Source organism: Arachis hypogaea, chromosome 9 (genome assembly GCF_003086295.3).
Source record: "Arachis hypogaea cultivar Tifrunner chromosome 9, arahy.Tifrunner.gnm2.J5K5, whole genome shotgun sequence".
Lineage (NCBI taxonomy): Eukaryota > Viridiplantae > Streptophyta > Magnoliopsida > Fabales > Fabaceae > Arachis > Arachis hypogaea.
Genome location: NC_092044.1, coordinates 119735324 through 119796271, shown reverse-complemented (window position 1 = coordinate 119796271; position 60948 = coordinate 119735324). Strand labels below are relative to the sequence as shown.

The 60948-nt window shown below is 32.6% G+C and overlaps 4 protein-coding genes and 1 pseudogene across 10 annotated transcripts; 4 read left to right on the top strand and 1 right to left on the bottom strand.

Moving 5' to 3' along the window:
• Window positions 1–266: 266 nt before the first annotated feature.
• On the top strand, window positions 267–2832 carry LOC112712676 (probable cysteine protease RD19D; annotated as a pseudogene).
• A 7114-nt stretch (window positions 2833–9946) lies between these two features.
• On the top strand, window positions 9947–13178 carry LOC112712677 (uncharacterized). 3 transcript variants are annotated; one of them, XM_072203735.1, is made up of 7 exons: window positions 9947–10170; window positions 10869–11013; window positions 11417–11484; window positions 11636–11716; window positions 12084–12171; window positions 12353–12419; window positions 12763–13178. In XM_072203735.1, exons 2-7 carry the CDS (start codon window positions 10991–10993, stop codon window positions 12817–12819), a joined length of 384 nt encoding a protein of 127 aa, XP_072059836.1. In that variant the 5' UTR covers window positions 9947–10170; window positions 10869–10990; the 3' UTR covers window positions 12820–13178. The 3 variants fall into 3 exon arrangements, with proteins under 3 accessions (XP_072059836.1, XP_072059835.1, XP_072059837.1); XM_072203734.1 differs by having other exon boundaries at window positions 11411–11484; XM_072203736.1 differs by lacking the exon at window positions 10869–11013 and having other exon boundaries at window positions 10023–10170; window positions 11411–11716.
• Window positions 13179–13747: 569 nt separating this feature from the next.
• Window positions 13748–17961, top strand: LOC112712675 (serine carboxypeptidase-like). The gene is made up of 9 exons (XM_025765606.3): window positions 13748–14627; window positions 15259–15427; window positions 15546–15665; window positions 15914–16057; window positions 16139–16292; window positions 16814–16902; window positions 17047–17305; window positions 17428–17561; window positions 17698–17961. Exons 1-9 carry the CDS (start codon window positions 14296–14298, stop codon window positions 17824–17826), a joined length of 1530 nt encoding a protein of 509 aa, XP_025621391.1. The 5' UTR covers window positions 13748–14295; the 3' UTR covers window positions 17827–17961.
• A 2816-nt stretch (window positions 17962–20777) lies between these two features.
• LOC112712674 (uncharacterized) lies at window positions 20778–24011 on the top strand. 2 transcript variants are annotated; one of them, XM_025765604.3, is made up of 8 exons: window positions 20778–21070; window positions 21783–21856; window positions 22253–22294; window positions 22688–22729; window positions 22965–23048; window positions 23433–23520; window positions 23624–23721; window positions 23803–24011. In XM_025765604.3, exons 1-8 carry the CDS (start codon window positions 20875–20877, stop codon window positions 23818–23820), a joined length of 642 nt encoding a protein of 213 aa, XP_025621389.1. In that variant the 5' UTR covers window positions 20778–20874; the 3' UTR covers window positions 23821–24011. The 2 variants fall into 2 exon arrangements, with proteins under 2 accessions (XP_025621389.1, XP_025621390.1); XM_025765605.3 differs by having other exon boundaries at window positions 20781–21070; window positions 23683–23721.
• Window positions 24012–30510: 6499 nt separating this feature from the next.
• LOC112712672 (protein MOR1) lies at window positions 30511–51450 on the bottom strand. 4 transcript variants are annotated; one of them, XM_025765601.3, is made up of 54 exons: window positions 50938–51450; window positions 50656–50761; window positions 50410–50533; window positions 49269–49348; window positions 49012–49189; window positions 48857–48921; window positions 47125–47207; window positions 46927–47012; window positions 46695–46808; window positions 45293–45412; window positions 44835–44937; window positions 44310–44446; window positions 43940–44005; window positions 43744–43861; window positions 43580–43620; window positions 42727–42798; window positions 42529–42636; window positions 42318–42423; window positions 41709–41821; window positions 41510–41597; window positions 41302–41402; window positions 39723–39830; window positions 39496–39601; window positions 39341–39420; window positions 39095–39244; window positions 38897–38972; window positions 38671–38795; window positions 38471–38581; window positions 38251–38400; window positions 38056–38130; window positions 37901–37982; window positions 37678–37790; window positions 37501–37599; window positions 37337–37411; window positions 37152–37247; window positions 36956–37057; window positions 36766–36867; window positions 36366–36548; window positions 36174–36285; window positions 35834–35910; window positions 35676–35755; window positions 35343–35402; window positions 35094–35214; window positions 34829–34951; window positions 34666–34743; window positions 34416–34574; window positions 34121–34279; window positions 33769–33866; window positions 33531–33687; window positions 31938–32054; window positions 31738–31833; window positions 31542–31613; window positions 31147–31426; window positions 30511–31056 (listed from the first exon to the last, which is right to left on the bottom strand). In XM_025765601.3, exons 1-54 carry the CDS (start codon window positions 51095–51097, stop codon window positions 30842–30844), a joined length of 6006 nt encoding a protein of 2001 aa, XP_025621386.1. In that variant the 5' UTR covers window positions 51098–51450; the 3' UTR covers window positions 30511–30841. The 4 variants fall into 4 exon arrangements, with proteins under 4 accessions (XP_025621386.1, XP_025621385.1, XP_025621387.1 ...); XM_025765600.3 differs by having other exon boundaries at window positions 46927–47015; window positions 50938–51396; XM_025765602.3 differs by having other exon boundaries at window positions 42733–42798; window positions 46927–47015; window positions 50938–51396.
• Window positions 51451–60948: the final 9498 nt, after the last annotated feature.

Sequence of the window (60948 nt, the reverse complement as noted above, 5' to 3'; positions counted from 1 at the left end):
TCAGCTTCTATTGTTTAAATTTAAAGGTTAATTTTGTCTGTGAACAATGTTATCAGTAAATATTATTTTTTTAAATTAATATTTAATTAATAATAATTTATATTTATTAAAATTTATACATACAAATTAATATAATTTATAATTATATTTTTTAAATATATATATAAATTAATAAAATTTATTTATTAAAAATAATTTAATATTATTGATCAAATAATAACCAAAATGACTAAAAATTACTCTCCTGAGAGCTTCTCTCTGGTTATTATAACAACCCATGAAACGCATACATAACAAACAAACAAACAAAACGAGAACACTAAACATATCTGAAAAGCAGTGACACCATGTTCACAAAGCTACAATGGCCTTTACTTACATGCCATACACGCTTCCTACTCTTCCTCTGCTGTACTTTGATGGTGGTTCTCTCATCATCGGCAATGACTGTTGAGGAAATAGCAAGAAAACTGGAGCAAAAGGACAACTACCTTCTCTCAACAGAGAACAAATTCAAAGCCTTCATGGAGAACTACAGCAAGAACTACACCACCAGAGAGGAGTATCTCCGTCGCCTTGGAATCTTTGCCGACAACATCGTCACGGCCTTAAGACACCAAGTGCTTGATCCCTCAGCCGCTCATGGTGTCACACAGTTCTCAGATCTCACACAAATGGAATTCTTGAGGTTGTACACTCACGGTTTGGTGTCTCAGAACGAAAATCAATTTACTGCCGATAGGATGGCGCCACCCTTGAAGGTGGAAGGGTTACCGGAAACTTTTGATTGGAGAGAGAAAGGAGCGGTTACTGAAGTTAAGACTCAGGTGAGTAGTCTAAGGTGAAGTGAAAACGTAGTTGAAAATTGTTAGATAATTTGATATGGATAATTAAATTGTTGATTAATAGTTTTTAATCATCAATTTCATATAATGAATCACGAGAGTTGTGAGTTTCTACCGTATTCTAAAATTGGAAAAAAAATCAATGGCGAATCGATTATTCTGTTTTGGTTTGGTTAGGTTAAATTTGGGGTGAAACTAGGAATGATCAATTATAGGGGTGTTCATGGATTGGATCATGGATTGGATCGTATCCCCAGATCCACGATAAATATTCACATCCGAACCAAAATTGTAGATACGATCCGATCGGCACCCTATACGGATTGGATTGCGGATATCTGCTCTACATCCGCATATCCATCCGCGGATCCGGAGATCTGCACAATAATAATTAAAAAATAAATAAACATATATACATATTATATTTACTTGTTTGTATGTTTTAGTTAGGAATTATTATTTTATTTTTGTTATTTAAGAAAAGTTTGATTAAAAATATTCTAGGAATAAATAAATTTAAAAGTGCGAAGGATTTTTTACCTAAAAATATTATTAAAAAGAGAATGTTCAGTTACGCAGATATATCCAATATCCGACCCGATTGCGATTGGATCGGACACTAAAAAAATGCGGATATCATATCCGATCTGATGGAATGATGCGGATCGGATCGAATTTTCGGTCATATCCGATCCGATCCGCGTACACCCCTATCAATTATGCTTATTCTTTTAACTTAATAATAAGCTAATATTCTTTTAACTTAATAATAAGCTAATAACTTGGCTTTACATGAATATTTGCTACTTTTCTTAAATATTGTTGATCAATTTTAATATTTTTGCATGGTTAATGATAAGTATTTGTACATAATTAATACAGGGTATGTGTGGAGCTTGTTGGGCTTTCAGCACTACAGGAACTCTTGAAGGAGCTCATTTTATTGCAACGGGCAAGCTTCTTAATCTTAGTGAACAACAGCTCATAGATTGTGACAATAAAGTAAACATTTATTTTTCAATGTGTAATAATATGGTTTTTGTTGTTAGTTAAATCCTTGTTTTAGTCATAAAAATTCATAACTCTAATTATATATTATGTTACGAAAATGTTTGGTTAATCTACTTGGTGTATTATATTAATGTAATATGTGCAATTTTTTTTGTATGTTTATTTCTAATTTATTCTTCTTACATTTTTATTAAGTGTGACATAACAGATAAGACAGCATGCGACAATGGTTGTCAGGGTGGTCTTATGACAAATGCCTATAACTATTTGATGGAAGCTGGCGGTGTGGAAGAGGAAGCAACATATCCCTACACTCAAAACAGAGGTGAATGTAAATTTGACAAAAACAAAATAGTAGTTAGAGTATCAAATTTCACCAATATCCCTGCGGATGATGACCAAATTGCTGCATATTTAGTCAAACAAGGCCCTCTTGCTAGTAAGTCTCCTTAATTCAACATTTTTATTATGTCTATCTAATTATGTTGACATGTATGCATCAATATTAGCACTAGAAGATATTATTAGCATTAATGTTGTTTATGATGAAGTATTGTTAATGTGTGCAGTTGGAGTGAATGCAGTTTACATGCAAACCTACATAGGAGGTGTGTCATGCCCTTTTATATGTGGAAAGAAGCCCAACCATGGTGGGTTACTAGTTGGCTATGGTACAAAAGGCTTCTCCATCCTTAGACTTGGGAACAAACCATACTGGATAATCAAGAATTCATGGGGGAAGCGTTGGGGAGAACATGGGTATTTCAAGATTTGCAGAGGATATAACATGTGTGGAGTGAACACGTTGGTTTCTACTGCAATGGTGTCCCATTAGATACAACACACAAACAACACACGCTAATGATGTACTTTGCTATAATGTGTGTTATATATAAGTTTGAAGAATAAATTACCATTCGTACCTATAAAAGATACAGACATAAACGTCGACAAATATATTTATATAAGAATAAAACGACAATTGTAATCACGGAAGATGGCTTCCGTATGTTACTTTTGGCACACGGAAGCCATGTAGTACACAAAGGCCATCTTCCGTGGTTACAATTGTCGTTTTATTCTTATATGGATATATTGTCGGCGTCTGTATCTTTTAGGGGTAAAAATGGTAATTTTTTTAGAATGCTTAATATACTAGTGATAGCCAAGTCCAAAAAATGCATTAGGTCGTCCAATCCTTTCTATAGATAGTATATACTAGTAGGATCGGATGCTATGTTACTATTTTGTGCCAATTACCAAAAGATTATTTCACCTAAAAGATCTTTGGTACAATATATTAGCTTTGTAATTTAGGTAGTTTGCATATCTTGTAGTCTGCTTGAATTTCGTTGGTTTGGGTCTTGTTTATCTTCTAGAAATAAAATTTCCATATAAATGATAGTAATTGTGACCAAGATGTATGATGTATATGATCGATGTATCACGTATGTATCTTATATATAATAAGATCTTTCGAAGAGTTACTAGTAAGTTAAAAGCTAAGGCTGAGAGTATGCATTGAAAAAAAAATCGAGATATTGTACATGTATAATGTGAAAGGGAAAGAATATAGAATAAAAAAAATTAATAAGATAAGAGAAAAATAGGAAAAAATTAATTTGATCAAAGAAAAATAAGGAGGAGATAATTTCATAGAAGGAAGAATTTGAAAGAAAAAATTATGTCAATTACTAATTTTTTACCTGATTGATTACACTCCTACACCATCTACATTTATAGTAATTCATACTAATAAAATTATCCTAATTGAAACTTAGACTTTAATTTATTACATTACTTTTTTTTTTTTTTTTAACAACCGCAGTTGGCCGTGCGTAACTTGTTGCCATTTTCCAGATTTGTCCTGCTGATGTTGATTTGTTAGTTTGCTAGTGATTATTTGAAATTTAGAATGCTTTGGACGGATTGACATTGTTATTAGTTCTGGAGTTTGGTTTTATGGTTGCAATTTTGTTGTTTCCTTTTCTAATTCAACATCTTCCTTTTTTGAGATCTGCTGATATGCGAATCTTGAATCTAAACTTGGATTTGTAATTTTCTTTTTCATAGAATTTTGTTAAATATAAAACACTGAAAAGAGATTTTGGATTTTCAATGAAAACCTCTTTGAAAATATGGATATATGTAGTCCATTGATGAAGCAATGTGGTAAAATTTAATGACCATGCATATCAATGAAACTTGCATAAGTTATGAATTTGTCAAAATACTCACTAACCATGCTAGTTTGGATAATATCTGAGTTCGCCAAACCACTCTAAAAAATAGATAGTGTTCAATGAAAGCATAATTGAAAGAGTAAGAATATAGAATAGAAAGGAAATAATGAGCTAAGAGATAAATAGAAAAAGATTAATTAGATAAAAAAAATAAAAAGGAGATAATTTTATAGAAAGATGACTCCCAAAAAATAAATTATGCCAATTACTAATTTTTTATCTGATTATATTTTTACTATTTCTATTTATAATAATTTATACTAACTAATAAACTGTCACCAAAAAAAAATACTAACTAATAAACTATCATAATTAAGTTCGATTTTTTTAAATGAACTAGTTCACCAGCCAAAAAAATATAACCAACTTGTCAATAACGAATTATTATATCACAGCTAAATACGTTCATTCCGTCACAATTTTTTTAACAGTCCTGCTATATATTTAAATTTTTTGTCAACTAAATTCAATCAAGTTAACTATAACTCAATAAAATTCACTTATATAAAGTACGTGTAAAATTACGCCGTTTTTCTTTTTTATATTCCTCCTCTAATATTCGTATCTCTCGTTTCTCCTCCTTTTCCTCCTGCTCTTCCTCTTCTTCCTTTTTCTCCTTCTTCTTTGCGTTTCTTTTCTTTTTTCTTTGCATTTCTTCTTTTTTCTTGCGTGTTTCATCTTCATCGTCGTTCTTTTATTGTTGTTGTTATTGCTGCATTTTTTTTCTTTTCTTCATCTTCTTTCTATTGATTTTGCAAAATTATGTATTTTTTTCTTCTTTGTTTGATTTTTTCTTTCTTTATTCTTATTAAGAGAGTAAAAGAAGAAGACGATGAATAAGAAAAGAAAAAGATGATAATGATCAAGAAAGAGGAGGAAGAGGAGTTTTAAGTTTATGCAAAATTTATCAGGAAATAACACTAAAATTTTTTAATCGTTACACAGAAGTTTCTCAATTTTGACACCGAAAATTTTTAATTGTGCTACATGTTTTTGAGAGAGTTATCATTAAGTAATTTCGGTGCATTTTAAATTTAATCTCGGTGCATTCTAGATCTAAATAAGGTGCACTTTTGGTCTGAGCTTATTTTCGAAATGCACCTCAATTAACTCTAAAATTAAATCTAGAATCCACCCCAATTAACTCAGAAATGTACAAAAATTACTTAATACTTGCGATACACAAGCTCAATTAGAAAACAAGCACACAAACAAAGATGGAATCTTCTTCTTCGCGTGTTTTCTCTCTATCGTCGTTTTTTTATTGCTGCTGTTGTTGTTGCATTTTTTCTTTTCCTCCTTTTCTTCTTATAATTTTGCAGCATTGATTTTTCTTTTTTTTATATAATTTATTCCTCTTAAAAGAATGAAACAAGAAGAATTATGAGAAAATGAAATAAGAAGAAGATGCAGAAGAAGAAGCAGCAACAAAAGATGAAGAGGAGAAAGAGGAAGAGGAAGAATTTTGAATTATGCAGAACTTATCAAAATAACAATATACCGAAATTTCTTAACAATAACACATAAATTTCTTAGTTTTTGCACCTAAATTTTGCTACAAAAGTACAAAAATATCGATCTTCGTTAATGCTGCATTTTTCTTCTTTTTTTTATTTCTTTCTTTCTTTTAATTGAATGAATGTAGGTTCATCATCTTCCTAATAATTTTGCAATATTATATATTTTTTCTTCTTCTTTATTTGATTTTTTTGTTTTTATTTTTGTTAAAAGAGTAAAACAAGAAGAAACTTGAGAAGGTAAAACAAGAACAAAAAGATGAATAAGAAAAAAAAGATAGAAGAAGATGATAATGATGAAAAAGAAGAAGCATCAGTAGAAGATGAGGAGAAGAAAGATGATGAATTTTGAATTATGTAGAATTTATCAGAATAAAAATACACCGAAATTTCTTAATAATAACACATAAATTTTTTAGTTTTTATACCAAAATAATTTTGCTACAGAGGCACAAAAATGTCTTTTTTAATGATGTATTTTTTTTATTTCTTTCTTTTTTTTTTCTATTATACATATAAGAAAAAGAAAGGAGACGTGATAGTGATGATAATTATAAAAGAAAGAGGAGAAGAGATAAAAAAAAAAGAAAGAAGAAGATGAGGTAGCGGTAATAGCGACGATGATAAAAAAAGAAAAATACGAAAATGAGATAAAGAAAAAGAAAAAGAATAATGTGGCGTATAAAATTAAAATATTAAGAAAAAGGAGCGAGAACAAAAAGAACATGCGCAAGCATATGTAAATTTTTTTTTGGTGACTCGCAAGCATATGTAAATAAATCACTGTTATAGAATTTTTTTTTAAATTATCTTTTTATTCCTATTCACTATTTCTTTTACCTCCCTATCAATGGCAAAGCTTTTCATTAAATCATTCACTCATTTTTTTTATTTAAATTATTTTTTAATCCTTATTCACTTTTCCTTTTTCCTCCCTATCACTTGATTAAAATTTTTTACTACAAAATTAGTTACATGTGTTCATTGGTCACATTTCTCATTCACTTAATACCTTTTTATTTTAAGCTAGCATATATATTCTGTTCTACATCGGATAATATATAAAATATAAAATATTTTTATTTTTTAAATAAAAACACATATAGTAATTTTTGTTACAAAAAATTATAAAGTTAATTAAATTTAAAATTTAACTAGTTTCAATATTAAAAATAACGAAACCAATGAATAATAATTTTATTTGTTTTCAAAGTTTAACAACTACTCACTAATATATAATAATATATAGTTTGTGATTAAATTAAAATATTTATATTAAAATTTTATTTTTTTAAATATTTTTTAAAATAATATTAGTTGTTGAATTTGTAAATTTTTTTTCATAATTCATGAGTTAAATTTTCAAACTCTCTTACTCTTATAATAAAAATTATTTAAATTAGTACAATTTAATATGAGATAAAATTTATCTTTAAATTATTTTTTTATTATCATAGTAAAAAAAAATTATTATGGCTGGAGAATTGTTTTTATTAAAATCTATGGCCTAGAACTATTTTATATTATTCTAGTATCATATTCATTCTTAAAATTAAAATAATATAATCAACATTGTTACTTGTTAAAACTTACTAATATATTTTATCTGAATTGAATTAATTAGCTGTATTTGTACATATAAACAATTTTATATTTTTGTTAGTTTAAACACTTACTAAAACTGCTAAAAAGAAGATAAATATACAATATTATAGGGAGCTAAATTTTTTGATGTGCTTTTTTGGTCCGCATGCCATCATAGGGAGTTAATGTCATCAGTAATGTAAAGTTCTTGGACAATTTAAAATTCATAACCTCGGCTGTGAATGGTCCAACTGCGCTGTTCGATTCACTGTCTTTATTATTTTGTTCATCTCTCTCTAATTGTTGAGTTTTAAATATATGCGTTTGATCAAAGTTTTCTTCCTCGTCATCTTGTCATTTATTGTGAGGATTATCGTTATGAGCAATCCGAGTATTGGTTAATTCGGCTATTTAATTTGTCATTTGTTGATTTTTTTTTGTCATGCACTGATTAGCCTGTTGTAATTCTGTCACCATCTGAAGAAGTTCGGAAGGTGTGAAAGGAGGTTGATCAGTCATAGACAGACCTAAAAATTTTAGGACCTAATAAAGAAAAAAAAGGGCTTTTATTTCTAGATCCCACGGTGGGCGCTAATTGTTCTTGTAGATGTTTAGTCATTGTATAGCTTGTTTGCTGATGAGTAACTGCAAATTTTTTGGTCAGAATAAATTATACTTCAGCAATGAGAAAATAGGAAGTGAATACCTGCAAAAAATATTATAACACTTAAATTAATAAGTAGATAATAAACTTTGCAAACTATGATATCATGAATAATCTTCTTATTTTTTTTTTATATCGGAAATGAAGAATAACAATTATATCTCCAAATAATTTTACTTTAAACGAAAAAGAATAACATATTTAAACGTTTTGATATTTATCTTGATGACTGTTATTAATAACCAATTTATAATGTATATATCCAAATCATGATGTATAGCCAAGTTATAACGGCCACGTTACAAACTTTATTCAATCTGACCATCACTTCCCATTAAAGAAAAATATTAGTATGTGTTAGCTTAATATACTTTAGTCTTTGATTAATTATCTAATTGATTAAAATTTGCAAGTTATAAACTTTCCAATATTTGAGTATCACTTTCGTATTTAAAAAAAAAAAAAGAAAAGTAAGGTTCAAGTCGTCAAGGGAATGTTCAACGAAGAAAAAAACTAATGCAGGATACAGAAATTTTCTAGTTTGAGATTGGAATTAGGATGGCAGTAAAATTAGGTATGTTTTTTTCTGTTATTTTTATTTTATTAAGTTTTTTAAATTAAGATATATGATAAATATTGATGCATTTTAATTTTTAAAATTCCAAATTTCAAACAATTATAAATTCCTATAATTTTGCTGATATTACCGTATGGTTTTAACTTTTAAGCGTTCCAATAATCCAATAACATAAGGTGTTATAACTTATAAGCACTCACAAGCTATTCAGATCTACCACCGACAACAAAAATGGCCGATTATTTTACCAACCCATGATTCCCATAGCAGACAAAGTTGACCCATGCTTAAATTCACACGTGAGTGAAACACTTGTGTGAGATCCCATATACTTATACCCTAATCCAAAGCAACCACATTATCCAGCAAAAAGTTGAATTCACCAGCTTGATTCCCCCCAAATGGTGACCAACTCAAATAGCATGACTTGTTAAATTTCATGGTTAGCTTGACTTGTTTTTATCATGTGATTTTATTTCCTTTTATTTCTATTTTTCTTGGCATTTCCTTTTATTTTTTTATAAATTATTATATGAAATTGCATGCATGCTTACTAACTGAATAAAAAAAGAAAAAGTTTAGGGACCAGCAATTTTATTAAATTCTGGCTAGAATCAGTAAAGAAAAGTGAGTTATTCGATGAAATCTTACATCAATCTCACACTATTAAAATCATTATTGATGACTATTTGATAACTATAAATCACAAAAGTTACTGTCTCCCTAGCACTCCTCTAAAAAAAATTGTAATGTTTCTCGCATATTGGTTGACATGCATATTACCCATGTATAAATAGTGATACATATCTAATTAATTTATAGATCTTGCTAATTTTGTGTTCTAAAATTATATTTTAAGAAGATCATAAAAAGATTATTTAATTAAAAGTTATTGAAAAGATTTTTTTTAACATTTCAATACATTAAATATATAAAAGTTTTAAGAAAATTTATTATTATCCTCTTAAATTATATTTTTTAAAATATAAAATAATCAAATCCCTTAACTTATATATCCACTTCAGAAGAAAAAGAAAAGAAAAGAAAAAGTGATATTTATTAGCAATACAAGTAGGAGAAGGAAACAAAATATGTGGTTCTTACAAGTTGGAAGTTGAATCTGTTGCTTCATTTGGACCACAAAAGGACCAAAAGGCCCTTGAGTTTACTTGGTAACCTTATCCAAGTTGCTCTATTGAAGTTTGGTTGGTGGCGGGTATTCTAGTCAAAGTAACATCACACAGTTGACAAGTTACACCCAATAACAACAATCATAAAAACCAAATCCAAATACCAAACTCTAAAATGATTCTAATTTATCCAACCAATTAAATTAAAATATTTTATCCTCACAATAAATAGTTTAAAAAATTATTTCAAACAAAATTTCAAATGGAAATTAATAATACAGTATAAAAAATTATTCAAATTTCAAAAAAGGAAAGAAAAAAAGAAAAATCATATATTTTTTTATTTATAATATTTTTTGTTTTTGGTTTGTTTCTAAGACAAAGTAGCGACTCGCCACAGACACACATGTCCAAAACCAAAACCCCAAGAAATTTCGAAAAGAAAATGACACCTTTTGTTAGTTCTTGAAGGTGAATGCTTGTTTTAATTCATACCCATTTTCCAAAATCGTAACTTTGAGTTCTCTGCTACGTTTGCTCCTTCGGTTGATCTCTTTTTTCAGCTATCTGCAGCTACCGTGAGCTAAAGCACGATAAGGGTATTGCTTAAATTCTTGTTAATTCTTTGTCTTTATTTATTTATTTTAATGTAGATATCAGAGAAAATTGCGAATTTTTTGGTTTGAACTTGGTAGCATTTTCTATTTGGGTTCAGATCTCAATTGGGTTTGTGATTTTGCACTTGTTTTGCTGGATGCATTGTTCAGTGATGAGGAAATATTAATGTGTTTTGTTTTTGTTTTGTCTCTTACTTGGAATTATTGGGATTCTCATTTGTGCTATGTTTTTATATTCTTAAGTTCATGCCCGTTAGTTTTTATTGTATTCTTGATGAAGCTGTGTTATCTTTGATTATAAGTTTGAAAACCAACACAATTATTGAACTGTGTAATACTGTAATGATGTGAATTTTGATTTATCAGCAGGAGATATTAGCCCAAACAAGGGTTTTTGATAGGTTTAAATTCTTTTCCCTTTATATATATAAACAATGTTGGGTAGTTAGTTCAAGTGAGTAAGATTTACTGAGTAATGTTTATGTGTTCATCTCAGTGAGTTTCTCTCAGATCTGGAAGAGAAGCAGGTTGAGAAATCCCATGCTTATCGTTTATATTTCTTGTATTGAAATATCGATCAATGGATGCGATTTCATTAATTCATTTATGGTCAACAGTTTTTCAGTTAGGAATAGTACTTTTTCTAGGATTTATATTAATAGGACATCTTCAATTGTTAGATCCAGATTGAGTTGAATGCTTTAGCAACAAGGATTTCTCATCGGGAACGCTTAATTCTAGTAGAAAATGAACTCTGTTTGGACAAGTATGTATAAGGTTTTTACCTTTTTACATTTATCAGATGCAGTTTAGAAGATGTAAGAGGTAGCTTCAATATAATTCTCTTCTCTTATTGTAGAAGTTGGCATCCCTTTATTTGAACTAACTGGAAATGAATGACAATATGCATTTGTTATTGCCAAAAGTTTGAGCTTGCAAGGTCCCGAACTTGAACACATAGTAGGTACATGGTGAGGTCTTGTCCATGTTAACTTGTTAAAAACTTGTCATATACAGGTTGTGTCACCGATATATTCGATAATACTAAAGTTGAGATCATAATCTTTAGATAAATGATATCACATCTCTCATTTGCTGACATTTGAATGAATGTTGGTGAGAATAGTTGGTGAATTAATCGTTCATTTTACTTTACGATTGATGCTTTACTCCTAGTTTATTGTTGTGAACAAATACAAATTACATTTCTGTTTTTATGCAGAAGCAGTAAATGTGCGAAAGTATTTTCCAGATCCTCTGACATTCACAGGGCAATAACTGTAAGGAAACTTGGAGGTACTTATAGTCTTTACAAGGAAGCAGTTTTTAGTGTATTTATTGTATAATTATTGTGGGGAATGGTCGTTCCCTTCGGATGTGATGGAGGTCTGCATTGAAAGTTCCCATTCCAATGGGAAACAAATCTTGAAGCATTCTAAATCTGCAGATGAAGCAAAAAGATCCGGTGATAAGGCCAGCTTAAGTTCTCATTCCAATGGGAAGCAATCTTCCACTTTCATTAATCATGGTAAGTTTGTCATTGCAATTAGAACAATATTGAACTTAATTGGTTATTTTCCCTTTAGGTATTGGATTCAAGTGAGTCCCACGTCAGTTACGGCTGGATTAAGTGGGCTCGATTAGTGTAAGTCCCTCCGTGTTCCTCCCGAACATTATGTAAATCAGATAGAATATTGTTCAAATACCTAACTCATTGAGAAATAGTTAGAGGGAAGAAACAAGAAAAGAAATAGTAGTAGCCTTGTCATAATTTTCTGTTTTCTTTTTCCAATTTCAATTTTCTGAACCTTTCACCAATGATTTTATTTTTATGTTTATATTTAATTCCTCTAAATTTTTACTTAAAACCTACTGTTGATTGATATATTATGCAGCTGCAATTGCTTGGCATGAGAATAGAAGGAAGTGGATCGGTGATAAGTCTCAAAATCAACCAAGAATAGCTAAGGAACCCGTTATTAGGTATACCTTATAGCTCAATTCCTTTTTTCTTTTGTGTTAACAATTGGCTCAACCATTCTTATCATAGATATGATCAAAAGCTTTTGAAGAGTTTCATATGCTAATGGATTTTAGCTAACATATTACTTTGGTGTAGCTTATTGAGACAACTGTTTGAGTTATTTAAATATCTTCATTGCAGTTGGTCGACATCATACGAAGAGCTGCTTTCCACTAACGAACCTTTTTCAGAGCCGATACCCTTACCGGTATGAATCTAGGCAAAGCATGAAAAATTGAAAATGTATGCATTCATATGGATGTCAAAATGACTAGGGAAAAGTATACTAAATGACACATTTATTTGACACATTTATTTTTCCAAATTTCCTCCGAATCGCTCTCTCGTCCTCCAGCCAACCATTGCCACCACCAATAACAACCACACAATGACACCAAGCTTCAGTAAATGAAAATATACTGAAGAAAGAGATGCTACAATCTTACTGTTTCGACGCTTAGTGGTAGAATTGAAACCATATATATGATTAGATAATAGCAAGTAGCAACCTATATATACAGAGGAATGATTCAATTGTCTTGCTCATGCAGGAAATGGTAGATTTCTTGGTTGATGTTTGGCTTGATGAGGAAGGCTTCTTTGACTAGATTGTTGGCAACTTCTTAGATACATGAATGATTGGCAACTCAGAAAAAAGAAACTGTGTAAAGCCTTTCTAACCTGTGTTCTCACTTCACTTACTGATCAATGATCATGATATGTTTTAGAGAGGGAAGGAGCTAGTTCTTGAGGATCCTTATAGTTTCACTCTTGAGGGTTGATGGGTTATTATTATTTTCCCCAATTGATCTAATACCATTCCATTGTTTGATGATGGGAAATGAGTAAATATATATTCACATAATGTATCTATTCAGTTTATTTGTGTCTGATGAGCCATCAGCTAACATACAAAACATGTTCATGATGATATTAAATCCATTTTGTAATCAATACTTCTTAAACATGCTACCTTTTTCTTTTGCTTTTTATTTATTTATATAAATATCTACTAATTATTATAAACTTTTGATAAAATAGAAAAGTAAAATAATGACATATATTGAAAAAGACATGCTAAAATGCTCATTGAACCTGATCAAGCTCTAACCTAGAGTTTTATTGTCCTTGGGAGTAATAATTTAAATTCTTAGATGAAGTACAAGGGAAGGAAGGTGATGAAGATAAAGCTTGCAAGACTCATACTATATTAGCTTAAACGTGCAAACTAATGATCATTAATTCATTATCAGTTTTAACTAACTTTTGCAGTTGCACGTTTCAAGTGTGTTGCATTCATTTTATGCTAAACTATTTAACCTCTCTTAGTTTCACAAACTAGTACATCAATCTATTTTTTAGAAACTTAACTCTATTTACCTATCCACTATACCCAAAAAGAAAAATAAAATTAGCATAAAATTAAAGAAGGAACTTAATACGATTTTGTTAAGCAAACAAAATTCCTTCTCTCTTAAGCAACCCCCCATGATAGCTTAATTATACTATATATTCGTCATTCGATATTCTATTAGTAATGTTTTTCCTTTTAAAAAAATTATTAAATACAATATTTTAGTGAAAAGAATATAAATTTAAATTTTGATACACTATTAAGTATTAACTACCTTTAACATTAAGTGTATCCGGTGACTTAATAATAATATCACATTAACAAAAATAACTAATATAAACGCATATAAACGCATATAAACGCATATGCAACCAAAAAACGAATATAAACGCATCAAAATTAATCGGTAAAATTCTTTATGATTAATAGTACTTTAGAATAATTTGATGCATTACGGAGGGAATAATTTTCAAGGACGTCAATGGCTGAATGTCAATGAAAATTTCACAGTGCATGAATGCATGATGATGATGATGATGATGATGATGATGGCATACATGCTTCTTAACTGTAACTAACAGTCCATCCTCTCTCTCTCTCTCTCTCTCTCTCTCTCTCTCTGGTTCACAAAACCTCACTCCCACGCAACGTAGCAATACTCTTCCTTTATAATCAGCTTCCCACAAACGCGATGTTTTCTCTCTCACGCATCTCTCTCTCTCTCTGAAAAATGGTAACCGTCACGCGCCCTCTCTTCCTCCTCGCAGTCGCTGCCGTTCTGCTGGTCCTCTCTCCCTCCGCCGCCAACATCGCCGACGATCTCCGCCTCGCTGGCGACTCCAACTTCCCCTCCATTCAGGCCAAGAAGCTCATCAGAGATCTCAACCTCTTCCCTCGTGAAGATGCCAACATCATTCAAAAAGAATCTCCTAACAGCGACAGAAATGCGAAGATCGTCGAGAAGCCGTTGAGGTTCCCTAATTTTGTGTCAGGAGGGATCTCCGTCGACGATTTGGGCCACCGTGCTGGCTATTACCCCCTTCAGCATTCTTATGCAGCAAAGTAAACTTCGCTTTCCTCTTCAATTTTCAATATATCGTCTACGACGTAATTTTATTTGAACTTTTTTTTTTGGCGATTAAATTAGTTAATGTTATATTCGGTCAATTGGTTTTTCTTTCACTGTACCCTATGTTTTTTATGCTGACATATGATCCCTAGGGCCCAGTTTATTCGTTGTTATTTTGTGTTTGGCCTTATGTTATGTTTCGGGTTTAGACAATAAGAATTAACAATATAAAAAGGCATATGAACGTGTTCAGAATTTGAAACTTTCTCTTATTTGAATTAATTAAACAAATGAACATCGAAGTAACGGAAGTAGGAAAACTCTTAAAATGAAGATTTACTGCTTATGGAAATTCTAATCTTCTCCATGTTTCTGTTAATGGAATACACTGGTAACAGGGTATAGAGAATCCTCCTAATTGCTAAATAATAAAAATATTGAACGCTTTGTATTTTGTAAATGTGGTTAAGAATGTGTGACCATAGAAGATAAAATTAACGGAGAAAAGATATTTTCCTTGTTTAGAAGTTAGGAGGATGTTTTGTTTTAAGAGGATATAGCTAAAACAATATTTGTTACTATGTTTCTGCTAATTTATTTGACAATTTTGGATGAATGTCACAGGATGTTCTACTTTTTCTTCGAATCACGGAACAACAAGAAGGATCCTGTGGTGATTTGGTTGACTGGTGGACCTGGCTGCAGTAGTGAGCTGGCTCTGTTTTTTGAAAATGGTCCCTTCAAAATTGCTGACAACATGTCCCTTGAGTGGAATGAATATGGTTGGGACAAGGTATCACATGTTGTTTTGATGTTTGTTGTCTTTCAACTGCTATCTATGGTGTTCCGTACATGTGATCACTAGCTTGAGAATCGAACCCTGACTAATTGCTTGCTTGATAACCTTGCAGGTATCAAACCTTTTGTATGTTGACCAGCCAACTGGGACTGGGTTTAGTTACAGCAGTGATAGTCGTGACATTCGTCATGATGAAGATGGCGTGAGCAATGACCTGTATGACTTTTTACAGGTACTTGTGGTTACTCTTAAGTATTAAATAATGCAAAGTTCCTTAAGCTGTTGTGGGGAATACATTTCATTAGTTCTGGGACGGTGGTAGTGTTTCTGAACTCCTTTTGGCGTCACATAGTTTCTGTTCTGAGAAAAAGAAAAATTTGCTAAGTTGCTGGCGAATTTGATGACTTATGAATACCTGGCTTGTTCTGGCTTTGGTTCACCAATCATATTCTGAGCATGTTTACAATCTTTTCCTTGTAGGCCTTCTTTGCAGAACATCCAGAGTATGCAGAAAATAACTTTTATATCACGGGTGAATCATATGCTGGGCATTATATTCCAGCTTTTGCAGCTCGTGTCCATAAGGGAAACAAAGCTAAAGAAGGAACTCATATTAACCTGAAGGTTCGTAACATTAAATAATGAGCCATTATTACTATCAAATGGTAAGAAGAATCGTTTATCTTATTTGGAGTGGTTAAACAGGGATTTGCCATCGGCAATGGGCTTACTGATCCTGGAATTCAGTATAAAGCTTACACAGATTATGCACTGGACATGGGCTTAATTCGGCAGGCTGACTATGATCGTATAAATAAAGTGATGGTTCCAGCCTGCGAATTGGCAATAAAGCTTTGTGGTAATTTTACATGTGACATACTTCCATTCTCCTCTATAACGGAGCATTGTTTCTTCTCATGTTTATATGTTAAAGGTCAGGGTTTGCTTGGGTCTAATGGAATATAAATTGCTTTTAGACTTAATTTAAAACGATAAAACTACATTTGTTTTTATAATTAGCATGTGGTGGGGAAATGCTTTCTATGATCATGCTATGTAGTCCTATGAATCAATAAAATGTGCACAGCCACAGCCTATGTAAATTATATAATTTTGTCTCTTAAAAGTTTGTATTATTATAATTTATATACTGCAATCATTTAATCTTCAGACATAAATATTTGTGGTAGTACTTTATAACTATCTTAGCGAAATCATCTTACTTTGTTTATATTATAAATTGATATTCTATAATAAGAGCTTTGATTTTTCATTTAAGATTCAAAGACCAATTTCATTCCCTCAATCTCATTGTAAACCTATGGCTTGTTTAGTTGTTTCTACTACCTTTTTGCTTAATATTTGTTTTAATCCTTTCAGGAACTGATGGAAAAATCGCATGCACAGCCTCCTATTTTGTATGCAATACAATATTCAGTTCCATCTTGGCACGTGTTGGTGATATCAATGTGGGTAACACAGTTGCTTCCTGTTCAATATGGCTTAGATATCAAAAGTATTTTATATTGTTTACTTGATAAACCTAAAATGTATTTTATATGGCCGTCTTGAACAAACTTTTTTTATAGTTATTTTCTATGTTGCTTCTGCAGTACTATGACATTAGAAAGAAGTGTGAGGGGAACCTTTGCTATGATTTTTCTCCCATGGAAAAGTTCCTGAACCTAAAAGCTGTCCGAGATGCACTTGGGGTTGGGGATATTGATTTTGTATCTTGCAGTACTACAGTTTATCAGGCTATGCTGGTGGATTGGATGAGGAATCTTGAAGTTGGAATTCCCACTCTTCTTGAGGATGGAATTGATTTGCTTGTTTATGCTGGAGAATATGATCTCATCTGCAACTGGCTCGGTGTGTGCCCATATGTAACCGCATTTTAAATCTGTCGTGAAGTGTAATATTTCATTTTAAGACATCTTTTCAATGTCTTGTACTGATTGGACTTCTCTCGGTCTTATGAATTCAATGAGCAGGTAATTCAAAGTGGGTTCATGCAATGGAATGGTCTGGCCAGAAAGAATTTGTAAACTCGCCCGAAGTCCCCTTCACCGTTGATGGCTCAGAAGCTGGAATATTGAAGAATCATGGAGCTTTAAGCTTCCTTAAGGTATGTCTCACTGAGATAGTTGTGTGTGAAACTCTCAATAATTATCTAGGACAATCTCACATACTATATGAAATACATGCACAAATGCAAATGCTGATTCAATCAACTTTGATATTATGTGTAACAAAACAAACAGGTGCACGATGCGGGTCATATGGTTCCAATGGACCAACCAAAGGCTGCATTAGAAATGCTGAAGAGGTGGACTGAGGGAACCCTCTCTAAATCCGAAGATGATGCGCCAAAAATGGTTGCTGATATGTAATATCTTTTTCATTGCAATCAGTGTAGCAAAAGGGTAGATTAAATGACCATCAACTATTTGTATATGCTGCTTTGGATGTAAAGCCTTTTCTCGTGCCAAACTTTATAAGGAAAAAGCACCCATTTCTGTGTATAATCCTTAATTTTTTTTCATTTTTTTTGGGGTGTCTTGGAAAGAGACTAGAACACGGGAGCCAAAAGAAAATACAAAACAAGAATCAAATAGGCACTACTAAGTACTAAGTCCCTACGGAGAACGTCTCCTGATGTCAAGGCTCCAGCCACTCCACCAAATCAATCCTATCCCAAGTCCCATTTTTAGCTAGCAGGTCAGCAACTAAATTTGCTTTCCTTCTTACCAGGCGAAAATGAACTTTCCAATTCAAAGCCAGCAACTCTTTAACTTTCAATACTACATCATCATCAGTGTTAGTCGGCGGATCAGAATCAAATTGAAGTCTTAGATAAACCTCCATTGAGTCAGTTTCGATTATGACTGACTTGAACCCACACTCCCAAGTAAGAACCAAATCCCTCCAAAGAGCAAAAAGTTCACACCTGAAAATTTTCCAATTAGGGAGACATCCTGAGCAACCTTTTCTCCAAGTTCCATTTTTATCCCGAAGAAGACAACCAAATCCTGCAAAATTGTGCTCATGGAAAATGTTAGCATCACAATTTATTTTGACCATATCTTTTGGAGGAGGAGACCAAACCACACTATCCTCAGGTTCATGAAGGAGGTGGTTTGAGCGGCTAAAATTTTCCAGCTCCTGAGCAAGTCTCCCCGCAAAATCCACCATATACCAGCGAAGAAAGTGAAATCACCTTGCACCATCCGGCGCCGAAAAATATCCAAAGGGTTCACTAACCAGTCATAGATATCTGCCAATGCCAAACAAGGACACACCCAGAATGGACCACACGTTTCGAGCTCGATAACACTCAAAAAGCAGTGAAAAGCTGACTCTTTCTGACCATTGCAGCGAGGGTAGAGATCCAACATCGTCATCCCGTGCCGAAATCGAAAAGATGTTGTGCCCAAGGCTTCCTAGATGCAGAGCCAAACGAGAACCTTCAACTTTTCTGGAATTTTTTAGCGCCACAACCAGTTCCAATTTATGTGGGTATCCCAATGATATCTCCTTTGCAAGAGCCAAAATATATCCCTCTTTTGTCCAGTATGTTTTGGTGGAGGATGCATACCACCGCCATCAGGGAAAGAGGAGTGACCAACGAATCCAAATGTCAGACAAAATTAAAACAAATATCCTCTAACTTACTATGAATATATGAAATGTGGACATAAGGGAGAAGTTCTCCAATATAACCAAGAGGACTCCAGGAATCATGCCAAACAGATCGATGAATGGAGACTATGCACCAAGAAAAATCATCCTTCAAAAAATTAAGCGCTAAAGCGATACTACGCCAACAGTTAGAAGCATTTTTGGGAATCTTAAAATCCAAGCTATAACAATGCTTTATGTATTTTCTTGAAAGGAGTTTGACCCATAATTTATCCTTACAGAAAAGAACTTGCCAGACCAACTTAGACAAAGTCAAATTCACATAGTGAGCATTCCTTAAACCAAGGCCACCAGCTTTCTTGGGAGCAATAAGAGTTTTTCATTTAACTAAAGGAAGTCCCTTATCATTGCTCTGACCTTTCCACAAGAATTGTCGAGTTATAAAATTAATTTTCTTGCAAGCACAAGAAGGGAAGAGGGATATTTGCATCTGATAAATGGGAATAGAAGTAATAACAGATTTAATTAAACAAATTCTACCAGCTTTATTCAAAAGTCGACTTTTTAAACTAGCAAGTCTACTTCGAATAATTTCAATAACATCAAATGCCCTTCTTCTAGAGCCATGAGAATGATTAAGATCAACTTCAAGATACTTTTTCAAATCCTGAGTAAATTTGATGTTAGAGATGTCAATAAACATGTGCTTGCGAACAGATGAGACATTCTTTGAATAGAGAACTTTTGTGGAGGTTAACTTTCATGCCGGAAGCTTTGCAGAAAGTGTTGACAACATCCATAATCAATTTAACTTTGGACTTTGTAGCCTTGCAAAAGAGGAAGAGGTCATTGCATAAGGTAAGAGTTATTTTATTAATTTAATTTTTTTTAGTTTAATAATTTAATGATATATTTTATTTCATATTTTTAAATTTTGATAGCCATTTAGTATCTTTCGTAAAATTTTATCAATTTTGTAAAAATGATAAATATGCACAGTTCTATCATTTTTTTGAATTGGCGTGTATTTTGATAATTAAAATATATTTTGTATTAAGAACAGCTCAGGAAAAACTCAATCTGTTCCATGTAAACAATAAAATAAACAAAACAAGTGTAAAAAAAGAAACAAAATAAAATAAAATAATTCAAGAGAGAGATTTATGGCTAATTTGTTTTTATATGGATTGAAACGATGTGTTATGGAAAGGTTGGCATTTATTTTTGTTCGTTAACCACGTAGATTGGTGAGTTAGATATTGGTGCAAAAATTTTTGAAACATTTAAAAATACGAATTTTTGGATTAAAATTGTATAATATAAAATGGATTATGTTATATGATTAATAAATATTATTATTTTTTATCAGTAATAATTTATATTTATATTTATAAAAATTTTATATATAAAAAAATATATTTATATTTATATTTATTAAAATTCACATAAGTCAATATATATATATATTTTTTTTCATTAAAGATAGAGAGGCTCAAACCTACAATTTTTTAAATGAGTATAAAAATATTATGTCATTTGAGTTATAACTCGTTGGTATGAATTAATATAATTTAGTACTAATAATTTTTAAAACTTATATACATAAATTAATAAAATTTATTTATTAAAAATAATTTAATATTTATATTAAAAATTATTTGCATAATAATTTCTCATATAAAATTGTTGGGTCAAATCTCAGAATTCTAAGGTGTATTGTTGGTGTATAACAATTAACACCCACTCTTGTAAGTGATAACGTGTGAGTATCAAACCCAACATTAGTTTGGATTGCAGCAATGATGGTATCTGCAATACCAACACCATTCTCTCCCAATTGCTTTTTGCGCCATCATCATCATCATCATCATCATCATCATCATCATCATCATCATCATCATCATGTTTCTTATTCCTCCTTCTTCAACTTCAACTGCGTGGTGCTGCCTCCTTCCTCTAACCCCAACTATATACTCAGAGCATCTTCCTCTGAAGGTGAAATTTTTAGCTTCTTTTCACTTGAATTTTAGACTTTCAGTTTCTAAATAAATGACAGTGATCCTAGCCCCTTGGTGAATAGTGTTGATGTTAAATGTGTGCCCCAAGTTCTAATTTTTGTTGGTGAATTATGGAGTTGGAGCTGTTGAGATTACTTATCAGTGAGAACTACAACTTTGCTTTTGAAGTCTGTAATCTAAAGTTCATATCTTTGAGGTGATTTTTGTCCCCCAATCATGAATAGCATTCTTCTAATTGAACCTAAAAAAGAAGAAGGAATATGTAGATGTCAAAAATCATATTTGCTTTTTATAAACATTGACAATTAGATGCAACAACCTTCAATTTGAACTTCAAAATCATATTTATATGGGGACTGGGGAGGATATATTTATCACAATTCTTCTTTTTATTTTTTCAGTTTACTCAATTTTTTTAAGCAGAGATAGGCCAAGAAAAACCATAGGTGAAACTATTAAAAGAGATTTGAATGTGAAAATAATTTATGATATATCAATATTGTATCCCTTGATTGATCGGTGTAATTGACTCCACCTTGTATGATAAGATTCATTTGTTGCTATCTTCATTTTCCCTTTTCCCTCCATTGTTTTCAGAAGTAAGATGGATACTTTAGATAGGTTTTATTACCGCATTTCTTGAAATCTAGCACCCACAATTTATTTAACAAGTTTTCTTCGTCGTACAGGACTTCCTGTTGAGATTGTTGAAGACTCAAAATTCGTTCCTTTGAATGCTGAGGATCCTAGATATGGTCCACCTGTAAGTCATGGTTAGTCTTAACTTAGTTGAATAAGACGTTTTAACTTACTTGCATATGATAAATATATCTCAACATAAGACTTAAAAAAAAAATGGCATACTCACGAAAATCAGAAATTGCTGATCATATCTTAAGTTTTGGATGGACTATATTGTCTTTTCCAGCTTGAGTAACTTCTTTTGGATACTTGGTATCAAAGCAATCAAACTCGAGAGTGCAGTTCAGGCAAAATCAAATTGTAAATCTAAACTTGTTAGCTCGATTTGGGGATCTAAACTGGTAAACCAAGATTTTGATAACCTTGCCTGGGATCAGATCCTACTGCTAGAAATAGAAAACATCAGTGTTTTTGCTCTGAACTTCATATGGAGTTAAAAGTTTGTCGCATTTTGCAGGCATTGCTGTTGTTGGGCTTTGATGAAGATGAGGCTTTGAAGGTGATATCATCATAATCCTTGTAAAGAAATAACATATTAATCTGATACCATGTCTCAAAAAGATTTGTTTTCTTAAAGAATTTAGAATGCCTTATTTAACTTGATCGTTCATATCTCTTTGTATAAGTATGGTCATTCAGTGAACTTGAATTTATAAACCAAAATTATGTCTGATTGTTGTTTATTCTTTTAGCGTAATCACCCGAATTTCGATAACAATAGCTTTCATTGATATTTATTCTACCACTGAAAATCTTGTATGTAAACAGTTAAATAACATCTCAAATGGGCTACTTTGCGATGGTATCTTTACAATTTGGTTGCACACCCTCAATATTCTTTGTAATTCTTTCAATATAGCTATGGCTTATTGTTTAAGATGATGTTGCACAGATTCAACAGCTTTTGAAAGAATTGGATGGTGAATTCCTGAAGGTAACATCCAATCTCATCTTTGAAGTCCATATTTTATTGTAAAATCTAAATGCCTGGTAATGGTAGAGGTAGGTAGGTTACTCAATTGATCACTGTTTCCACTAAACTTATCTTTGCATTCAGACTCATTGAAAAATATTCAAATAGTTTAGTTTTTGGGCATTTCTATTTTGCTAGGGTAGTTAAAATTTTTATCGTATGGTATCTTAGTTTTTAACATATTATTACATTTCAGATAATCTATTGTACTGAAGACATGATTACTCGTTCACTTTGGGAGGCAATGCATACAACACAAAACAGTTTGGAAGGGGTTAAGGTAAACTTTTGGTACAGCTAATTAATTGCTATTTCTATCTACTAAAACTTTGTGGTAAAAAAAAGATAAAATCTTACCTTTATAATTAGCAGAAATAATTGTGTCAAGAATAAGCTTCAACCTTGTGATTTTGCCAATCCTTTCATACAAATCCATCATTGCTTTGTATGATCCCCAGATATGAATCATTGTGTAGAATGTCATTATTGTAAGATTTCTAGTGCCAAGTTTGCAGATGATTCTCACCTATTATAGAGAAATTATTGCCTCTGTAATTTGCTGAGCATAAGAATCTAGAATAATGCAAGTTAATAGAGATTTGCTTATAAATTTGAATGATGTCCAAATATCTGCTGCATGTGTTTGGCATTTTGTTCTCTGCAGATTGCAAAATCGCTTCCTCGGATATGCTTCTTATCTGGTTTAACTGGAGAGGAGATGATGATGTTTATTGATGCTTTCCCAGAAACTGGTAAATAAAATATGACCACAAACTCAAACATGACATGATTGACATCAAATCTATGTGTGCTCAACAGATTTAGAATTTCATCAATAATACATGTTTTACGCAGGACTAAAATCAACTGCGTTTGCGGCTCTTGTTCCTAACAGTGCCAATAAACCACTGCAGGAGTTGATAGATGAAATTATGGGAGACCATGAGATGTTGGTAGGTGTTTGTTTCGTCCACCATTTCTTTATCATTCTTAATGTGCCTTATGGTTATGGAAGACCACACTATGCCATGCAGACTGGAGAACAACTGTGATGAGTAGAATCCACCAAATCCGAGGAAAAGCAATTTCATCTGATAGAGGCCAACTATTTTTCAACATATCATGGATAACGAAGTATGCAGTGTAAATCCGAGTGTAATTAAAAACTGTGTAATTAAAGCCTAATCTGTTGTGTATTAAATTGGTGTTTTGCCAACTTAAGAGTTCGTGCATATTTTCCAAATTTGTCAGTTAAATAAATTAAATTCATACAGAAGGAAAAAATCAAAAACGACAATGAAATGAATTGGATGTTATTCATTATATACGGTATCCTTGGGGATAATAAGTTTATTAAAAGTTTAATATTGTTGTGATAAACATGATGATATGGATGTCCATTTATTATATGGTCGGTTGAATTTTCCTACGAAAAGAATGAAGTTCTCTGAACTTAAATGAAGTTTGAAAAAGTCAACATTATACCTCTATAAATAGAGGTCTCCGAGAATTGATGTACAACAATAACATACTCTCCTCTTTTTACATAATCAATAACAATTCTCTTTTTTTATATTGTCTATATACAAAATTTTTCCTCTTTCTCTTTCATATGTTACTAATATATATATATATAAATCATTTATATTATATCGAAATATTAATTGTAGTGAATATTAATACTAGTGTTTCTTATTTATACTTTTTATTTTATATTTATTATATCTTCCTTAGTTATTTATTTCATCACACGTTATCAGCACGAAACTCTGATCAAATTTTAGGAAGATTCAAGTAATAAATTTTCATTATGTCGAAACTTTCTCATCTTGAATTTAATGCTCTTGATATATCTGGAAACAACTATTTATCTTGGATACTAGATGTTGAAATCTATCTTGATTCAATGGATCTTGGAGATACCATTAACGTTGAAAATAATGCATCGCAGAAGGATAAAACCAAAGTCATGATCTTCTTTCATTGTCATCTTGACGAAGGATTGCACAATGAATATCTCACATTAAAAGATCCTGCAGATCTGTGGAAAGACCTTGAAGAAAGGTATAATCATCAAAAGACGGTGATACTTTCTCAAGCCCAATATGAATGGACATACTTGCATTTACAGGATTTTAAATCCATAAATGAATATAATTTAGCAATGTTTCGAATCACCTCACGAATGAAATTATGTGACGAAAAGATAACTGATAATGACATGTTAGAGAAAACTTTCTCGACCTTCCATGCCTCGAATGTACTCTTGTAGCAGTAGTATCGAGAAAAAGGATTTAAAAAATATTCTGAGCTAATTTCTTGCATTCTTATTGTTGAACACAACAATGAGTTGCTCTTAAAAACTCATGCGCCCTTATTTCTTGAAACAAATGCGGCAAATATTACCCCAGAAGAGGTAAATGACAAGGTTTTAGTAACAAGAAAAATTATGAAAAGAAGAAAAATTATGTTCATAAGAAAGGATCTCACCAGAAGTGGGATAAAGAAAGAAACAATGGGAAAAATAAATCAACAGAGGATAAATATTTCTGTTGTGGTAGAAAGGTTCATTGGTCGCATACATGTCGTACACCAAGCCACCTAGTCGATATTTATCAATAATCTTTGAAAAAGGACGACAAAAGAAAGGAGACGAATTTCGTTTCAAATGATGCTGTTGAAAAATCCACCGCTCATTATGATGTATCTGATTTCTTTGACAATCCTCAAGGTAATCTTGGTCATTTGATCAATGATAGAATAGTGTAATATGTAGGATTGTTAAGTATTCATGTAAATAAATAATGTAAGAAACTTATTGTTAAGTTTTATTTTCTATGCATCTGAATTTCAAGTATCATGTATAATAAAATATTTATAAATTTCAAAATTACTAAATGTGCCAAGTTCTAAAATAATAATAATAAAATTTTTAGTATATGATACTATATTCAGTATTTCTTAGAAAAGTCAAGAAAATAATTTTATGTGCATATACTTTTACTCATTTTATTATTATTATTTGTCTTTGAAAAAAATGGTAAGGACATATGGTGTAAGTTTGCATACTATTCTCAAAAATAATATATATTTTACCCATCTTTTACCGAAAGAAGAATATGTTAATACTATTATTGGCCCAAATAATGTGATAGAAGGCTCCGGAAGAGTTATAATTTTGTTTTTCGGAAGAACAAAATTCATAATAAATAATGCACTATTGTCTACTAAGTCTCTAAGGAACTTATTGAGTTTTAAAGATATCCGTCAAAATGGATATCATATTAAAACAATGAAGGAGGGAAATCATGAGTACTTATGTATCACAACTCATGATTCAAATAAAAATATTATATTAGAAAGGTTACCCTCACTTTTATCTGGGTTATATTATACCAAAATTAGGCAACTGAATCACATGCCATTGTAAACCAAAAGTTTACTTAACTGAATTCATAACTTGGCATTATCGATTGGGTCATCCGAGAACAACCATGATGCAGAGAATTATTAAAAACTCCCATGGACATTTACTAAAGAACTAGAAGATTTTTAAATCTAGTCAATTTTATTGTGCTGCATGTTCTCAAGGAAAGCTAATTTTAAGGCCATCATCAGTAAAGATTGGATTTGAGTCCCCTAAATTCCTAGAAAGGATTCAAGGTGATATATGTGGACATATTCATCCACCATGTAGATCTTTTAGATATTTTATGGTCATAATAGACGCATCTTCAAGATGGTCACATGTGTGCTTGTTGTCTTCTTGCAACCTGACGCTTACGAGATTACTTGCTTTCCAGAAAATCTAATCAAAGCAATTCGTCTTGATAAGGCTAGTGAATTTACTTCCCAAGCCTTTGATGCTTATTATATGACTAACAGAATAAGCGTTGAACATCCAGTAGCTCATGTTCACACACAAAATAGGTTAGCAGAATCACTTATTAAACGCCTACAATTAATTGCTAGATCCTTACTTATGAGAACAAATCTCTCAACCTCAACTTGGGGGCATGCTATTTTATATGCCGCAACACTTATTCGTTTGAGGCCAACAAGTTACCATTAGTTCTCTCCTATACAATTAGCTTTTGGCCAGCAGCCAAATATTTTCCATTTAAAAATATTTTTGGGTGTGCGATATATGTTCCTATTGTACCACCTTCTCGCACCAAAATGGGATCCCAAAGAAAATTGGGGATATATGTTGAATATGACTCTCCCTCTATAGTAAGGTATCTTGAGATACAAACTGTGGATGTATTTAAAGCCCGATTTGCATATTGTCATTTAGATGAATCAAAATTTTCAGCATTAAAGGGAGAGAATAAGCTTCCTGAAAAACGAACTTAATTGGAATGCATCATCCTTGATGCATTTAGATCCTCGATCAGGACAATGTGAACTAGAAGTTCAAAAGATTATATATTTGCAAAGAATAGCGAATGAATTGTCTGATGCATTTTATGATACAAAGAGAATAACCAAATCTTATATACCAGCGAAAAATGCCCCAATTCGAATTGATATCCCAGTTGGACTAGTGGCCACTGAAACAAATTCACGCCAGAAGCGTGGTAGACCTGTCTGTTCCAAAGACAAAAATCCTCGGAAAAGAAAAGAAGTAAATATTATTCCTGTTGAAAAAGATATAGTAAAGACACCTGCAGTTATCTGAAATTCTGATATAATTTTAATGCCAAAAGACGTTCAGGTACCTGAAAATTCGAAAAATAATGAGAACTCGATAAATTATGTGTTTATAGAAAAAAAATGGGAGCAAAATAAGACAATTGTCAATGAAATATTTGCATATAACGTGGCATTAAATATCATGTATGAAAGTAAGGATCTTGAAGCAAGAGCATTTGAAGAATGTCGACAAAGAAATGATTGGCCAAAATGGGAAGAAGCTATGAATGCTGAGTTAGACTCACTTACAAAACGTGAAGTCTTTGGACCTGTAGTCCGTACACCAGAAGATATAAAACATGTTGCATACAAATGGGTATTTGTGAGAAAACGAAATGAGAAAAATGAAGTTGTACGCTACAAAGCTCAACTTGTGGCACAAGGTTTTTCACAAAGGCCCGATATAGATTATGAAAAAATATATTCCCCTGTAGTTGATGCAATAACATTGCGTCATTTGGTCAATTTATCCGCATACCATGAACTACATATGCATTTAACGAATGTGGTGACATTCTACTTATACGGATCATTAGATCGTGATATCTATATGAAAGTTCTTGAAGGACTAAAGATATCTAAACAATCTAATGAATATTTGCATGGATTATACTCAATCAAATTGCAAAGATCTTTATATGGTTTAAAGCAATCTGGACGAATGTGGTATAATCGTCTTAGTGGGTATCTGGTCAAAAACGAATTCAAGAATGATAATATTTGTCCATATGTTTTCATAAAAAAATTTGTATCTAAATTTATTATAATTATTGTGTACATTGATGATTTAAATATCATTGGAACCCTTGAAAAGAATCTAACAACTATAAAAGCTCTAAAAGAAGAGTTTGAGAAGAAAAATCTTGGAAATACTAAATTTTGTCTCGGCCTGAAGATCGAGCATACAAAAAATGGGATCTTCATTCATTAAACAACATACACAGAAAAGATCTTGAAAAGATTTTATATGGATAAGTCACATCCATTAAGTACCCTAATAATCGTAAGGTCTTTGGATGTGGAAAAGGATCAATTCCGTCCTAAAAAAGAAAATGAAGATATCATTGGTCTTGAAGTACCATATCTTAGTGCCATTGGAGCGCTAATGTATCTTGCTAATAATACACGACCTGACTTTGCGGTAAATTTACTAGCAAGGTATACTTCCTCTCCAATTAGAAGACATTAGAATGGAATCAAACAAATTTTTCGATATCTTCATGAAAAGGTTGATATGGGATTGTTTTATCCATATGGATCCAAGTCACAACTAGTTGGCTATACAGATGTAGGATATTTGTCTGATCCACATAAAGGGAGATCTCAAACAGGATACCTGTTCACATATGGTGGTACAGCTATATCATAGAGGTCCACAAAATAAACTATTGCGGCAATATCCTCTAATCATGCTGAAATACTTGCGGTACATGAAGTTAGTCGCGAGTGTTTTTGGCTCAGGAGTCTGATCCAATATATTTTGTCATCATGTGGACTGATTGATCAGAAAATAGCTTCAGCTGTTCTGTTTGAAGATAATACTGCATGCATTGCTCAACTTAAAGGTGGATACATCAAAGGTGATAGAACAAAACATATTTCTCCCAAATTCTTCTTCACTCATGATCTTCAAAATCAAGGGACAATTGGTGTCCAACAGATCCGGACAAGCGATAATTTGGCAGATTTATTTACAAAGTCACTCCAAAATCCTTTTAAAACATTGGTACATCAGGTTGAGATGCGCCGATTTCGAGATATTAAATAATGTCAACAAGAGGAGGAGATTATACTCTTTTTTTCGTTGTCAGCTTTTTTTTTCATTGTATTTTTCTTGACAAGGTTTTTAATTAGGGATGTTCATAGATCGGATCCGATCCGTATATCTACGGTATTTATCCGAATCTGATCCGAAAATTGCGGATATGGATCCGATCCGCAAAGCTATCGAATCGGATCGGATCCGCACACTTATAGGATCGGATTGCGGATTTTATTTAGGTATCTGCATATCCGCGAATCCGCATAAATAAATAAATAAGTAAATATTCTTCTTATGTTTTATTTCAACTAATAATTATCATATATATTGTATTATTTTAATTTTATTATTTAAGAAAAGTATGTTTAATATTATTTTGAGAATAAACATATTTAAAAGAGTAGAAAAAAGGAATTTTATTAATATTTTTTAATAAAAATAAGCTTTAAAAAATTTTTTTGTGTTTTGCGGATATATCCGATCCGATCCGATGATTTTAGTGCGAATCGGATTGAGATTTTGGCTATATTCGATCCGCGTTTACCTCTATTTTTAATGAGGCAGTTTCCATCACAAAGGATATTGTACTCTTTTTCCTTCACTAAAATTTTTTTCTATTAACGAGGTATAATCCTAAATGATCATCTAAGAAAGAATGTTGTGATAAACATGATGATGTGAATACCCATTCATCATATGGAGAGATGATTTTCCTTATGAAAGAATAAAGCTCCCAAGCCAAATTGAATTTAAATGAAGTTTAGAAAAGTCAACATTTTACCTCTATAAATAGTAAGGTCTCAAAAAATTGATGTACAACAATAACATACTCTCCTCTTTCGTACACAATTAATAACAATTCTCTCTATATTATCTATATACAAAACTATTAATAACAATTCTCTCTCTATATTATCTATATACAAAACTTTTCCTCTCTTGCATACGTTACTAATATATATTAGTATATATATAAATGATTTCTATTATATCAAAATATTAATTATAGTGAATATTAATACTAATATTTTATATTTACACTCTTATTTTATATTTATTATATCTTCCTTAGTTATTTATTTCACAACAAATATTTGATTGTACGAGTTTTTAAAAGGCTGTAAACAACGAATGGTAAAGAGAAAACAAAAATAAATAACTAAATAAAATAATAAAAATCCAAGATGCTAAGGACATCCGTAGAATGCCTAAATTCAATTCCAAAATTAAAAATGAATCATCACTCAAATTTTAGTAGTAGAGTAAATAACAAAGCAAAACTCAATAGCACTACCAAAATGATAATAATTGCATTAAATTGACGATCTACATTAAAAAGAATACAGCTCCACTACAATTTACATTAGATTATGACTATTCCTATGATGCTCTGAAACGTCATAAATTCCATAGTATGAAGGAGATACTAGCTCTTTTTTTTTTTTTTGTTGTTAAAAGGAGATAATAGCTCTATCGACTATTATTATACATACTAATGTATACCAACCCGGTGCTGAGAGCACTATATATGATTGCACTTGCATGCCACCAAATCGGTGGCAATAATGTATTCAAAATCTGGCAATGGCAAGAAACTCTCTTAACCAAATCTCTCGTTACAGTGGTTCAAGGGATCCACTTTTCAGTCTTTCCATCCGGGCTTGAAGCCCAGACAAAGCTTTCTCATCCATAGGAAGCACACCACCTTGCATAGCATTCCCGGGACCAACATGCTCTGATGGATGAGGAATCTGACTAGGGGGAACTCCATTATTCGTGTCATTCATGGCCTTCATCCGCTCTCTGATTTCGTCCAATGTTCCACTCGCTACTGCAGTATAATAAAACGTAACTTCTCTCAGTCAACATTATGTAAAATTTAAAAGCTAAGTGCAAATTAAGCAGATGAACAATGACATACCTCCTGTCGTATATCTTTCATTTCTTTGATCACCTGATATGTAGTCAGAACCTAAAGCTCTAGAAGTAATGGCATTAACTCGGTTCCCCTCATTGTATGATGGGGGTAAATTAAAATTTGTTGGTTCAGGTTTCACATTTAATTTAGCATCACCCAGTGGATTGGTGTTGACAGGGGAAAGAGGTGCAAAATCCGGTGAAGAAATATTTAATGACGATGGCGGGGGAGTTGCCATTGGCAAACTTGAAGGTGTTCTTCCAGCTGCAGCATTCTTTTCCATCTGCATAAAATCAATCACCCATGGTAATGTACTCATCTTTTTACAATCTTGTACGTAGAACGCACCGCATTAGTTCAATTATTAAGCACATCTAAAAATACATGTAATTCTCAACCTGAGCAAGACCATCTCTGATGTAGGTGCGGAATGCCTCACTAGCATTTGAAAGCTGAGCAAATATATCAACCTAACATAAAAGAATAAAGCAAAGTGGGAAAATAATAAAACAAGATAAAGATGGTTATACATTTTTTTTAATGAAAAAAAAAAAACATCTGATCTAAAATCAACACAACATACTGGATTCTTACCTTTGGGTACAATTGGGTAATCCTATATAATTCATATAGACCAATTGTGCAAGTTTGCTTCTCCCCAATCTTCTTAAATATCGCACCCAACTCTTGCTGAAGTTGCATTAAAGTTGGATATCAGGCAATGATAACAATAACTACAAACTGACAACAAAATTGAGACAAAAATGATAAGAGTGTGATATAAAGCATTGTACCTTCAATTGGGCATCAGCAGCATGTGTGCCAGATGCTGAATTATTTGTTGCAGAATCACCCCAATGAGTTTGTCCACCAGGTCCAGATGCAGTCAACATTCTTGCAGCAGCCAGTGTCTAAGATCAAAGTGCAAAATATATTAATAGTTCTGTCCCAATAAAATCAATTAGAGAAAGTATAAGCAACCAACTTTAGTTAGCCAACATTATCTAATATTAGGTTTAGGTTTATAATTTAGGATCCAGGATTTTTTATTTACGGTATAGAATTTAAGATTAAATAAAAAAATTAGCTGAAAAAAGTTGGTTTCTTCGCAATTAGGGGTGTTCAAAACCGATCCAATCCAAACAAAATCGATAGACCGAACCGAAAAAAAAAAGGGGTTTTGCAGTTTTTGCTGCGGTTCAGTTCAGTTTTTGGTTCTGCTAGGAAAAACCCTAACCAAACCGGTGTTCAATGAAAACCCTAAATTAACCAAACCCCTCCCCCTCTCCCAAATGACCTAACCCCCTCTTCAATCACACTCTTCACAGCGCCGAAAACACTCCCACTCCCAGCACCAAATCTCCTCTCACTCTCAGCCTCTCATAGCGACGAAACTCCTCCCTCTTCTCCACCATCGACGCCGCCCCACAGCATCCTGACTTGCAACCCCTCCCCCATCCTCGAAGCGCTTCTTTCCGTCCTCCTCCACGGCGCCACGCACCAGCAGCTGCAGTTGTCCTCCACGCACAGAAGGACCTCCCTGCACTCAGCCACTCTGTCTACATCATCAACTCCTCAAGAATGGACCCTCCGTGTCAAGTTGGTTCTATTTCTGATTGTTGTTGATTATTGTTCTTCTATTTCTTCACTGATGGCTTCTGCTTCTGCTATTTTTTTATTTTGAAATTGTTTGTGATGATTTAGGGTTCTTTTACTGTTTTTGCTTCTGCTATTTTTGTGAAATTGTTAGTATTAGGGTTATTTTTACTGCTTGTGCTTCTGAAATTGTTGATGATTTAGGGTTTTCTTAATTCTGTTTTGATGATTTTGTATTTCAAATTCTATTTTATGATTCTTGTTATGATTCTAATTTTTTTGAAAATAATGCAAAACTTGAGGCACCGGTCTGTAACCCTAATTTGAGGATTGAGAATCAAGAACAATGCTTTGCTGTCTTGCTAGAGAACATCAAAATGTGGCTCGTTTGCTGGAAAAATTAACGGAAACGACTTTTTTCTTTTTGTTGTGTTGAACTTTTCATGCTTTTCCATTGTTGTATTATAATTTCTTTTGTTGTTGAACTTCTTGTGTAAAGATTTTTGTTATTATGTTGTATGACTTTTATTTGACTCTGAAATTAAACTTGTTATTTTGTTGCATATTTTTTTGTTGAAAATAACATAGGACAGGGTTTTAGTACATGGGAAATAACTAGAACATAATACCTTTTTTGAATTGAAAAACAAAAAAAACCAAACCAAACCAAAGAATTACTGAATTAATATAAAATTGGATCGGATGACTTTTTCTAAATAACCGAACCAAACTGCACCATGGACACCCCCTACCTCGCATTATTCAATCAAATAATTTGCTTTAGTGAATACCTCAAGATTAAGTTCAATGTAGGCAAGGATGATGGGTTGTGGTTTTGAATCAATGGGAACCATTGAAAGATGTCCCTTTATTGATGTGCCTTTAAGCTTGACAAGCTCATGCAAAACAGTTTTCACCATTCGTAAGGGTTTGTCATCAGCACCAGCCCTGACAAAAGAAATATTTATAAAATAGAAATTAAGTGATGCTTGTTAGATAGAGTACCTATACCCAACAATAGTTATATACCTTCTCCTAATTTCCTCCATCCCCAAGTCTTGCAGATACAAATGGATGCTTTGAAGTATGCGATCAAGATCAACATCAAGAATGGTACTCTGAAGAACCTGCAGCACGGGAAAATAAGTGAAAAAATTGCTGACAAATATATCCAGATAGAAATGTCTATTTCAATTAAGCTGATTGAAGAGGAAAATTAAGTATAGGCTTCTACAATTATTGAAGTAAACTTGATTCAATGAAAAAGTACAGTCTAAAGGCAGAGTAATGCATCCAGAGGCTTAAACAGATAGCCAGATTTTAGCAATGTTATGAATGATTGCAAGCGGCTTTGGATTTTAATCTTGGCAGCTTATATTACCTTTGTAAGCTTGATGAGGCATTTCACAACCAGATCAGAAAATTTCTGATTTCTAGAGGCCAATGATTCCTTTGTTGCCAGTGAAGGCCACCTTGATGGATCTAACGGACGTAAAAGATTTATTAGGACAACAAAGGATGAAGTCCGATCTGCATTATCCTGTATTAAGAATCATTAGTTAGAAAACCAATTATAAATATAAATTTTGTGAAGCTTTTGGCATACAATCTTGCATTTGCCATAGCATGTCCAAATTTTCTGTACAACAAGAAATAAAAAATAAAAAATTGCTAACCAAAATCTTAAGCATCAACACATTCAGTGCTTTCAACAACTGGCTTCCATCATCCATATGAGGAACCCTATCATCCAAAAGCCACAGAAGAAGCTCAGTAATAAGACTGTCAAGAGTGCTCTCCTTCACAGCATATGCCAAACGTTTATTCTGGAAAGTCTGGACAGAGCCAAGGACAGGATTAGTAAATAGCAACTATTGTAAGTTACAAAATATTACAAACTTTTGAAATAATAACAATAAAATTTACCTGCACCAGAGTGTTGAGCACATATTTACAAGATCTTGATGAAGCTCCTGTCAAACTGAAATCAAAAGTCCTTGCAACCTATTTAAAATTGAAGCATGACGAAATCAGCAATTGAAAATCATTCTAATTAGATAAAGGGGATTGATTGTTAGGAATCTCTTGCCTTATTAGCGAGGCAGGCAACTAGTCTATCTGCATCTTTTACAAGTTCATCCATAGCACTGCCTTCAGGATCACTAGTGGCCTGAGTCAATTCATGACAAATAACTTTCATTCCTTCAACAGACTGCAGCACAAAAATATTTTTGAAATAAGAGCTTGAACTTCATTTTCCAATTTCATGAAGAGAAGCCAGGAAAATAAAAGTCAAAAGGTAATTCTAGAAAGGTTAACCGCATTTTTGAAAATGTAACAAGAAAAATGATTACTTGCTCAGGAGAACCAAAAGAAATAATATCAATTGCTTCATTCCAATCTGTGGGGCCACTAGCAACGGCCATGGGGCGCGGCATTGATTGTCTCTCAACCTCCAGTTGACCGAAATTTTTCCTAACAAATCAAAAAGCAAGATGTCAGGGATACATAGGAGTATAGGAACTATGTATTAATTTAGGCCAAAAAATCCTCTATAGTTAAGGAGCAAAAGGAAAAGAAACTAGACAAAAATTTCAGCATACCTCAAAATTGGACCAGAAAGAGATCTAGCCACTTCACCACTCTGCTCAGCAACATCAGACCTGAAACCAAAGCAACACAAATAGAAGCTTGAACATCTGAACATTTTAGCTAGAGATTGAGAACATTCTCGAAAGATTTATCACATTTTTCATTATTCATCCTTATATTTTTAACTTCTTTTTTAGATTTACAAAAGAAAGAACTCCAACCAGAAGCAAATAAATTAGGGGTCTAAATTTCAGCCGTAACTGCATAATGTGAATAATATTCAAAGACATAATAATAATAATAATAATAATAATAATAATAATAATAATAATAATAATACACACCCATTCTCCCTGACAGAGCGTCTTAAAATAGCCCTTGCTTCCCCTGGCTTTCCTTCCTTCTTTTTTTCCATCTCGCGAACCTGACAAATTACGCCCATCATCATCAGTACTTCAATAAATCTGAAAAGGAATAAAAAAGGAGCAACGTGTGCACTAACCTTCCACTTAAATTTCTCATCTAACATGCTTTTTTGAGCATCTGTTAGCTTTCCAACAAATCTCCATATGTCCTCACCTGCACAGAATGATCATAGAAGAGAAACAACTCAGAAAGGCCAAGAGATATAAACAAGACAAAAGCCAAATAAAATGTCACATCAATATCCCCCAACTTCAAGTGAAAAAGTAAAACAATAACTTCCTCCATGCAGTGCCTTCAACCAATAAATTACATTTTAATGAGAGCTCATAATTGGCAAATTTTCCAGACAATAATTCAGTACAATCACCAAGCAAAATTATTTTATAATCACAATAGATCTTCAGGGTATAGCATACCAAGAATCTTATATCCAGTGGCTAGTGTATTCAATGCGGCTTTCCTTGTTTCATTATCTCGCTCTGCTGTCAAACTTGCAACAATTTGCAGTGACTTTAGTTGCCCACTAATCTGCACATATGATGTCACAAATAAACATCCGTGGAAAAATACTCGAAATAAATTCACTTAAAAGAACCTCACTACATCACCTCTGAACCATGATGTTCGAGGATAAATCCAACAAGATCAGCACATTCAATTCGAGTTCTGTTGTTCTTAGAGCGTAAACCCTCCAATATATAAGGGAAACATTTAGATGCAGAATATACAAGAACAAATTGTTTTGTCAGCTCCCGCATTTTTTCTCGAACCTTCTCGATGTTATGCCCTAACTGCAACATTTGAAGGGAGAAAATATATGACATTTTGCCTCTTTCCACGTGAATTAAATTATTCATTTTTTGACATCACCGAGGATAGTTAAGTATTTATACATACTATTGCACTCAAGCCAAAACTAAACTAAATCAACTGAGTTCAAATTAAACCAAAAAGATTTATTAGAAAAACATCCACAGCTGATGAAATTATCATAGTTGTTAAATATACCTTCTCTACTAGGCAAGGAAGAAATATCGCTACTTCAGACTCTGTCAAAGAATATCCCTCATCCTTCAAGGTGTCAAGCAGTTCAGGAAGGAATTCTAGCACCTAAGCAATTAAATTGTATAGTTATGATCAAAGGACCAATATAACATAATATTATTTCCAGGGGGAAAAAGTGAACACTAAGTTCAACCTTCAATAGACAGGTCGTGTTGGATTTGCAGAACTGCAAAACAAACCACCTCAAAAGTATATCTAGAACTTCTATAATTTCCTTTGCAACGGAAGGAAGTGCCTGAGAAGATCAATTGGAGTTTATATAGTTAATAGCACATCAAATACCCTGAAAGCACGCGCACAAATTAAAAAAGAAGCAAAAAAGGTAAGACCTTTTGTAGCATTTCTAGTCCATCAACTTGCTTCTTAAAATCTGCACTTAAGAGTCTCCTAGATAAATCCTCTCTGAAGTACCTAATCATATCACTCTGCATGACAAGAATGTTGGACAGAAATTTATTACAATTCAAAAATCACAGAAAACATAAGCATGGCCATTGGTTAAAAATGGACTCACCTCTAGATCTTGAATCTGCTCAATGCGTGGGTCCTCGAACTTAAACTTTCGAATCACCATTCGTTCTCTATCTTCCTGCATGTAAGGCAACACAGTTGACAGTTCATCCATCAACTCTTTTTGAAGAATTAAAGTAGATTATGGTATACAGAGCTTAGCAGTACCTTATTTGAATCCTTAACATTTAATAAAGCTTGAGACTGAAGCGCTATATCTTGGACAGAGATAGGCTCAGACCTAGCACCCTTTGTTGCAACAGCCCGCTATCAAGATGATGAATCAAGTAGTTAGAAAGCCAAACAAATCTTAAAAGCAATCAACCAACACAAACTCAAACATACCGAAGATGCAGCTTTATTTCCGTGTTTTGGAACACCATTAGCAGTTGATTTCCCAGCCTTTTGAACACCTTTTGATGCGCCCACTGAAACTGCCTTAGCAGACTCAAATGATTCTAACCACAAATATTGCATGGGAAAGAAAATAAACATAAGAATACTCATGTTAATCATTAACCCTGAGCAACAACGTAGATTAAGAATGAGCTATGATACAAAACCCTACCTTGAAGGCCTCCATATGGTTTCAACTTCTCAAGAACCAAAGCTAGAGCTGGTCCATGAATGTCCTTAACTATTCTTTCAATCTAGAAAAAAAAAAATTTAAGATGATTCACATGAATTTCATAAGGGAGTTAACCAAATTCTTCTTATACACACCGTTTCGTGCCCACTAACTCTCACTATCTCATTAATGCAAGCCTCGGCTGCCTTGCGAACATCTGATGATTTATCCTACATATAATCCATCAAACATTTGATGTAAACAATATTAGCCACACATACTGATGTGATAAATGAATAAAGAGGGGGGGGGGGGCAGAAAAAGCAAAAAACTGAGTGACCAAAACTTACTGTCATTGCAGCAGAGGCTGGCTTCAGAAGTTGTGCAGCTTCAGCAAAACTGCTTTGCACAGAAAGCTGCCTAGATAACCAATCAAAAAGGTCTTTACGCCCTTCCGCACCAAGTTTAGAATCCGTCAAAGCAATTGTAATATAAGGAACCTACAATAGTAGCATACTCAGAGGATAGACACAAGACAGAAGAATCGCTTAACAAAAGATTGAGACAGACCATTTTATCAAGATTAACAGCAGCAAGCCACAAATCCAAAGTATTCAGTGCACATTCTCTCATGTGCTTCTTGTTGTCACCAAGGGATTTCAATATATCAGCCAGAATACCCTGAAACGAACAATAAAGCACAACTTGAGATGACAACACAAGATTATTAACAAGATAGAAAATACAAAAGCAGAAAACAATCCAATCACCTTGCTTGCCTTCTCTACAGCTGGTCCCATCGCAGATGCAACATTACCAATTGTTGTCAAGGTTGCCATGACTATATTTTTGTTGCTATCAATGAGTCGCCCCCTAAGAGCACCAAACAACTCACCTGATAATACGAAACAAGACAAGGATTAGAGAGGAAGAGGGTGAGGAAAAGACACACATAGCAACAGTTTCAAAATTATAATACAAATGCTACTAAAGTACCAGTTCCAGTTGCCTGAATGCGCTTATTAGACTCTTCCAGTATTTTATTTACAGCTTCAACTGACTCCATACGAACCTAAAAGGAAATCGCAGAAGAACGTCATGAAACATCATAATAACATCATTCATTTCAGTTATAATAAATAGTTAAAGCAAGCCAGCAACATCAAATTATTTGAAAGATATTGTCAACCAAACCTTCCAATCAGGACTTTCCAAGCTCTTCAGGAGAGTCGGAGTAATCTTTCCACTAATGTCTTCACGAGGCAAGCTATCCAACCCACCAGCAGCAACTAAGGAAGACGAGTCTGATGTTTTGACTGATTTCTTGGGAGCTGCAGATGCTCCCTGAAGCAAACAAATGAAAAAAATAAAAAAAATTGGACCTTTGGAAAATTAAGAAACAAAAAAGATTTAACAGAAAATACATCATGAACAGCATACCTCATATGGATTCTTCTCATACTCAGTATCAAGAGCACTGAGCAATGCAGGCTTAACATCAGTAAGGAACCCTTTAATATCTGCACAGGGAAAACCTTAGAACCTTTTAACAAATAAATAACGAGGGAAGGACATTCAAAAGTTAATGTAATAACCTGGACCAACAAATCTATGCAGAACACCCAAAAGCTTAGTTGAAGCATTTCTAGTGGCAGCTGCACTTGACTGCAGCCCAGTTTCTTTCAGAAAATCAATTAACTCCTGCAAAACAGGATTGCATCAGAACATACAAACTAGAACCAAGACTCAGAGTATCCGTAAGACAATAATACAATAAAATACTAGCATATTTAAACAAAAGCATGTAAATTCAGAAACACACCTTAAGCTTTATATGTGATACACCAAAATCATCAACAGCCGAAACCATCCACAAAAGTCCCTCACTAAGAACTTTAGGATTCTTATGCTCCTTCATGATCTTGTAGAGCTACATGACAAAAACAGTTATTTTAGCAGATCATATGTTAAGGTATTTAAAAAAAGCAAAAGCAAATAAGGTATATAGTTCAAACTAAGCTTGATATGAATAAATAGTACATAAGAGAAAAACATTTAAAATCTAAACAAAATCAATAACAGATACAAGATTTTTAGAACTTTGTTGCTTTAAGCCACTTTACTTTCTTATTATATAACCTATGAAGCACGAGTACTGCTACATGGCATGGACATAATACAATGATGTTACAAAGATACAGCAATATTTAAAAACTCGAAGAAGTAATACAGCTAAGTATAATATATAAAATTGACTCCAAAAGAAAAGCACCTATAAAACCACTGCCCTTCTCCCTATTTTAATAAAATACTTATTTCAGTCTTCATCTTCTCTTCTGCCAAGTTACTAAATAATTTTAGAAGCCATACATCGTCTTCACCGTGCCTAAGACAACATCCAACACCGTAGTGCAATGGATCTCAGGGACGGCAAATCAGGCCTGGAGGTGACCTTATTGATGTTGGTCAAAACATGGGAGTTGACCTTTGCAAGAGGCTTCTCAAGCTAAAAGAGTGAGAATGAATTAACTGACTGATAAATATGAAATAGGCACTGGATTTTTAAGTTAAGATGTGAAAGCACAATATTGGGCACAGGATTTAGAGTATGAAAATGATAAGAGTTTCAGAATTGGAGAGAAAGTTAAGAAAGTGAGCAAGGAGAGGACGGAGAAGAGAGACTCAGTTCACTATATATATATAGTTACGGCACAGGAGCAGAGGTAAGTTAGTTGCAGTCCCTAACTGATCTATAGTTATGCACCATCAAACTCATTCCACCATTTGGTTGACAAATAATGAAAGAACATATCTTCCTGTAGTAATGTATTAAAAATTTGTTTGTTAGTGGATAACATTTGAATGCCTATTTTTTCTTTTTCCGCTTTTGGTCTGGCCTTTTAAAACAGTTAATACAAGATTGCGGTGGGGGATGGGGAGTAGAGGGGCTATGGTGTGGGGGTGCACAAGAGGATTGGTTTGGTAGGAATGAAGAGAGGACGAGAGGACCAACTTTGGTACTTGATATGTAAAACATGGGATTAGGGGAGGACACTACAAGTTAATGAACAAGAGGGGTCTCAGGTGTAATTAGGGCAAACCTTGAGTGGAGTCGGTGAACTTTGGCACAACTTTTATGAAGTCAAATGCATTTAATGATTCCATCTCATGAATCTTTAGAGTTAGGGACAGAAAATCATCAAACATGGGAACCAGAAATCACTCATAAAACATGTTCAAAAAGATAGTCCACAAAACTAGACAGGCAGACAGAAAAGATAGAATCATAAATTCCAATCAACCATGCCCATCCTTGCTCAGAATTTTTAGGATAGACAAGTACTGAACACCCTTGTGGCCACTGGTTAAAAGGTATGCTCATAACTAGCCATGATGCTTACTCTTTCAAATACGAATCCTGGACCAACTGCTTCACAAAAAGTAGTTAGGCACTTCATAGCATGTGCACGTGTCTTAATATCTGCTACTCGCTCACTTAGCCCTATCAAGATGAATGTCAAACATGAGTAAAGAAAGCGACACAAAAAGATCTTGTTACAACAGAACTAGCTATTCTAAGCATAACCTGAATCAAACCATAATACTGACCTGAGAGGCATAGTACTACACACTTCTTTGGAAATTTAGTTGCACTTGAAGCTATATGAGTGATAACTTCAATAACCTGCTGCTGAACCTGCTCAAGGAGAATACAGAGATTAACAGGCATACTACACCATATTTTTAATTTTCAACTATCAATAAATTGACAAAAATAAATCATGTTATTTAAGAAAATAGAACTAACCTGAACATTTTTCTCACCCCATCCAGGCAAAGCACAGAGTAAGCGAATCAAAATTTCGACCGATTGCTCAAGATCCTGTAAGCCTTCTACTTGCTCTTTCAGTGAAGAAATAGCTGTAAAAATCTTACTTCAGAAACCTAATCAGGTATGCTAAAATAACATAGATAAATCAGTGGGGCCTAGAAATTTGACTCCTTGTGTTTCTAGTATGGGTCACAAACTATATTAACCCAAATTACCTAACAGAGCAGAAAGCGTTAAAAAATTTCATTTATGAGAAACTATTTCTAAAATGAATCCATCAAAATAAAAACTAGAAAATCTCCCCAAAAAACATGATTCGGAAATTAACATAGATTCAAACAAGATTATATCCAAAGCTCACAACTACACGATAAATGAGCAATGAAAAATGCAGTTGAAAGCTCACAACTTCCCACTCCCCCAATAAAAAAGAGCCAGAACATAGACTGCAGGTTAATAACATGAAAAAGTCTTGAGGAAAGTTCCTTTCAGCTACTGCATTTGCACAATCCTCAAAAAACAAAGGAAATGTTTTTTCCCAGAATTGTTTGTACAATTCTCATAAAACTGATAACAATCACAAACCTTCAAGACGTTCTTTCCAAACAGCACTTTTTAACTGAGTGATGGTATCTGACTGTACAAGAGAACCTACTCGGGTTTCAATCTCTTCAAGACTCATCTCAGCAGGCTGCATAATTTTTACAAAGATGGCTTAAACTATCATCAGCAATCCAGTTACAAACTATGATGGCAAACTCAAATCAAAAGGATGGAAACAAACTGAACAATTTACCTCAACATCTTCAGGTGGTTCAATTGATTTTGAAACCTTCGGTTGTGCAACACCATCTGCCTTTTTGTTTGTACCAGACTTTGCAGCTCCTCCTTTCTTGGGGGCAGGCTGGGATGCAAAAAAATGTTCAATATATCACTCGGATGCAGAGAAACTAACCACATAATATTAGTTTCGAGCAAGATGTTGTGAACTTACAGCTACCTGAACAGGTCTTTTTCCACTAAGCATGCTTGCTGCTGACCTTTTAACAAATGCACCTTCAGAGATCTGGATGCAAATCAGGTAAAGGAAATAAATTTCCCATCTCAAAATTTTCTGAACTTTTGGCTTCTACTTCATACTTAAAAGATACTAGTTTTCTGACTTTACAAGTTTTCAAATTCCTTCACTGACCGTAATATCACTTATTCACATAAGATTAGTCATGACAGACTAAAATCATTGTTCTGTAAGATTACAGATTTTGGATACAAAAACAACAAACAAATAAAGATTTCGAAGATGAGAATTCCCAATCCACTTATTAAAAATAAATGAACTCTCAAACTATATATTTAACAACCTTCCTCATACCAAAAGGAAGTCGATATCCATTCAATCCCAAAATACAACCCAATACAGAATGATAAAACGCAAAAGCCAGTCACCTAAGTGAAGATTAAGAGTGTATTTGGTTCGGTAGTGAGTGACAGAAAGGACAGAGAAAAACAGAGATTCCATAGTTTCAAAGGCGGGAAAGGGTGGATGGAATAGAATGAAAGAAAATGAAATGGATTCCATCCAATCCAATAGAACTTGTCTTTCTTTCCCCCAATTTGGGCCAATAGGATGAAATCCTCATTTGTTTGTCATAATTCCCTTCATAGTTCATTCTTTCCCTTCCGACTATAATTTCCACCATTTTTATGTGCCTTGGGCACTCAACCCCACCATATCTTTAAATATTCAAACAATGGAGTGGAACCTATACTCCACTTCACTTACCCTATTCCATTATTTCCATACCATTTCATTCATCATTGGTTATATGTAAGGAAAGTGAACCCACCTCTGCAGATGACGCACTTCCTCGTGTACCATGCACAGGTGCTGGAAGATCATACCAAATGTCAACCAAAAGAAAAATACAAAATAGCGTAACAAAATCAGAATACCATTTCAACATATTGGCTTGGGAAGTAAATCAGTCAAACTAAAACCAAACTTACAAACCTGTGGCAGAACCACCAGGCACAGCATCTTCAGACCCTGAAATCATCTCTGAAAGTTTCTTTCTCCTAACATCATCAAGTTTCTCCAGTGACCTCTCCAGAGGTCTCATCCCAACCGACTAAAGAATATAAATATCATGAGGTTCTAACATTCTTAAAAAAAAAAGCCGCAAGCAGATTTGAGGTAACAAGTTTACCTTCGCTATTGCTGCCAATGCTGAAAATGCTGCATCCCTCACTTCAGGAGTACCATCATTTAGGCTCTGCAAGATCCAGATTTTAGTATTTCCAAACAGAATGGATAAAGCGCAGTACATAAACATTTTATAATAAGTGTTTTTTTTTCAGATGGTTGGATTAAACTCCCATAGATGCAAATATATGTGGTCCTAGCTCAAGGAAAACACGATATCAAACTATTTTACCAATACTCAGTATAAATCATGACAATGAAAGGTGCTACACCATATTCAGACAACATAGAAGTAATTAAGTATACATCACATTTGAATTGAAGACAATACTTTTCAAGGTAAAAGAATATTAAACGGTTCATATAAAACTGACCTCCATACATATAGGCACATAATCCTTATGCACCTTAGTAATTATACTTTTGTTACTGGTTTCAATACAAAATGTAACCCAGGTCAAGGTCAATGATCGCACGAGGGGGACTTTGTTTTTCGTAGCTGTTTTAACATCTGCAGCAGGATAAATATAGTATAGTCAAAAAAAAGCATATGTACTGCACTAAGAGAGAAAAATGATACAACTAATTAGGCGTTAAGCTACGAAAGACAATACCCTGAAACACCAATAAAAATCCATGCGAGTATCATACAGTTCATTAAATTAACAATACAATATAACAAGAGTAACAAAACGTTTTCCAACAAGATTGCTCAAGAAACAAGAAGTACAAGGGAAAAGATCAAATGTTTTGTTAAATAGTAACATACAATATATACAATATTCATGTCAAAAGATTTTTTATAGCAGAAACACTTAATATTCATAGAACAAATAGAATAGTCATAGAAATCCAATCCTAAGTTAAAGCTAATTTAAAGAATATGGAGGGTAACCTGCCTTCAACAATATCAACAAGGCTTATGCATCCAGCTTTGTGCATCGCTTGAAGAGTCTGAGTTAATGCTTCAGTCATAGTGGGCTTTTTCTCCTTTAATTTTTCCTACTCAAGAAGGAATTGCATTAAGTAAGTATTACTCTGAAGTTCAGTAAATGATCTACTGAAAACACACTTCACTATTTAATTTTTAAAACATTTTTATTTCTTTGAAAGCTAGAATCATAATGCTACTATTACCCCAAGGAATTCAAACGCACAAGACAATTAGCTCTCGAAACCAAAATCAATTAATAAATTGCTACTGAAAACATACAAACTTTGAGCACATGGAGGCATGCATGAAAATTCACAAATAATATAGAATATGCAATAGAAGAACCAACGAATACATATAAAACCTGCGGAAAAAGTGCATTCAGTTGTTACCCATCCATATATTATGTGCACTGGTACTTACAAGTAAAACAGGCAACACAAAACGAGAACTTGCAGAAAAATGGGTTCTTAATCCACGAGCAAGATTGCCAAGAGCCTGAACGGCTTCAACTGCAACAGCAATATTCACATCTGTGATAAGCTGCAAGCAAAAGCTACTAGTTTAACCTTAGTCGGAAAAATAAACATATTAAAAAATGTCAATGAAGTTCACAATTACAGAAGATCCAACATAAAGGCCAAAACAGAACAAAATGAATCACTACAAATTATGAAGCAACCTTATTATAAAGATAAAGGCCAAAACAGAACAAAATGTATCACTACAAATTATGAAGCAACCTTATTATAAAGATATATTATGATCTAATGTGTGTAGCACAAACATGTTAGTAGGTGCATTCGGGAAAGCTTAAAGATTAAAGTTATTTTAACAATCCAAATATATTTATATAATTGCTTTTTATATAATCAATTATGCAAGAATTAATTTCTGTTTTCATGGTTCAGCTGAAAATTTATTTTAAAAGTAATCTATTTTGTTTGAATTGTATGAAAAATGTTGCTATTATATTGTAAAATTAAAAATTAATAAAAAGAATTTCTGCTCATAATCATAAGCTTAAAAAATTTTCATATGTTCATAAGCTATTTTTCAGCTTAAAATTACCAGCTTTTGGTTATAACCTAATTTTCCAAAACAGCTTTTCTTTGAGGGGAAAAAATGTTTTTAGAAGTATAGAAACATGACTATTTAGCTAGGGAAAAAAAAAAAGAGAGTCGTGAAAAGTAGCAACAAATATCAGGAATATTTAGAAAAGGGTATGATAGAGATAGTTTACAATATCCAGTAAAATCATTACAATTCTAAAATAGCCAATTTCTGCTTATAACCATAAGATTCAAAAACGTTCATACGTTTCATAAGCTATTTTTCAGCTTAAAATTACCAGCTTTTGGTTATAACCACATCTTTTCTTTGAGGGGAAATATGTTTTCAGAAGTATAGAAACATTATTATTTTTTTTAAAAAAATGGTGAAAAGTAGCAACAAATATCATGAATATTTAGAAATCAGTTGACCAACATTGCATGCAGAAACAAGACGAGACAAACCCTAGAGTAGGTAAACAACTAAATATAAGTAAATCAAATGAAAAAAGCCTGAGCCATTGGACTTCCACTAAATGCAACCCTATCCTAACCATGTTTATTTTAGAGCTAGCAATACTAACAAATGAGACCTCAGGGTAGTTTCCAACAAGAAATCCCATATCAGCATCACCTGATAATCAGCATGATATATATCCTAACTAGGAAACAAACACACTATTGGATTTGAAATAGAGCTAGAAAAAGTGTCAAAGCATGACAAGTAGATGGCCAAGCTGTTTCATTTGCATGACACAAATCATACAAAATACCTTCTTTAAGGTCCGACAAACTTCCGAAAAATCACCGGGAGAAATCTTTTTAGTTGATGCAAGCTTTGTTAGCTCAGCCACAGCATCCTTCCGTTCAGACCACTTGGTAGCTTTCTAGTGATTAATAATACAGAAAGGAAATGAAAGAAGGGTTCAAAGCCATCCAACAATAGATTAAAGGTGTATTAAAATAGTAATAAATACAATCTGAGAGATGGGCAAGGAAACTGACCACTCCTTCCCAGAATCCTAACTTTTCCAAAGGAGTCAATATGTCAACAGGATCAACAAGGTCATATTCATCTATCTCTTGAGGAGCTGCTAATCGAAGTGATTGATGAGTTAGGGATGGTAGCACCACCAAGGAAAGGCAAGTCATGTTCTCAGAAAAATAGAGTGAACTCTACTAGCTCCAAAATCAACTACATACCATCATTCCCAGATTCTTCAGTAGGGCCAGGACCAACAACATCAGCTACAGTTTCTGGTTCAGGCTCCTTGTCTTGCTCAGATCTAAAACATGGTGGGCAATTATTAAGATGATGTCAAACCCACAAATTGAATTTTATTCACATTAGTCGTCAAAGCACTAGTTACATTCACTGTTGGTTTAACACAAATTCAAATTTACAAAACACTACAGCACATAAACAGTGTTCCATGACACTTTTCATATGGATTTGTTGAGTGTCTTAAATACAGCATTGACTAATTATTGTAAGCTGTATTTTAGTATATAAAATGTTGTAGCTACAGGCTGTTTAGTTGCTTTGGGTATACAAAGCTTGCTTGACCAATGCCATCTTCTCATCGAAAATCCCTTTGACTGCGTTTGTATGACTACGTTTTTTACAAACACATGACACTGAGACACAAAATCATGTTTGGTAGATGAGACATGGACAGAGACATTGTGTCCTAAAACACTGAATAAGTCTACTTTGTGCCCTTCCTTCCTGTCAGGAAGGACATAAAGACACTGGCGGAGACATAACTTGTTTTTTTCTTTTATTGTCCCTATTAATTTTTCAAAATTACATTTTTTTTTTACCATTCTATTCTTTTTTTAATTTTGTGTGAAGAAAAAAATGAAGGTAAACTGGATTTTTATTATTTATTCTATCTTATATTCAGTTTATCACCAAACAAAACACAAAAATACTATATCCTGTCCTCAGTGTCCTATCTTGTCCTGTTCTCAAAACAAAACGCAGCCTATGTGGCTAAACAGGACTTCAAGCATAGAAAAAACAAAAAAACGGAAATTAAATGAAAACAGTTACCACCCAGAATTATAACTATTTCGATTGAGAGAAATGAAGATATTTAAAACAGCAACTCTTGAGATGTCGTTTCAATTAGTTTGCTGATGGGCATCAGCTTGCATAGCGTGTAATATTTATGTATTATTGGAAGACTTTCAGCATCTTTGAACATGTTGTATTCTGTTGAACTTATTAGTCCTCATTAGTCATCCTCCAGCAGAATCCACCAAGTTACAACAAAACATCATTTTGTGCCGTCACATTTTTACTATTTTTCCTATATGAAGATCTTGAGCAAGAATAACTACCCTTTTGGTCACGTGTTTTATTGGCCTAAACCCTACTAATAGTCATGTTCATGTCGTCTGGATTCTGCAGTTAGTTTTTACAGTAACAATGTGGAAACCAAATACAGTTTCTACTCATATATACATTCCTGCTAAGACTCTTCCACCTCTTATTTTTAGTTAGTCTTAAATTCTTTTTAAACTTTTTTTTCCCTGTCTCAGATTATTAATATTTTACTTTGAAAAGATTTTCAGAAAATACACTTCACAAGAAGCATAAAGTGCCTACCAATTTCTGGTAAGAATATAACAATATTTTCAATGTTTCCTTTTAGCATTTAGATGCCTTTTCAGGAGTCTAAACACAACAGAAAATGAACAAATATCTGGAACAAGCACAGAGCAGATATACGTTTTAAAAATCAAAAACATAAATCAGTGAAAAGAAAAGGAATGCAATAATCAATATAATTCAAAATTTGTTAGAGGGAGGGGGGAGTTGTGTATTGCATCACATTGGAGTAACAGACACATGCCCCAGTGAGCACTTAATGCACCCTAACATTGCAATGATACTCAGGAAGGACGAATTCAAAACAAGAAAATCTACCTTATTTTGCGGGATGGCTTTGCTGTTCCCGTAACATTTATAAGCTCAGCTTCCAGTTCTTTTTTCTTTAGAAAAGAGTCAATTGGAATTAGAATTTGCATATATAAGATAAAGAGAGGGGGGATTAAGAACTACAATAATAAATATTGGCGTACCATTGTATCTCTCATTTTCTCAAACAAAATTGATTTTACAGGATCTTTACCAATCCATCGACAAAGCTCAAGAGTCAACCCTTTAGAGGATGCACGAACATTTTGATCGGAATGATCAAAGAGTTCAGGAAGCATCTTCAAAATTCTTTTAGGCGGCACAATCTTCGATCCAAACTCACTGGCAGTATGAAAAAATGATAATTCTGTGTAATAAATTAATCAAACTATTGTAGATTTCGCAATGGAGAGAACAAAACCTTAAGGCTTGAAACATAACATCTATTGCAGGAACCACAGCTTTAGCAACTTTGTTTTTTATCGCCTTCTCCATTGCATCCTAAAATTATCAAAAGGCAAAAGTCTAGATAGTTGAGAAAAAAAACAGGAAAGGAGAAGACTAGTAGTTTGAAATCTATTTATGTGTAACTCCCAGAAGGAATTAAACATTCAAAATTCAATATGAAAACATACTATGAACCATGAAACACAGAAAGTTTATTAATAAAGCTTTTTAAAAACAAAAAAAAAACAAAAAACAAAAAAACTCTCAATCAAACCTCAGAAGCACACAAAAAAATAAGAATAAAAATAAAATAGAATCTGACGTTTTGTTAAGTAAATGCACATCAAGATCATGAGTAGTAATAATAAGAACAGAATAGCAATATATATTACTGATGTTCATGTGGGGTTTCCATTTTGTTACTAAGAAAAGCTTCTCCTCATTGTGCGCCTTTACAAATCTAAGAAAATTATTGTTCTTCTACGCAAAAATAAATTCCTGATGGGGAAAATGCATGGTCTCAATACTCATTTTAAGGACTAGTATTAGTTGACACTTCTGTATATAAAAAACCTCAAGTTGTATCATTACGCATTACAAATAAATTAAAGTTTTATGAAAAACTAATACTAGGATGAATATGCACTTGGGTTTTACTAAAAGACTAAAACCCATTCTTTTTTGTGTTCTTCTTCAGAGGTAAAATAGGATGAATATGCACTTGGGTTTGCACAGTAGCAATAAGTACACTCACTAGCCCCCCTGAGAAGAATCTCCAATCTCCAGTACCTAAATCCCAGCATAAACCCATTTCGCCCAAAGTATGCAAACAGATGAAACTAAGACGTGACTAAACTAGATCTGGCACGAGTAGAGCACACAAGAAAGGAGGACATACGCTACAATTTGGCATTTTATAACAGCAATAAGCTTTATTATCTGTGTGCATTGTAAATATACATCAAACAAACACTAAAAACCTATTGACTGAGACAAACTGTGCAACGACTAACCACCTGGCAGCAAGTCAGACACAGTGACACAGAATACCAAGCGAACTACAAAAGACACCTCATTCAGAGGCAACCAAAACAATCACGGGAAAGAAGAAATACCAGAAAAGCATCGACAGCCTCCAATTCCACCCAGAGCATAAACACTGCCTGAGCCTTTTCCACAGTCTTCGGTCTTCCAGTGAGACATTTGGCTACAATGGCATCACAAACTTCCTTCCCGAACCTATTCTTCCCAATTTCAAATTCAAATTCACGTTGAAAATCAAACAGAACCATGCAGGTAACTGTGGAGCGAAATCAGAAACATAGAAACAAAACAACACAAAAATCTATTAGGAAACTCACCTGCCGGCATCAGCATCAGCAGCTCGCAAGTAAGCAATCAGGGCATCGAGAGCCTTCTCCTGCACTGGCGCATTCGAATCCGCCACAGTCTTCCTAAAAAACGGACCTGCCACCAAAAAATAAATAAATAAATAAATTCAAATTTGAAAAACCAACCGCATCAAGATCCGAAAAACAAAATGCAGCACAAGCACGAGCATCCGAAAACGTAAACACATCCAGATCCGCAAAATTCGAGATCGGAACGTCGTGGAAAAAACCTAGCAGGCGGAGATTACTAACCGAATTCACGGATGCGAGGGTCCTTTGGATCGGTGATGGAGTCGCATAGCGCGGCCAAATCGATGTTTGCCTCGTTGCGAACCTTCCAGTTCTTGTGGAATAGTCGATCCTCCCATGGCAGTTTCTTTGCCTCCTTCAGAAGCTTCTCTTCCTCCGACATTGCTCGCTCGCTCCGCTACCCAACCCTATCTATTCGATCTCCGCCGAAAGAAAAGAAGAGAAAGAAGAAGCAACCAAATTGTAGATAGCGAGAGAAAGAGAGTATTCTGTGAGTTGCGCTTTTTTGTTTGTGTTGGTTGCGTTGTGTGTTGTGTGTGTAGATAGAGAGATAGTAGCGCCGGCGAGTGGAGAGAGAGAAAGGAGAGAGAGGGGGAAATGAAAGGGAAAACAGAGAAAGAGCGTGGAAATGATTTTTTATCTTTCGCTTCAAAAACACAACTGCGAAAATTTTTTCTTTTCTTTTTTTTTTTTGGTTTTGGATTTAGTTTTACGGGTTTTTTTTTTTCGGTGTTCGGCACTAGGGAGTTGGGACAGAGGTGGTATTTTGGGGTTTACGTTAATGTTGACACTTAACACCCACGCGGTTCTGCCAAGCGAGTGGGTATAACGCGTCCAATAATATGGAGCCGCGTGGCATGTTTAATTTTTTCAAATTTAGGTCACTGTTTGGAAATTTTGAAATTTGCTCTCTCACCTGGCAAAAACAATCTAGAGGACCGGTTATCTATAGAGTCGAAAATAGTCAAAATACAGATTTGTTCAAGTCTTATAGAAATAACGGTATTGTTCATTTGTTTGTGATTAGCAATTACAACACTATTCGAATTTGTATTTATTTATTTTGTCTTATCTGTTTGAAATGGATAATTATCAATTTTGAATGAGGGGGGATAATATCGAATTTAAGTAATATTCGTTTTTATCGGTTTCAATATATATATAATTTTAATATATAATATTTATAATATATTAAAATAATTGTATTATATTTAAGTTTGAGTTAAATTTTAAAGTGATCTCCTAAATTTATAATTGAGTTTTAAACTCATTTCTAAATTTATCTCTGAATTTAACAACGGTAGCTTCTAAGGTATTTTTTGATGATAAATTGATAACGTGGTTAGACGAAAATCACACTAAATTTATAAACGACGTCATTTTCTTTATGGCCTTCAAATACAACTAAAACGACGTCGTTTTGAGTATTGAGAAGAGTTTAATGCGCATAATCTTAGTAGTTCTATGCATTGGTGTTATTGTGCTCACTTCTTCCTCCCAATTCACAGAGCTTATGTACCATAAACCTAATAACTCTAAGTACCCTAATCGAATCTGATAACACATATCTACCTCCATCAATACCATCATCGAATTTAACATACTTTCCATCAACTCTTTGGCAAGTATACAACACATCTCTAACCAAAACCTCTTCGAAAAACTCATTCTCTTCCCAAACCAAATTGACAAAATCTATAAACACAAGATTTCGCCTATTCTCGAGATCCTTTGAAACCAATAAAACTCCGTTAAACTAATTTTTTTTGTTATTATCCCCCAAAAGTTTAACAGAAGAAGAATCCTTACTCTTGCTGAAATCGTCATCGTCGAAGAAAGACGAATTGGGCAAAAGATTAGAAAGCAATACTAAATTTCGCATCTTTACAATCCTTGGAGATGATCTTGACAAGGCAGATGTCCACTTGTTGTTGATGTTGCCGGGGCAGTCTTGGAGAAGAACTAGGCGAAAAAGTTGGAAAATGAGAGAGCTAGAAAGGAGCCTCCATGAGAGGCGAGGCAGCGCTTGACGGAATCGATGACAGCGACGTCAGTAGCAACAAAGTAGGTGAGGCGACTGCAGAGGATGCATTTGGCATGGCGGAGGGAGTTGATGGTAGAGCCATTATCGTTGAGGATGAGAGGAGGCATATTATGAGTTTCCGCACTAAATCTAAAACCCTAAGTTGTTTTAGGGCGCTAAAAAGAAACGACGACGTTCTTCTGTCAAACCACGTCATCAATCCGTCGCCAGAAAATACCTCAGGGATGACTGTTTTTTAGTTTAGGGACATATTTGGGACAATTTTAAGTTGAAGGAGGAGTTCGAGATTCGATTAAAAGTTCATGGACCAAGTTGAGATTTAAGTATTTAACTTATTTAAGTTTTTATTTTAATTTATATTATTTGTGTGATGATGGTTAAATAAATTTTAAAATTTAATTTTATTTGTTGGATTCTAATAATTATGGGAGTAGGACTGATACTTGTAATGGCGGGTTAGAGTTTAACGTTTTACTACTTGTGAATAGGAGATAGGCGAATTCTATGCAGATTATTGTAAGATAGAACGAAATCGGATAGGACAAAAATCTACCTCTACTCATTCTATTACCACCCCTAGTCACGACTTTATGGCGGGGCATATATCCTAATTCTAAATGTCAATTCAGTTTATTTTGATCTAATTTTAAAGTTAACAGAATTAAATTAAATTAAATTGATCTACTCTAAAATTAATATTTAAAATTTATAAGTTTTCTCCTCCAATAGATTGGCTCAAGATCAATACCGATTAGACAGTTAATCATAATCCAAGTCTAATCAGGTGTGGAGGTCTTGTCAGAAACAACCATAGGAGATGAATAATAGACTTCTCAAGAAACTTGGGTATATGTTCGGCCTTCTTTGCTAAACTCTGGGGCTTTTTTATGGGTCTGAAAATAGCGTCCATGCTAGAGGCTATAAAAGTTTGAATAATAGAGAGAATTAAGGCTGCCTTTGTTTTTAAGAGTAGGATAAGACACTGAAAATAAAACATAAAAAATAGAAACACAAAATTTTCTGTTTTTGTGTTTTATTCGGTGATAAACTATAACAAATTATAAAAATTTAATTTATTCTTTTTTTCATTTAAAAAATTTGAGACGAAAAATATAATAATAAAAATATAATTATGAAAAATTATAAAAAATAATAAAAGAAAAAATGAAAAATAATTTTTTTTGTTATTATTTTTGTGTCTTTTTTGTCAAAATAAACACAAAATACACTAATTTAATATTTTTAGATATATTATTTTATCTATATCTCCTCTATTAAATATAATTTTATATCTTTATATTTTTATTTTAGTATTCTATCTCTATAAACAAACTGAGCATTGTTTTCCTTTTTAAATTCATTAACAAATCCAATTTCTACTCCATCCGACTAATTTCGGGTTCGAGTCCCGGACAACCCATATAATATATGGAATATATATATATATATTAATTTTATTATAAAATCTATAAGAAAATACGTCGAAGTTATATTTATATAACGGTATATGTATATACCATAGTGAATTCATAATCATTTTCATTTTTTGTTTATTTGGGACTCATTTTTTGTCGTAAATATTCACTTGTAACATACCATATCTCAATAGATTGACGTAATTTTTCTACTGCATGAAGCTACAGGAGAACCGGGAACGGAGAGCCCCCCTTTCCGCCCGACTCTTTGGTCTTAAGAATGCTGGTTTTAAGAATGAGTGATTTAGATCAAAAGTCCTAAGATAAAAGTAAGTTCAGGGTCAGTATTATATATCACAGAATCAAAGACCACTTGCATGAAGATCACACGTGTAGAAAAAAAAATAGATGTGCAGATTGGATGGTCAATTATATAACAAAGACATACTCTGCAAATCTAGAACTTCCCCTTCGAAGAATCAATTTTGCTCTTTTTAGTGATGTAATTGGGACATCTTGACTCACGATGGTTAATCTTGTAAAATTTGTCTTTCTTCTGGGCTTTGGCTCCTTTTGTCAACCAAAAAAAATTCGTAAACTTTATATATTAAATTAATAAAATTTTATTTTTAAAAATTAAATTTAACAAATATTATATTATATTTATATTAAAATAAAATAATGTTATATAATATTTTATTATTAACTTCACTCAAAAATATTTTTTTAATAATAAAAAATAACTTCGACCTACGACAAGTCACCCAAAGCATAATCTGAACTTAACCCAAAAAATAACGTAGATAAAAACGATAAATTTGAATCTAATAAAATATGCATCGAATACGAGTCAGATCTTAAACATTCCTATCTTTATATATATAGCTAAGTAAAATTAATGACAGATCCAAAAAATTTTAAAAATAACAGCAAATATTATACATGTATCATAATAAAAAAATTATTATTATAAAATATAACCAATTTTTAAATTATTTGAATATCACATCTATTAAAAAATTAATAATCTAAAAGAATAAAATATTATTTAAAATATTCTTTTATTTTTATATTTTATATATAAAAAATATAGAATAATTTTTATTATCATTGCAGTCAAGTTTTTCATTTTAAAACAAAGACCTTTTAAAATGAGAAAATAAGATTTTAATTCTTATTAAATTTATAATTTTCACAATGTGAGTTTGTTATATTAATTAGAATCTCATTTTTTTTATTTTACTAATCTATTCTCTTTAGATAAACATATTCTCTCTTTTTCTCTATATAAATAAGTGGTATCTAGTGAAAAAGATATCTTTTGTATAAAAAATGAGAGAATTTAATTATAACTATTAGATTTAAATAAATGATTAATATTAGACTATAACGTTTAGAAAAAAAATGTGTGTAATTAATGTGTTTGAAATTTAAAAAATTGAATCATTAATATTCTTAAAATTAGGAAGAGAATAATTAATTTTAAAATATATTTATAATTTTTAATTATATTATTTAAAATATAATTCAATATATGAAAAGTTACTTTAATTACAAAATAAATATTATAATAAGTAATTTATTTTATTATTTTTTAACTAAAAATGAAGAGTTATTTTGGTTATAAAATTACATCCGTTATCTTTTAAACAAAATTTACAAATATATGTTTTTCAAAAAAAAAATTAGTCCTAAAATTACATCCCACCATGAAATATATTTATCTTAATTTTGTCGAAGAGCATGGGATGCATGGTGCATACTGCATTGACAATGCTGATTTGTTAGGATATATCTGTATTAATTTATTTGCGTCATTTTTTTAACGTATTTGTAATAATTTTTTGTTTACAAATGTTGCGTGTATAAATAAATATATTGATGCATTTCTAGTTGATTTTGTATTTTTGGAATTTGTACTTGTTCTCCATATTATCTATTTTGTTCTTATAGTGCTGTCATGTAGGATATTTCGTTAATTATTTGACTTTGACCTCACGGTGGGACTATAATGAAGTTAAATAAAACTTTTTTAGATTCAAATATGACATTTCAAATCTTAAAGACCAAAACAGGATTACACCCAAAAGTAAAGGACTAATTTAGTACTTTACCCTTCTATATAAAATACAACTAGTGCATATAAAATACAACTAGTGCATGTATTCGTGTGATGCACGAAAAATATTGATTTTTTATTTATATCTAACGTTTATTTGATAAAAAATATTATTTGATATATATAAGCTCATATTTTTTTTAATTTATAAAAACACTAAATAAAATTATAAAATAAAAAATTCACATAATAATTAAACTAATTAAAGAAAAAGGTTTAATGGGTAATAAATTAATGTCTTAATTTTTATGAGAAAATGTGCGTAAATATTTTGTTGTAAACATCCAAAATTTTGAGGACAAATCACTTAAATAAATGAATTGAAAACCAAATTTACATGAATCCCCTAAAGTGAGAAGAGTTATGTAGGTAGCCTAGTTTAATATAAATCGAATTCATTTGCATCGACTTAGCATGCATATGCAAATCAAATTGAATACGTTCGATTTAGGATTTTCCTAGTAAATCGAATTAATAAAATTTGATTTATGCATGATGCTAGTAAATCGACCTTACTAGGTTCGATTTACCTAGTATGATGATGCACTCAAGTAAATCGAATGAAGTGAATTCGATTTAAGCATGAAAAGACTATAAGGTAAATCAACTCTACTTAATTCGATTTACCTTTAACAAACAACATTATTAAATCGAATTAATTTAATTCGATTTAAAGTAGACCTCCAACCTCTATAAATACGAACAAGATGTTAAATCCACATAAGAGTGACACTGAAAATGACTACAAAGGATAGCTTTCTAATTCTTGTGCACTATAAAGGCACGATTAAGAAAAAAACGCAATCAAAAATTAAGTTTATTGATAAAGATTCGTTAAGCGTCTTTATCAGGCCTTCTATAAGTCTGGTTGATGTTCATGATACCGTACTACAGAAATTGGGTCTGCATGGAATGAAATAGACCGAGAAGTTATATTGTCGAATTTTTATTTCTGTTGTTCAGGATAGGGTGAAGTACGACTCGTTCGTAATAGGCAGTAATAATGATTTGCAAGTTTTATTTCTGTCATTGCCAGTTTTCGGAGGTGAGAATCTCTGAACTGTTGGCAAAGCTTGTGGATGAAGTCTCTAGCTCAGGAGGATCGAACCGGAATCATTAATCAGTACCTATGGCAGCAGCCTCCAATTCAACCTCTGTTGTTGCGTCATCATCTGTACCTGTAATTTTTTCTGCAGGATATATGGTGGCAACTCCATCTTTTGCAGCTAATCACACCACGACGAGATTGTAGAAAAGGTGTTAACGTGAATACTCCTATTATGATTCCGATTTCTAGGGTGGTTGGAGAACCAGATGCGGTGGAAGATGTCCTAAAGGAGGACGATGATGTAGAGTCCGCCACGATTGCTAATGATAGCGATGATGATATACGGAGCAATATTCTTGTCAGTCCTGATGGAGCATCGAACTTGAAAACTCAGCAGTATCTCCTGCACTTTTTGACTCTAGCCTTGGATGCGATGAGACGAGAGGGGTTACTGGATGTACAATCCGATTTTGGCATGAGATATTCACAGGACACCGTAGGTCTAGCTAAGTTTCAAGTCGGTCAGCAGTTTCAGCATAAATGAAAAGTCGTCTTATGTGTGAATACTTATAGCATCTGTCGTGGAGTTGAGTATGAAGTGATGAAATCAGACCATGACAAATACTACGGCAAGTGAAAGGAGTTCGAAAATAGTTGCAAATGGTTGATTTGGATCACACTACGGCAACGAAAGGGTATCTGGGAGGTCAGACGGTATAACGGACCTCATACATGTTTGGTTACCTCGATCTCCAGTGATCACAAGAAATTGGGCTATCATGTGATATCTGCTTACATCCTTTATATGATCATAATGAACCGGACTTCTCATCGAAGAGAGGCGAGGATAATAGCATTATGATGTACATCCTCGCGTACCTCCTAACTGTCTCATCGTCTATGTCGTGAGGAAGGTGACTGAATGTCTCCTACATCCAAGTGCACTTCACCATAAACTTGTGATCCAGTCCGCTAGAGGCAACACACTCAACAACTCCTAGAACCAATCTCATGCAGGTTGTCCGCCCTCAATGAATCTCTGAAAATCCGTTAGGCATCCACTGGCGTAGTGTCCGTTGATAGGAATCCCTAAATGGTACGCAACATCCTGAAGCGTAATCATGCACTTTCCGAATGACATATGAAAAGTGTGAATCTCGTATCGTCACCGCTTTACAAATGCACTGGCCAATAGCTTATCCAACCTAAACTAGTGGTCGTTGAGCATCGTGATGTGGGCTAAGTCGGCCATGTGCAGGTATGGTATGATATTGTTATCCAGGGACATACCATGCTACCTCCTCATGCTGGTGATACATCGATGTGGTTGCACCACAATGAAAAAATTTCTTTTAGAACCATCACAAGTTACATTAATTAAATTATTAATTTAATAAAATTAAACTTCATTAAATAATTTGATAAATTAAACTAGATTAATTTTAAATAAATTAACTAAATTAAATTATTAAAAAGTTTAACCGACCCAAACTAATTAAATTTTGAGCGACTTAGATTTTTAACTAAATTACTAGGCCTTTAACCTAAAGCTTAGGAATTACATTAAATCTAAAAAATTAAACTAATTTACATCCTTTGCCTTATTTCTACTGCTTATTTAACCAAACATTAGAAACCTACCTAAACTCTTCAAAAATTACTAATCTACTTAGTCACTACTCTAACTAAGCATTGCTAATTAATAAACAATTAATGTAACTATCATTTGTAATTTAATCACAATAGTGCATATAACAAATGTTTAAGCCACTTAATATCACACACTATTATTGATATTCAATTTCGATAACTAACCTTTTCGTAAATCGAACCAGCAATGTAGACGATGTCATCTAACCGATAGATACGGTTAGAATCATCTTTCATTTTCATAGTTTCAATCTTAACATTTTTTTGGCACAAATGTTCTCTGAATTTAGTTTTTTAGTGGTTGGAATATAATTCGAAACAAATAGATTCGAATTTCTTATATAGGCATAGAAGGAGTAAATCGAAACCAATGGATTCGATTTATCACTAGCTTTCGTTCAAGGTAAATCGAATCTACTCCATTTGATTTACTAGCTAGTGATGAATTCGAATCCATTGAATTCAAATTACTAAGGGCGAAAACCATAGTTATAATTCAAAGCCAATGGTTTCAATTTTGCAATGGATGGAGCTAAAATAATAGTAAATCGAACTTACTCCATTCGATTTATATCAATTCATAATAGTTCGAATTTGATTAATTCGATTTACTACTACAGTGTCTAAATCGGCCTTAATAAATTCGATTTACATAAAAGTGTATCTCAGAGCATGCATGCACGTAACGTTATTCACTTTAAGGGATTCATGTAATTTTGTAATCCAATTCATTTGTTTAAGTGATTTGCCCAAATTTTGATTTATATATGTAACATTGATTACTGCACATTTATTAATTTATAGACTATATCTTTGATCCTATATCAAATAACGTTTAAACATTATTTATATTAAAATTTTTATCCAACTACAAAAGAAAATACAAAAAAATACAATTAACAATAAAAAGATACCACACTACAAGAAAATGGAACATTTGTAACAAAAATTTTGTAATAAATTTAAAATTGTTACAAAAAAATTATTTTTTAAACAAAAATTAGTAATTGTTACATAATAGAAAAAAAAATATTATCACAAAAAATATTATGATAGGAAAAAATATATTGTCACAAAAAATATTTTGAAGATCAAAATTTGTTGTCACTTTTGTAATGATATTTGGTTTTTTATACCAGAAAAATTTGTTACAAAATATTACCTTAAATTGTAATAGTTCCATTTTTTGTTACAAAAACTTTTTGTAATGAAACATACTGCAACGGCCCATTTTTTTGTTACAAAATCTTTTTGTTTCAAAATTTTTATTTTTTGTAACATTTTTTTTATTACAAATATTACTTTTTTTTTATAGTGCCAATTGATTAAATACATATATAGGTAAATTTTACTAAACTCTCTTTTAAATAAAAGGATAAGTTATCTCATATGACATGTCTAATAACTATTAGATGAAATGAATTATATCATTATAGTTAACATTAACTCTTAAATTTAAGTTTAATTTTAACAACTAATTAAACTAATTAAATATAGTAATTTTTTTTGTAAATTATAAGAGTTACAAAAGAGACCTTATTTTATAATTTTTCTTAATACCACTCGTATATTAATTAGATCTAACAATACCAAAAAAAACTAAAAACCTAAAAAAACAAATGAAAAGAAAAATCAAAAGGCCAAATCATAAATTTAAAATAAAAAAATACATGAGGTGTTAATTGAGTAAGGGTGAACTCCATAGTTGTTAATGAATTTGATATAAGAATTGTGTGATTTTATAGGTATGAAGTTTAAGTGGTTTTACTCTAATTAATTAGTTTGGTTGTCAAAACTCAAGTTAAGTTAAGAGTTAATATTAATTATTTTGATGAGATAAATAATTTCATTCAATAACTATTAGATTTATTATAGAGAATAATTTATTCTTTATTTGAGAAAAAATTAAGTAAAATTTACCATATATATTTGTATTATTATACATTCTTTTCTTATT

Excerpts from the sequence above, each read along its gene's own strand:
- LOC112712674 (XM_025765604.3), top strand. The coding sequence starts at position 20,875 with ATGATGGTATCTGCAATACCAACACCATTCTCTCCCAATTGCTTTTTG. Across the intron at positions 21,071-21,782 it reads CAGAGCATCTTCCTCTGAAG|GACTTCCTGTTGAGATTGTT; the intron begins GTGAAATTTTTA and ends TTCGTCGTACAG. Across the intron at positions 21,857-22,252 it reads ATCCTAGATATGGTCCACCT|GCATTGCTGTTGTTGGGCTT; the intron begins GTAAGTCATGGT and ends CGCATTTTGCAG.
- LOC112712677 (XM_072203734.1), top strand. The coding sequence starts at position 10,991 with ATGCAGTTTAGAAGATGTAAGAG. Across the intron at positions 11,014-11,410 it reads CAGTTTAGAAGATGTAAGAG|AAGCAGTAAATGTGCGAAAG; the intron begins GTAGCTTCAATA and ends GTTTTTATGCAG. Across the intron at positions 12,172-12,352 it reads GCTAAGGAACCCGTTATTAG|TTGGTCGACATCATACGAAG; the intron begins GTATACCTTATA and ends TCTTCATTGCAG.
- LOC112712672 (XM_025765600.3), bottom strand. The coding sequence starts at position 51,097 with ATGTCGGAGGAAGAGAAGCTTCTGAAGGAGGCAAAGAAACTGCCATGG. Across the intron at positions 47,208-48,856 it reads AAGCCATCCCGCAAAATAAG|ATCTGAGCAAGACAAGGAGC; the intron begins GTAGATTTTCTT and ends ACCATGTTTTAG. Across the intron at positions 36,286-36,365 it reads TCGAACATCATGGTTCAGAG|ATTAGTGGGCAACTAAAGTC; the intron begins GTGATGTAGTGA and ends TCATATGTGCAG.
- LOC112712675 (XM_025765606.3), top strand. The coding sequence starts at position 14,296 with ATGGTAACCGTCACGCGCCCTCTCTTCCTCCTCGCAGTCGCTGCCGTT. Across the intron at positions 17,306-17,427 it reads TCTCATCTGCAACTGGCTCG|GTAATTCAAAGTGGGTTCAT; the intron begins GTGTGTGCCCAT and ends TTCAATGAGCAG. Across the intron at positions 17,562-17,697 it reads GAGCTTTAAGCTTCCTTAAG|GTGCACGATGCGGGTCATAT; the intron begins GTATGTCTCACT and ends CAAAACAAACAG.